A 72,089-nucleotide genomic window follows, 5' to 3' on the forward strand; every position below is an offset into this window, starting at 1 on the left:
TTTCGGCCTTAGAAACGAGCTCACGCTCGGCTACATCTTGCCCACTCACAAATTTCATCACAAATAAGATATCTCTCACACCCTATCACATTACATTTATATAAGATGCATCAGGAAGGATTGATCAGATCTTCTCCTTATTTTTCTCCAATGGAAGCTCTCTAAAAGCGTGCATGGCTTGTTACACTAAAAAATGTCACCATGACTATTTACAGTTAGTATGGCTCAATCAACAGTCATACTACCCTTTTTAGGCAAGTCTTATGCCTCTGTTATCCATCTCAAACTCAAAGAAGAGAGAAAGTCTTGTAAAAACTATGTTTATCTCTGGGGTCGCAGGTTCTCTCTAGCCTTACCTGCGAGGACGCTGACCATGTTCACAAAAGGTACGTCCTTGGACGCTCTGTATGTTAAGGGACAGGTGCGTCCTTCTGTAAAAGGAAAAATGCGCGAGTTTCATCTTAAAAAAGTTACTTGTGGTTACTTCTAGAACTTTCTAGAGGTCGGTTTGATGAATTGGATGCGCCTCCAGTTGGTTCATGTATCTCTATTAAGGGGGAACTTATCCCATCAATAAGGGAGCTATCCCACCCAAAGAGGGGGATTATCCCATTGATAGTGGACCTGAATAACCTCTTTACAGCACTATAAATAAAGACATTGAGCCAGAGGGAGGAGAGGTTGGAGCTATACATTTTCTTTGGGTAAATGCTGCAGGATTTAGGTCTTCCATTAGAGCCTTTGTGAGGAGAGATTGTCTTCACTTGATTCTACTTGGGAGAGGGTGAGCTTTGTCAAAGTAGAGGAAAACCCTTGATGGACCCTGGGAGGAACTTGCACAACACCAAGGCCAGGTTGTAAGAGTTTCTTTGTTTCGTTATTAATACAAACTGGTTTATTTTTCTCAATAGCTTGTGTTAATGAGTTATTTCATGTGTTCCTTGGTCTGCATGTTGAATATATGTTTTATTATATGAAATGCAAGTGCTTGGTAATTGTTTGATTGTTTGTGGTTGCAGGAATTGACTTGAAGGAGGAGCTCATCTGGATCGTCAAGAACGGACTTCAACAACAGCGTTTTGGAATAAGGGGGCTCTAGAAGTTATGCTTAGGGGGCATCAAGCACAGTTTTCTCTCTGTTTCAAGCTTGTGTAAAAATGAAACTACTATGAAGCATAGTTTTACTCTGTTTCAAGCTTTTGTAAAAATGAAACCTAGCTCGAGTCAATTTCAGTTATTTTCAAGACTCGTTAAACTCATGAAAATCTCGAGATTATTTTGCTATCTTTCATTCTCGTAAAACAAATGAAAATGCCGAGTTCTTTCCGTCTTTTCCTGCTCGTAAATTAAATTGAAAGTCGGCCACATGAGTACATTTTTATCCCTTTTTCGAACTCGTTAAAACTTACGAAAAAGTGAAACCTCAGAGTCATCTTTTAAGCCCTTTTCTGACTCCTAAAACATGAAAATATCGCCGAGCGTTTCTTTTACACTCGTTAAAACGGAATTAAAAGACGGTCCCCTTTTAGCTCTTTTTTGACCGCAAAATCAGGAAAAGATTGCCGGGTTTTTGTCGTTTCAAACTCGATAAGGAAATAAAACGACGTGTCCTTGATCGCTTTTTACTTTTCAGGTCAGTGGCACTAATTATGAAAGTACTCCTTGGTCGCAAGATCAAGCGGTTCTCTCAGGTATGATTTTATACTTTTTCGGGCTTGAGAGACACAAACTTACGAAAAAGTTCACCTTGGAGTCTTCTTAAGTTTTTCAGACTCTCTAAAATTGAAAAACACCGAGTTTCTCCTATACTGGGCTCGTTAAACATTTCACAGTAAAGGGCCTGTTCAATTACAAACAGGAACGAACCACTCCTTCCTAGGGTTCGAATCAAAACTAGGTTGGACTCATCCGAAGGATGAGCTTATAATCAAGCATATGTTATCCTCCTCAAGCTTGTTAAAAATAAAGAGGTACTTGCCAGAAATGGTGGGGGAAAAGAGAGAAGAATGAGCCTGTTTGTTACCTTTTGTCTCAAAAGAAACTTTATTACCACTCTTGAACACGACACTTTTCATTCACATGGGTTGGGAAATCTTTTACCTCACAGTTGACCAAACCACTTTGAAAGTCTTTAACCGGGTTTCGGGGATTAACTTTGAGTTATTCGTCACCAAGCCATCTGTCGTGTCGTTATGTGTTCAAGAGGTCTGCAAGAAAAAACTTTCATTTGCAAAATACTTGTCATCCATTTGACCATCCCTGAGTCAGTCCTTACAGCAACATTTCTTCAACTTGAACAATGATTTTGTGTTGTGGGCTTGCCTGCAATGGGTCGCTTTCTATCGACATCGACACATTATCTAGAAAGATGACTTAGGAATCGACAGTACCGTGAAGTCTGCATGCATCAATGGCAGATTTCTCGCCTTTGACGTCAGTTTACATCGTTGACTTTCGATCAAAGGATTTCGTGAAATGTTCGACATCAAAACATCTATTCACATTTCACGGGTTGTGCTTGGTACTTTGAGGACCATTGACATTACTGGTGGTTTCTCTCATGCTTGTTAACAGTTCACATCATTGACTGGTAATCAAGTGGTTTCTAACATGTTCGACATCGAATCATTTAATCACATGCTTAGAATCGTACCAATTCGGGAAGTAGAAGTGAAGACCCTGGATCTAGTTTCTACCATCCAAGCTGCAAGGAGTTTTGTATTCATTATCTATGTAGACTAATCATAAACAGATGGCTGTGTCCATACTGTGTCTACAAAAGTCTATAAAAATGATGTACTGCAAGATCATTCCTGTATCAGAATAGTTAGTCCATTAGTTAAAGTTTTGAATCTGAGTATGGGAATGCCTACCTCAGTGATGATATAATCTTATACATGTATTTTGTGTTGAAAATTGCAGGTTCCAACCAGGCCATCCACAAGACAATCCTTGAAATGATAAAGTGCTTCACCCTTCCTAGAATTACAAAACCCTAATCTATTCCAGGCTTCGCACTTTAGGGGGCAATCTGTTACACTAAAAAATGTCACCATGACTATTTACAGTTAGTATGGCTCAATCAACAGTCATACTACCCTTTTTAGGCAAGTCTTATGCCTCTGTTATCCATCTCAAACTCAAAGAAGAGAGAAAGTCTTGTAAAAACTATGTTTATCTCTGGGGTCGCAGGTTCTCTCTAGCCTTACCTGCGAGGACGCTGACCATGTTCACAAAAGGTGTGTCCTTGGACGCTCTGTATGTTAAGGGACAGGTGCGTCCTTCTGTAAAAGGCAAAATGCGCGAGTTTCATCTTAAAAAAGTTACTTGTGGTTACTTCTAGAACTTTCTAGAGGTCGGTTTGATGAATTGGATGCGCCTCCAGTTGGTTCATGTATCTCTATTAAGGGGGAACTTATCCCATCAATAAGGGAGCTATCCCACCCAAAGAGGGGGATTATCCCATTGATAGTGGACCTGAATAACCTCTTTACAGCACTATAAATAAAGACATTGAGCCAGAGGGAGGAGAGGTTGGAGCTATACATTTTCTTTGGGTAAATGCTGCAGGATTTAGGTCTTCCATTAGAGCCTTTGTGAGGAGAGATTGTCTTCACTTGATTCTACTTGGGAGAGGGTGAGCTTTGTCAAAGTAGAGGAAAACCCTTGATGGACCCTGGGAGGAACTTGCACAACACCAAGGCCAGGTTGTAAGAGTTTCTTTGTTTCGTTATTAATACAAACTGGTTTATTTTTCTCAATAGCTTGTGTTAATGAGTTATTTCATGTGTTCGTTGGTCTGCATGTTGAATATATGTTTTATTATATGAAATGCAAGTGCTTGGTAATTGTTTGATTGTTTGTGGTTGCAGGAATTGACTTGAAGGAGGAGCTCATCCGGATCGTCAAGAACGGACTTCAACAACAGCGTTTTGGAATAAGGTAAGCCTAAACACTTGTAGTTTTCATGTTTTAAAAGGTGTATTTAGAGAAAGATCGCTCCATTTTGTCTTGTTTGCCGCTAGAGAGTTTAGACTCCTAGGGAGGTCAGTTGTGTCCGCACAAACGACTATTTCCGTGTGACATGGCTGTAAGTTGTATCCATCTTATCCGCTTTAAATCTACTTTAAACTTATCCACTTTATATCTGTTTTTCTGCTTTAAAACAGAATTTCCTCTGCTTTTCTCCCTTCATTCAGCTTCGCTGGTCCACGCGCTCCTCTTCGCTCCGCTTGGATTCCTCCCTTTTCTAAGGGTGCTGGATGCTCCTGCATTAAGAAGTCCCAAAGTAAGATTCATCATGTAATCCTATATCTAACAATGTCTCCAAAATGACAGATGGAGTTGCTGATTCAAAAGAAGGTAGGTTAGAAGATTTTTTTTTATCTTAGAACAAAAGTTGGTCTTGCTTTAAAAAATATTGTTAATCTTAAATATAAATTGCAGGCTTATGATAACAAGGATCATGCTAGTATGGTGTCTAACCAATATTGTGAAGGTCTTGAAGTTGAGGTCGTCTCTCTAAGAGAAGATCTTGAAAAATCAAATAAGCGAAATGAAGAACTACTTCAAGAATTTCAAGAACAAGAAAATAAGCTGAAAGATGAGATTATCAAATTAAAACAACAAATGGAGGAAGGAAGAAAGGTTGAATAAATTATGAAGAAGCAGTATCTAGAATAGGAAAAGCAATATCACGTTGAGGTAAATATCATAAAAGGTAAATTAGAAGAAAAGGATAAACATTTGTGATTTCAAGATAGTACTAGGATTTTGGTTAATATTCTTAGTAGTGAAAAATATCTTGCCATCAAATCTGTCCTTCGTTTTCATGAAATCATTGAAGGAGAATCTCGTTCACAAGTTGATGCAAGGAATTCTAATGCAAAATCTGAAATCCTCAACAAAGAGATAAGAAGTCAACTTGATCAACAACCAAAGAATTAAAATATTCAAATGAAATCATTTACTCCTAAATATATAAGTGTTAATTGATTTTCTCCTCTATTCAATAATGATCAATGTTCTATATGTCATAATTATGGACATTTTTCTAACAGCTGCAAAAGTAGAATGTTTCAAGCTAATAATCATCTCATAGAAATAACATCATCTTCTAGAAACTATAAGGGATATTATTTTTCTTACAATATGTTTGGTGACAAAGCCATTGATTACAATAAAATGAATATGAAACATATAAGATGTTATGCTTGTAACAAGTTTGGGTATGTAGCAAAAGAATGCAGGGACAAGTTTATGGATCATTGCAGACAACATGGTAAGAAACCACATAAGAGCTTAGAAGAACTGAAAAAGATGGATCCACCAACATTTCTCATAACCAGCCAGAAAAATAAGAACATATAAGGTGTGGTTTCGATCTATGATCATTTGAATATGACCATGAATGGTACAAAGATAATGGATGCTCTCATCACATGAGTGGAGATAAGAGTAAAATGGAGCCTCTTAGGGAAAACCAACTTAGCCATATTATTCTTGGAACTAATGTTTTAGCAAAAGTTCTAGGACAAGGTAAATCCAGAATTAGTAAAACTAGAGTAGCAGTGGATGCTTTACTAGTTCAAGGGCCAAAGAAACATATTCTAAGTGTAGGTAAAATGGAATATAAGGGAAATATAATTGTGTTTACATCAACCAAGTGTAAGGTTATGAATGAAGTAACTGAAAAAGTGATATCAAGTGGATATAGAAATCTAGACAAATTATATGTGTTTGAAGAACAAAACTCTCATAGATATGAGAAAGATTTAGCCTCAAAGTAAAATAATATGGTGGCTATTGAAGTCCATTATTATTAAATGAATACTTCTAACTGTGACTGTAGAAGTGGTGAGAGGTACTTGACCTCATGAAAAACAGAAGATGATTATGAGGTCCTCACGATAAGTGATGTGTAATCTCAGGGGGAGTAATACATGTTATGTCTTGATGATGATTCCCATGATTGTTTTTATATTCATGTTGTTTATATTACTGACAGGTCATTTGGTGTAGTAACAATGAATAGGTACAGACAGTACAGGCTCAGGAGGAGTTGAACGTGTGAAACTTCAATATTTTATTTTTTGTACGTGGATCCTATGAAGACAAGTCGCATGTATACGTGAGTTATGATCTGAATAGTTGCGTGTGTACGTGAGTTATGGTCCAAACAATCCTGTATATTTTTATTTAATGAGGAAAATGTGGGAAAAACATAGGAAAAGGCTCTCATATATTTTTGACAATTATTATTTGGCTTTCATGATTCTGATGGTTCACAGTTACGGTCTGTTGATGCTATCTAAAAGTGATTTTGGCTTGTATAAGTTTTTGATGGCCTGATGTATAATGAATTGAAGAAGATACTTTGATATCCTAACTAATGGATGAGTTTATGTGATCAGATGTAATAGTGATCATTTGGCACAAGTTCAGGGGGAACATTTGCTATGATCCTAATAATGCATTTTTGGCATTATGGTTTCTTTAGAAGTCCTTGGTACGTAATGATTCTTATCAATGGTGATGATGCTTATGTTGTTGAAGTATTTAAATGATGCATCATGCTATGCTACGATCATGGATTTCTTGTGATGAAATCATGGATGATACTTATATATTTATTGAACCACATAGTTGTTATGATGCTACTGATTGGATCTATGGATGATTCTTTTTATGATGCATTTGGTACATATATTATGTTTCTTACATGGTGATCTTCATAAGTTCAAGGAGATAAAAATATATTGATTATACAACCTCATTATTTGATGCTGATGAGTGTCACTCATTACGTTTATGATGCTTTTGTGCATGATTTTCATAGGGTGCGGTTATGGATGATGATACCTATAGCACTTGGCTCTAACATGTACATGATAAGCTGCACACGGTATACTATTTGAGGATTGTTTCTTTTGCTCGTATCAAGGAGATGAGTTACTAACAAAGTTTCAAAAATGATGGTCACCTCATGGTTTGCTTTTCTCATCGATGAAAATCTAGATACATGCTGCTATCTCTGTGATGGATGAATTACATATACAGATGTTATGAATGATTACATGAGTTGCATGTTGGTGTGATAGTTCTTCTTTCATGAATAAAATGGGCCAAGAGAATGGTGTTATTGTAAGTTTCATAAAGACATGACATACTTAATTTCATATTGATGATGTTAAGGAATGGTGATACTTCTTCCTATCTTACTTTATGATGATATGATTGGTTCTCACATATGTTGATTGATGCATGAGTTCCTAAATCATGGTTGATGCTTATCAGATGTAGGATATTAGAAAAATCCCTAGTAATAATACATGTTTGATATGTTGAGGGTTCTTGTGAAAAGAACATGTAATTCTTGCTATGATTATTTGATGATGATATTATTGTCATGGATGATGACTATGGTTCTTACACATGTACATGATATGATGCGAATGTTTTTTGGAAGATATGGAGACATCGAATATGCTTAGTTGATGCATGAAAAGCTATGATTTGATAAACATGGATTAAGCCTTTTTCTCTAAGGAGAAAGAGCAAGTTGGCCTTGATAAGGTTAAGAGGTTGAGTTGAGAATATATATTTATGTTGCATACTTGGTTACAGGTTGATGATACATTGTCTTATCTTGCGAATTGATGGTGGAAATATATAGGTTGTTGTTCTTGGTGCTGCTGACAAATGCTTATGGTACAGATAATATTTGGTGTATGATAGTTACTGATGACTATCATGGTCTTATTGAGGTCTTTGTCTTGGTTATACATGTCATATTTATCAGTTGATGTAAAGTTCATCTAAATGCCGATGATGTACTCATTGTAAAATTCAGTCATGTATGGACTATTGTGGTCAAGCCCTTTTGGAAATATGATGTAATTTGTAACCCCACTATGCTTGGGAAGTTGATGTAATAATGATGTCAAATATGTAAACCCATTGTGATTGGGTGATCGATGTAAGTTTGAGTCCTTGGTGATAGGATACATCATATGCATCATAGAGTCATGTACTTCATTGTACATCCTTCAGAAATTTCAACATGTGGTCAAGGGGAGCATGTTTCATACTTAGCAGTTCAAATTTATGGAAGCCTTCATTGAGCATTGGTCAGGCCTTTGTGCTTGATGTCAAAGGGGAAGAGTAACTTGGTATTTGAAAATATTGGTGCTTGCATTGATGTGTTTTATAGATATCTACAGGTTGTGGTAATCAAACACCAAAGTGGTTGCCATCAAGTCCAAAGGGGGATATTGTTTGCGTTATGAATTATGTGTTGTCCTTGACGGAAACCTACTTGATGATTTTTCCTTTGATGGAAACCAACTTGATACAAATGTAAACATGATGTGTCCACATGTGATACATAATTTAATCAAAGGCATAGTAGTTCAGAGGTAGTGTAATGACAAAGTTTAAATTTCAAGAAGTATACACGGGTCCTATTAAGCAAAGCCGCATATGAATATCAGTATGAAGAAGCAAAGGTACGTACAATTTGTGCATCATGGTATTATAAATTCCAAATGTCCTTACCATGGTATTACCTTGTGGTATTGAGCACAACAAAGGTCACTTTTCTCCCGTCTAAGAAAATAATTAATTGGAGTATGGTTTTGACCTGTGGTATTGGATAAGGGCTAAGCTATATAAGGAGATGAAGATCAAAGTGGTAGTGCGTGCAAGCAATGAATCTTTCATGAATAATTAGATATAAAGAAAATATGCATGTAATAGGTTTTTAATGTTTTCCTTGATCTAAAAGTAAGTATGCACTAAGGAATTTGATGATGGATCAGATCTAATAGATCTAAGATGACAATATTGATTATGACGTGATTTGATTTGTGTCGATAGTGTCTTGGCGCATGATTTTTATATGTATGTCGAGATCTGGGTATGTCTGAAGTTCTGTATTGTAGCAAAGGTTTCATTCTGTAGTTGTAGATTTGGATGATGGTTGAGATACTGGTAAGTCGCATATATGCGAGTTTGTTTCCTGAAAAGTTCATATACACGCGGGTTTTCTTTGAGGAAAGTGCATACAAAAAGTAGGGTTTTGATGAAAAGGATGTCTGATTAGTTTAATCAATCTTGATGTGTTTCTGATGTATGCCAATGACATCTTCTTAATGATATGGGCTTAAACAATGATGTTTTCATTAAGAATTGATTGATTGAAGAATGATGATGATACTTATTGTTTATGACTAAAGTTTAGTGAAGGTTATGTGGTTGTTTTAGAATGATGCAATAGATCCGAGTATGATTCAATAACTATTTTAGAATGAAAGTGGTTCAGTTTTCAGAAATCAGTGATTTAAGATCTGTAATCAGCTATGCTTCATGGAAAGTGTGTACACACATGGGTATTCTACTTTAAAGTAGTGTACATATATTGATATATGATTAATCAGGGTTTGTAGTAACAAAATTTGATTTCTGTGATGTTGAGTATGTTGATTGGTATTCTGGTTACAATGATCTAACAGTTCTGGTTGTTTAAGATGATTGATTTGGGTTTCAATTAATTCGGTTCATTCAGTGATTGGTTGGTTCTGTTGGTTTAGTGATTGGTTGGCTCAATGGTTGAGATATAGTAACAAGTTTTAATTTTTGATGATTAGTTTTGGGCTTAAATGTTGGTAGTGGGTCCAGTATGAAAATTTGATGAAACATGGTCTAAAAGTTGTGATATGTTGTAGCAGGTGGATCTAGTATAAAAATTTATGAAACAGGGTCCCCAAGAGTGTTGAAGGATGGAACCTTCAATGAGGGAGTTGAATCTTCCTTCCAGTGGTAGTTGGGAAATCAGATCAGGGGGTTGGAGCTCCCTTCCAATGGGTGTCGATAAACGAGATGATGAGCCCCAATTTTTGTTACAATTTGGGCTCATTTGGCCTACTTGCTTTGCTCAAACCATTCATTTCTTATTGCTTATGCATTCATTTCTTGGTTTATTCATGTTGTTTGTAGGAAGAAGGGTAGGCATTCTATCTATGTGACTAATACATGATGATTTCAGGTTTTTGGCACTAAAAGGGAGCAAAGACCACGAGAAAGGAGACAAGGAGACAATAAGGTGGCACTGCTAGTTTTTAGTAGAGGATATCCACAGTCTTGGGGACCTTCCTCGTGATTCCCACCATGGCTCTGAGCTCCAACCAATCTCCCCACCGAGCTTAGAGGCAGCCAACTGTTCTACAGGAACAACAGTTACAACTGTCCTACAGGATCAGCAGTTTAACCTTCAGTTGGACAGCCGAGCTCCACAAATCAAGGAAACCTGTTGGACTATCATTTTGCATAAATACTGAGGCCGCAGCCTTGGATAGAAGCTTTTTGAACTTTTGTATTGATCTTGTAATTGGGAAGTACGAGCTACAGCTCGGTGTTTGTTCTTTTTGTAAGCCAGTTTTGGCATGACATCAGATTTTTGGTTATGAATAAAGCTAGGTAGATTTTGATCTCATTCTGAGTTTCTAAGGGAGATACAGCTCTCAGGTTAGGGCCCAACCTGAGAGTAATAGATCTCCTCGATGTTGTAATGTTATTTTCATTTCGTTCCAGCACTTTGAGTCTTCACTTTGACATGCAATTCGAATTTACAGTCTGTTAATTTAGTCTTTTTCATGAGATTGAATAGGATTAGTTTATGGTGAATTTGCTTCCAGTTGATTAGGTTAGAAGAGGATCGTTATAATTTATTGGAGCTCCAGAAAAAAAGGTTGTTAGAGCTCACTGCCATCTCTGCTTGGGGATTGGGGTGCAGTCCATAACGAACCACCAAAAAGAACGCAGTTCTTCTCACTTCCATGGAAGCTGCAACATAGTAATTTTCGTTGAAGATCCATCCATGCACTTTTGATATTGAACCATACTTCTACATTCCACTTCCATGCACGAGTTTCTTTTCTCGGTTTTCCATTGCTGTTCATAGGTTTAATGGCACAATTAACATAGGTTAAAGAGTTCTCGTTTTTTGGGGACAATCTTGGACAATTTGTTTCATCTACACTGCTCCACACTATTCCATTACCTCCCTCGTCTTTTCAACCACACCTGAAACCACTCAACCAACCTCTGCTCAGCTCATTTACCTTCTAGCTCTCCCATTATTCACTTAGCTCCATTTGCTTAACCTTTCGTTGATCCCATCCTTCCAGCCATCAACCCACTGCATGCACTCTTCCTCCATCTGACTTCTCTTCTCCTGAGCCATCACCAGTTCCATCTCCATATCACCTATCCTCTCACACCACTCCAACACTTCACCATCTCCCAAAACTTCCTCAGTCAAACATCCTGTAGAATTACATAGACTTCCTGTAGAAATCTCTGAGTTTCCTGTAGGATCCCCTGCAGACTTCCTGTAGAAGCCTGCAAACTCGGTTACTGAGCATCCGGACGTGGTCAACTTCTGTGGACTGATGCTAGAGACCCTCTGGGACCTCCCCTAGCCATCCTGACCTTGCCCATGCTTTCCTTCCATTCAAACCGCTCCTGCACAACCAAACCCTAATCAAGAGCATCATCACAATAAATCCAACCACTTAATGAAAAAATACAAAAACATGTCTTTTCAGATGCAAATAGCTTAGATGCATGTATTTTAGCTCACTACAAGTAATGGCATTATTGGTAGTAGTTTCATTCACAGTTTTGCATTGTAAGGGTCTAGCTAGTCAAAGTAGGGTTTACTAAGGTTTTCATGCTTTATTGGCTTTCAGTTTCTTTCTGCAAATAGACTAGTCTCCTATTGAGTTAGCTTTCGTCCATCATTCATAAAGCTTCTTCTATGAGCATATAGAAGTTGGCTTGAGCCCTAGCAGACTTGTGCCAGCTGACCAAGTGATAGCTGCGACAGGAGCTAGTACTTGTGCATACAGCACCGTCGCTTCCAAGTTTGTACGAACTACCGGGTTGATAAAATTAGAGATAGGAAGCTCCAGGAGTTGTAGCATTATTGCTACAATACTGGAGCCCACCATCTTTTTGGCGCCGTTGCCGGGGAAGCGTCAGAGTATTAGTAATTGTTGCTTTTCTTCTACTTTCTTACTCTTGCCTTCTGCTAAGTAGTTTACTTCATTTCCATTCTGCAAAAGTAGCATAGACATTTCCTGCTTTCATAGATTAGCATTTCCTGTTTTCATAGATTAGCATTTCCTTTCTACAATTTCCTTTGAGCAAAGTAGATTAGTTCTTTCCTGCTTTCAGTTTAATTCTGCATCTTTCATAGTTAGTTGTAGATCCATCTGTCTTAGTTTTGCAGGTACCAAAAGAAAAGCAAAGCAAAAACAATCAAAAGAAAAAGAAAGTCTTTTCCATTTCATGCCTCATAGGAACCGAGATAGATCAGGCAAATTCCTACCAAACACCCCCACCACATGACTGAGTCACCCTTCTCTCTTCTTTGGTGACAGTGACCCAGAAGAACCTATAGGTGAACATCCTGAGATATACAAAGATCCTATAGTAGAAGAAGAGTTAGAGACCACTCCATCTGAAGCTATGGCTGACAATAGAAGAGAAGATGAGAGAATAGAAGGTGCCTTCCCCATCCGAGAGACCAATGGAGAGATGAAAATGAAGAACATTAGCCCCTCCACCTTACCTCACTTCCATGGGCTGACTACTGAAGATCTGGATACCTTCTTGTTTGAGTTTGTTGTCCTTTGTAGAACCTATGACTACACTAAAGATGAGCAAAAGCTGAAACTTTTCCCTTCCACTCTTAAGGATGCAGCATTACGCTGGTTCATGGGCTTACCTTGGAATAGTATCACCACTTGGGCTCAGATGTAGCAAGCTTTCAATACCAAGTACCGGGATTATTATAGGTCCAAGGAAACAAAGGGGGAAATCTTTCAGATGACCATGGGAAATGACGAGGCCTTAGAGGATTATGAGGAGAGGTTCCAACTAAGCTATAAGCGGGCCAGGTGCACACTTGACCCTGAATCCCTCAAGTTGGTCCTGCTCCGAGGAGTCCCTGAAGACCTCTTAGATACCCTTCACATGTTAGCTGGGGGGGACATTTACCAACTGCCTTATGAGGACATCAAGACTGTGTTTAGAAACCACTCCAGGGCAGCTCGGAAACGAGTTAGAGGAAACCACCTCTCAACTAGTGTCCCTTTCTCCAAACATGAGCTTGAAAATCAATTAGAAGATCTTAAGAGTGAGGTGAGACAGACCATTGCCATGCAGCTTGACACATTCAGGATTCAGCAAAAGAAAGAAGAAGCTGAGAGAGCCTTGGCTGTCTTCTGCCCTAGGTGCACAAGGAGACACCCTAAGAACGAATGTCCATTGCATTCGGTTGAAGTGTGTTTCGTTTGTGAGGAGGACCATCCCACAAATCAGTGTCCAACCTTACCTGGGTTTAAAGCCATGTACCAAGGGACAGAAGCTCCCACAGAACCTCTCTATTACCTCAACCAAAGGAGGCCACAAGGATCTAGACCTTATCAGCAGGGGATGCAAGGGGCATCTCAAGCTTATTACAGCCCCAACCAATCGACTCCTATGCCTTCCTGGGGTTCCCCTGCTCATCCTTCATGGTCCATGCCTCCTCCATGGTCTTATCCACCTCAGTACCCCACTCAACCTACTTCTCATTCATATCACTCACATGCCCAGCCACAGCCTCAATGGAATGCACCTCAGTCGGGGTGGAGGCCCCAATACAACACTCCTCCTGCCATCTTGCCTCCACCACCAGTTCAACCTTAGCCATTACCTCCTGCTCCTCCAAGGCAACCTCAAATGCCTGCTCAACCAAACCCGAACCCCAACAATAGACAGGCCCAGCAGGTATACACTGGGGAAACCTCATGCCCTACCTATGCTGTGGAGATCCAGGAGATCAATCTTTGATCTGGGAAGACTCTACCAGATCGCCAACCTCCTCCCCTAGAGGATGAGGAAGATAATGAGCTCAAGCAGTTGTGTGTAAAACTACCACTTCTCCAAGCTATCAAGGATGTGCCAATATACAACAAACTGGTTAAGGAGAAGTGTTTCAAACACCCAGGCAGACAGAAGAAAGATGCTTCAACTATCAATGTCATAGGACAACTGTCTGACCTTATGTTAGGACAAGTCATCTGCCCAAAGTACCTAGATCCTGGAAGTCCTGTAGTAGATGTTCACATCAATGGCACCATTATACCTCACACCTTGATTGATCTGGGGGCTGCCATTAATGTGATGACCAGGGATACCATGCTTAAACTCAATCTTCAGGGTTCCTTGAGGAAGACCTCGACAGTACTGCAATTAGCAGATCGCTCCACCGTGACTCCCGAAGGGATTGTGGAGGATGTCTTGGTCTCTATTGACTCTTGGGAATACCCTGCAGACTTCCTGGTTCTGCAACCAAAGGCAAAGCTTACTGGATATCCTCTCATTTTGGGAAGGCCTTGGTTAGCTACTGCAGATGCTTACATAAGTTGTCGTGCAGGAAACATGACCATCAAAAATGGTCCCATGTCCAAGCAGCTAGTCCTACACCCTCCTGCCCAACCCTCCTTAGAGCATGACTTACCACTCTGGTTGGAAGAAGGAGAAGAAAACGAGGTGTACTCAGCACCTCTGTGCACCTTAGATACCACTAGAAGAGACCCCCCAACTGAGGATGACTTGATCGAGACCTTGATCCAGAATCCACCTTCCAGTGCACTACCCTTAGAGAAATTGGTGGAGGATGCCCAAGCTAGCACCTTAGTGGATCTTTGTACAACCAACCCTGTTACTCCCAGAGTCAAGAATGTGGAGTTCGGCCCTGAGAAGGCATTGAAGATCAGCTCCTCCCTATCTCCTTCCCAGGAAAAGGAGCTGTGTAGTCTGTTGGGCAACCACCTAGATGCTTTTGCTTGGAGCTATAAGGAAATGAAAGGAGTCCATCCTTCGGTCTGTACCCATCATATATACATCAAAGAGGATTGTAAACCGGTTAGGCAACCTCAGAGGAGAATGAATCCAGCCCTTAAGGACATTGTCAAGGAAGAATTGCAAAAACTGTTGGATGTCGGGTTCATCTACCCCATCTCAGATAGTGAATGGGTGTCCCCTCTAGTGTTGGTTCCCAAGAAAAATGGGAAATGGAGAATCTGTGTGGACTACCGAGAACTGAACAAAGCTACCAAGAAAGACCATTTCCCTCTACCTTTCATAGATCAAGTGTTGGATGGACTGGCAGGAAAGAAGTTCTTCTCTTTCCTGGATGGGTTTAGCGGGTACAACCAAATCCAAATCAGCCCGGAAGACCAAGATAAGACCACCTCCACTTGTCCTTGGGCTACCTTTGCCTATCGAGTCCTTCCCTTTGGGCTATGCAATGCTCTTGCTACCTTCCAGAGAGTTGTCTTGAGCATCTTCTCGGAGCTGGTCCATGATGCGGTAGAAATCTATATGGATGACTTTACTCCTTATGGGGCCAACTTCCAGGAAGCATTGTCCAACCTGGGAAAAGTCCTAACCAAATGCACCGAGATGAAATTGTCCCTTAGTCCTGAAAAATGTGAATTCCTAATGACTGAAGGGACCGTGCTAGGACATACCATTTCTTGCCAAGGGTTGCAGGTGGATCCTAACAAAATTGCTCTCATCAAGAGGTTTCCACCTCCTCAAAAGGTAAGGGATGTCCGGAGTTTCTTGGGATTAGCAGGATACTACCAGAGATTCATTAAATATTTCAGCAAGCTAGCCTCGCCATTGTTTGGCCTGTTGGCAAAAGATGTGGAGTTTAATTGGACTGACGATTGTCAAAGGGCTTTAAATGAATTGAAGGACAAGTTGGCGTCAGCCCCAATCCTGAGAGGTCCAAACTGGGCCCTACCTTTCCACATCCACACTGATGCCTCGAACAAAGCCATAGGTGCAGCTTTAGGACAAGTTGAGCAAAAACTCCCATATGCCATTTACTTTGTTAGCAAAAACTTGTCCAAAGCTGAGCTGAATTACACTGTAACCGAGAAAGAATTCTTGGCTGTGGTCCATGCACTGAACAAGTTCCGACATTATATTACGGGTTACCAGACCTTTGTACATACTGACCATGCTGCAATCAGATATTTAATGAATAAACCAGATGTGAATGCTCGTATTATTAGAGGGTTACTTTTATTGCAGCAGTTTGATTTGACCATTGTTGACAAACCAGGTAGAGAAAATGTTGTTGCTGACTTTTTATCTAGATTGGATTTGTCTGCAGATGAGGATGGAACAATGGATGACCAGATGCCCGATGAACATCTGTTTGCTGTTTCAGTACTCTCTCCATGGTTTGCTGATATAGAAAACTATCTTGTTTCAGCACAGTTCCCTCCACACCTATCTTCCAGAGAGAAGAGCAGAATCATCAGAAAAAGTGCCTCATTTACTTGGATCGGGGGCAATCTATTCAAGCTTGGCCCCGATCAGATCTTAAGGCGTTGTGTAAGGGAGGAGGAAGTCTTTGATATCCTCCTCACTTGTCATGATGGGCCTTCTGGAGGACATTTTGCAGCAAAGAGAACTGCCTTCAAAATCCTGCAGGCAGGCTACTATTGGCCCACACTTCATCAAGATGTTAGAAGATATGTCAGTCATTGTGACCAATGCCAAAGAATGGGGAAACCGACCCAAAGGGATGAGATGCCTCTCCAACCTCAAGTGACTCTTGAGCCATTTGAGAAGTGGGGCATGGACTTTATGGGCCCAATCAACCCCTCTTCGAGGTAAAGGACTTACATCATTGTGTGTACTGACTATTTGACAAAGTGGGCAGAGACCAAAGCAATCAAAGCAGCAACAGAAGAAAAGGTGGCCGAGTTCCTAAGAGAAAACATCTTCTATAAGTTTGGCTATCCAAGAGAGCTGGTCACCGATCAAGGGAGCCAGTTCACCTCCAACCTGGTTGAAGATCTGCTAGCTCATCACAAGATCAAGCATAGGACTTCCACCCCTTATCACCCTCAAACAAATGGGCAGGTGGAAGTCACCAATAGAGCATTAGAAGGGATCATGACTAAGGTGGTGAGCAGCAGCAGAAAGGACTGGGCAGATCGCCTGGTTGAAGCCACATGGGCTTACAACACCACTTGGAAGACCACCACCGGCTTCACACCGTATGAGCTGGTCTATGGGAAGAAAGCTTTGTTGTCCATTGAGTTTGAATACAACACTTTGAGGATGGTAGCTCAGCTGGACCTAGATCTCACGCATGCACAACAAGAAAGGCTACTGCAGCTGAATGGCCTGGATGAGCACCGAATGCAGGCCCTCCTTCACTCAGAAGTGGTTCAACTTCAGAGAAAGGTGTGGCATGACCAACATCTCCATGACAAGCAATTTCAGTCGGGAGATTGGGCTTTGTTGTATGACTCCAGATACAAAGACTTCAAGGGGAAGCTGAGAACCAGATGGCTAGGACCATATGCAGTGGAGAAATGCCATGACAATGGATCTGTCCTCATTCGAACCATTGATGAGGAAGCCATTCCCATGCTTGTCAATGGGCATCGGTTGAAGATCTACAGGAGACCTCTCTCAAGACAAGAGTTCATCAAAACCGTGGAGAAATTTGTATTGGTCCTAGAGAGGGGTTCTGCCTCTGCTTCTGGCATACCCTGAGGGATATGAAAAAAAAAGAAAAAAAAGAAAAAATAATAAAGATCCTTGGGTGAAAACCTCTTTGAGGCGCCCAAGGCAGGTGGTAGGGGTGAAAACCTCATTGAGGCGCCCCTATTGTCTTTCAAAAAAAAGAAAAGAGAAAAGGTTTGAAAAAGATCCTTGAGTGAAAACCTCTCTGAGGCACTCAGGGCAGATGGCACGGGTGAAAACCTCTTTGAGGCGCCCCTGTTATCTTTCAAAAAAAAAAAAAGGGAAAAAAGAAAAAAAAACAATAAGCAAAATATGGTAAAATTGCATGCAGGTTGCAGATGTTCTATGGAGGAGAGGAAGCCCTTCAACTCAAAGCCAAGGGTCCTTAGCATGCTGTCAAGAGACCTCACCAGCACCTCCTCCAAGGGCACCCATGTTTTTTCAAGGTATGTGCAATTTTCTCATGGTTTGAGTCCTCTACAGGAAGATGTAGTCTTTCTACAAGAAGATGCAGTCTTTCTACAGGAAGACGCAGATTTTCTACAGGAAAGTGCAGACTTTCTACAGGAAGCCGAATTTTCTACAGGAAGCTCTGTGTTCTACAGGAAACTTCCTGTAGAAGTTTGGGACGGCCCAGAATTCATCTTAAAGGGAGATTTAGCGACTACATATTGGTTTGGACGCATGCAAGCCTTTGTTGGCACCCTTGCACATTGTTGTTACCTTGCTCCACCATCCTTGTCGACATGCAACCAAGTTCCCTGCACCAACAAAGCAGATCGATGAGTTCTCGTGGGAAAAGCCATTTTCAAAGTTAAACAAATGCTGAGATCTCATACCACAGGCATCAGAAGCTCCGGGAACGTGATTGAAAGGCCAGATCCTCCGTCGTGCAGCATGCACCCAAGGAGGAAGAACTGTTATGAGACACCTCGCGGGAATCCTGTAACAGTTCAACCTGCTAGAGTGGATACCATTCACAGCACTGCCATCTGCAAGGAAACGCGGGCGCATGCAACCCAAGCATCCACTCCATCGTCGGCAGCCTGTAACCACGAGGCTCCGGGTCTGTGTAAGTTCGCATGCAGCAGGTAGATCCACTCACCATCGTCCAAAGACTGGAAAAATCGTGTGCAGCCACGCAGGTAAGTGTCTCGACCCTTCCTTCCATCAAATCGCATGAATTTTACTTTGAATTGTTTGCATGGCGTAAAAGTGAATGGTTGAGCGGCCGTATGGCCAGTCAACTGGCCACGTCGGCTAGTTATGGTGTAATTGGATGATTGGGTGGCGGCCACAACAAAGAGAATGAGCAGCACGCACGTGAGAACACTCCTGTCGGAAGCAATGAGTTTAACAGAAAAAGGCGACGGAAAATCTGTGGGAATGGATGCGGCAGCAGGTGAATACGCAGGCGAATGATGGATGACGTCGCCCAACGGTACGGTGGGGACAGCTCACCCCCCGTGCCACGGATTGCGCCGATTCAAAATATAATCGGCTAGATCATGCGCATGCATTTATCAACCACCACTTCAAACTCGAGTGGCTATTCTGATCTCCTCTGCGGTTTGATACGCCGAGCTTTTGGCTACCAGAACACCGGTGAAGCACACCTTGCGTGCAGGCCAACTACAGTCCTCCCCAAAAATTGCGCACTGCTCCTACAGGAACACGGTTTCTACAGGAACGCAGTCTCTACAGGAACGCAGTCTCTACAGGAACGCAATCTCTACAGGAACACAGTCTTCTACAGGGAAGCAGGTGCCTCACGAAAAAAGGTGGCCAATTAAAGAGGTAACCCTGAACTCTTCATGCAACTGGTTAGTAAGAGTGGCAAGACCATCGTCCACAGTCTGATCATAAAGACAGTGGTGAAATTGTTGTTTGTTGTGCCTATGTTGTCGTTCTACATGATGTCGGTATAATTAGGTTGTGTTGAATTTTGTGGATTATGTGCATGCTCTGTCTCAATAGACCAAATCTCTTTCGCATTTGCCACCTTTTGTTAAAACAACTGTGTTCATCATGCCGGGTGGGTTTATAAGACGGGAACCTACTGATTCAACCAAATTAAGGGAAAACCCAGCAGTGGTAGAGCTCTTCACCAGAGCACAATGGATGTCTTTTTGTGATAAGCTGCAAGGTTACGATGATGAAGTGGCCGAAGAATTCTTGCAGGCTCTAAAGCCGAAATCCCAGACACTGGCCACAGTGAACTTCAGAGGTCTAAGCCTCAAGCTCACCCCGCAACATATCAGTCGGATCACAGAACTTCCTATGGGTTTGCCGTGGGATAAGGAAGAAAGAAAGCTGAGCCAGCAAACAAAGAAAGAATTCTTTCCACCTGAGGAAGAATTCTCGGAGGACAAAAATGGGGTGCGAAGAACGAGCCTGTTGCTACCATGGAATTGAGTCAGTTTGCAAATCATGAAATATATCACTTGTGAAGGCCGTTTTAGCATCGTGTATGCATATCATTTTCGGCTGCTCACTCAATTGAGGCACCGAATTGATCTTCCTGTAGAACAAAAACTGAGCATCCCTTATTTCCTATTGCAGTCTCTAATGGAGTGTGCCACAAAGCTAAAAGAGGGCATACCAGATCAGATATCCCACCATGGGTTGATCAAGCTTCTTGTGGAGGATGCACTGCATTCATATAGGGTTCCCCTCTCATGGGAATCTTTCCGGAATTTAACAAAAGATGGAGACATTAAAATGTTGCTCGAAGAAACAGGTTCCTCCAGCAGTGAGGAACAAGAAGCAGTGGCCGAGGGACAGAGAGAAGAAGGCCAGAAGACCCCGACCACAGTACATAAGAGAGAACAAAGGAAGAAGCATGAGGAAAAGGAGGACAAAGAAAAAGGTGGCACACCTATCGTGTTAGCAAGAGAAAAGAGGATGAAGAGCAGAATGGACAAAGCTGAGGTGGTCCATGTCAGCCCAAGTACCTCAACAGCACCTGCAACCAAAGCAAAAAGCAAAACTCAGGCAGGCAAGCAAGCAGAGGTGGAGACACCTGTGTCTATAGGAAAGCAGAAACAGGCTTCTACAGGAAGCCCGAAAACAAAGACAAAGGCTTCTACAGGAAACCCGAAAATCATTGAGAAAAAGGCTTCTACAGGAAGCCCAAAAACAAAGACAAAGGCTTCTACAGGAAGCCCAAAAATCATTGAGAAACAGGCTTCTACAGGAAGCTCGAAAACAGAGACAAAGGCTTCTACAGGAAGCCCGAAATTGCAGAAACAGGCTTCTACAGGAAGCCCCGAAAAGGCGAAACCCAAAGAGAAGAAGGTGGACATTCTGGCACGGGAGGCAGCAGCTGTATTAGCTGGCCTCAACACGTCACCTAAGCCAAAAGAAAAGAGGAAGAGGGGGACCCCTCTATACTTTAAAGCTCGAAGAAGTGTTAGGATAAAGACGGGCAAGCCACAGCCTCAATCCAGCAGCCCGATCGTCATTGAAGATACACCTGGTTCTCCCAAGGAAAAGTCACACTCCAGGATCACAGTCACCTACGAGAAGGGGAGTCCAAAGAAAAATAGGTGGCAAGAAAGGTTAGACCTGTTGACTGAAAAAACTCGGCTACAGGAAGCTGAAAATGTTCTACAGGATACTCTGGCCCGGCTACAGGAAACGGAAAAGAGGGAAGGAGAAGGACTCCCATCACCACCAAGGGAGGGTGAGGTAGAACCGCCTGAAGAAATAGGAAGGGAACATATACCAGAACCTAGCCCTTCGCCTAATCTGAATTCATACTACACCTTTTTAGAGGCGGGCAAAATCATACCACAGAAATTTACTGTGCCTTTATTTTTTGCACTAGAGGAAGAAAGAGTTCGTTCCCACACATGGATGCAGATCGCCAAATCAAAGGGTGTGGTGGACATAGGCCCTCTACAAGAACAACTCAAGGAGGTCCGGAGTGAATTCACCATGGCTAAACATGTGGCTAATTGCCAACGTGTGCTTCTACAGGAAGAAAATCAGAAGCTGAGGTTGCAGCTACAAGAACTAAGGGCAGGGGCAGGAACATCCTCCAAGGACATAAAAAATGAACAACAAAGCAAAAAGGAGCTGACCACCAGCCTTGAAGAGCCAATGACACTTCTACAGGAAGCAGAACAACAAACAAAAATTGAAGTGCAAGCCCTAAGAGAACAGCTGCAACCAAAGGAAGCACAATTGGCTTGCATGGCCAGTTGGGCCATGGAGGCAATTCAGTGCAGACCACCTGCAAAATCCTATGGATTGTTCTTAAAAGATCAATCGCTGCAGTTCCAAATAAACACCTTGGCACAAAGAGGTATTTCACATATCCAAAACCCACAACAATTTTCTGAATTGTGCAGTACTAGTTCGTCAGAGGACAAAGCCAAATTAGCAGAGTTTTACCTCCACAATTTGGCTTTGCCTAATGAAGTCTCCTAGGATCCCAATATTGCCTTGGTTGATATGAAATTGATGGCGTTCGCCTCATGGTTAAACCATGAGGATCAAAGAGCAGCTGAAGCAAAATCGGTCATGAACCGAGAAGTGAGCGAGCCACTATTCATTCACCCAGAACTAGAGGATCCGGTGGCACTCATCTCAGCCCACCAACAGTTGGCTACGGATCCCACAGCTTCCTTGAGATTTATGGACCAACAGGCCCAAGCCATAGCTCACTTTGAAGACATGGAAAGGTTGTTGGGAGAAAATGCTGCCCAAGCATGTGCACGCAGATGGAATACCCTGGCACACAGCTTGAAAATCAGAGAGTACCATACCCCCATTCGGATGAGGGAAGCTTTGGCAAGGGTTGAACTTTACAAGAAGTCCATGCAAAGCCTCCAGGCCAGCTGGATTGGCCTTAAACTCAGCCCACCACTACTGCGAGGATTGACTGAAGGCAATACAGAGGAAGATGACAGTCAACAATGGGAAGAGGTGAACAGGAAAGCAGGGTTTCATATCCACAGAGAAGACACTACCACAGAGCCTTGGGATGCAAGGGAAGCAGTGAAAGCAATGAAGGATGAAGATTTGGACTAAGTTGCTCAAGGATGAGCAAATAGTTTAGCTGGGGGGTGATGATGAGCCCCAATTTTTGGTACAATTTGGGCTCATTTGGCCTACTTGCTTTGCTCAAACCATTCATTTTTTATTGCTTATGCATTCATTTCTTGGTTTATTCGTGTTGTTTGTAGGAAGAAGGGTAGGCATTCTATCTACATGACTAATACATGATGATTTCAGGTTTTTGGGAGTAAAAGGGAGCAAAGACCACGAGAAAGGAGACAAGGAGACAATAAGGTGGCACTGCTGGTTTTTAGGAGAGGATGTCCACAGTCTTGGGGACCTTCCTCATGATTCCCACCATGGCTCCGAGCTCCAACCAATCTCCCCACTGAGCTTAGAGGGAGCCAACTGTTCTACAAGAACAGCAGTTACAACTGTCCTACAGGATCAGCAGTTTAACCTTCAGTTGGACAGCCGAGCTCCACAAATCAAGGAAACCTATTGGACTATCATTTTGCATAAATACTGAGGCCGTAGCCTTGGATAGAAGCTTTTTGAACTTTTGTATTGCTCTTGTAATTGGGAAGTACGAGCTACAGCTCGGTGTTTGTTCTTTTTGTAAGCCAGTTTTGGCATGACATCAGATTTTTGGTTATGAATAAAGGCAGGCAGATTTTGATCTCATTCTGAGTTTCTAAGGGAGCTATAGCTCTCAGGTTAGGGCCCAACCTGAGAGCAATAGATCTCCTCGGTGTTGTAATGTTATTTGCATTTCGTTCCAGCACTTTGAGTCTTTACTTTGACATGCAATTCGAATTTACAGTCTGTTAATTTAGTCTTTTTCATGAGATTGAATAGGATTAGTTTATGGTGAATTTGCTTCCAGTTGCTTAGGTTAGAAGAGGATCGTTATAATTTATTGGAGCTCCAGAAAAAGGTTGTTAGAGCTCACTGCCATCTCTGCTTAGGGATTGGGGTGCAGTCCATAACCAACCACCAAAAAGAAACGCAGTTCTTCTCACTTCCATGCAAGCTGCAACATAGTCATTTTCGTTGAAGATCCATCCATGCACTTTTGATATTGAACCATACTTCTACATTCCACTTCCATGCACGAGTTTCTTTTCTCGGTTTTCCATTGCTGTTCATAGGTTTAATGGCACAGTTAACATAGGTTAAAGAGTTCTCGTTTTTGGTGACAATCTTGGACAATTTGTTTCATCTACACTGCTCCACACTATTCCATTACCTCCCTCGTCTTTTCAACCACACCTAAAGCCACTCAACCGACCTCTGCTCAGCTCGTTTACCTTCTAGCTCTCCCATTATTCACTTAGCTCCATTTGCTTAACCTTTCGTTGATCCCATCCTTCCAGCCATCAACAAACTGCATGCACTCTTCCTCCATCTGACTTCTCTTCTCCTGAGCCATCACCAGTTCCATCTCCATCTCACCTATCCTCCCACACCACTCCAACACTTCACCATCTCCCAAAACTTCCTCGGTCAAACATCCTGTAGAATTGCACAGACTTCCTGTAGAAATCCCTGAGTTTCCTGTAGGATCCCCTGCAGACTTCCTGTAGAAGCCTGCAAACTCGGTTGCTGAGCATCCGAACGTGGTAGACTTCTGTGGACTGATGCTAGAGACCCTCTGGGACCTCCCCTAGCCATCCTGACCTTGCCCATGTTTTCCTTCCATTCAAACCGCTCCTGCACAACCAAACCCTAATCAAGAGCATCATCACAATAAATCCAACCACTTAATGAAAAAATACAAAAACATGTCTTTTCAGATGCAAATAGCTTAGATGCATGTATTTTAGCTCACTACAAGTAATGGCATTATTGGTAGTAGTTTCATTCACAGTTTTGCATTGTAAGGGCCTAGCTAGTCAAATTAGGATTTACTAGGGCTTTCATGCTTTATTGGCTTTCAGTTTCTTTCCTCAAATAGACTAGTCTCCTATTGAGTTAGCTTTCGTCCATCATTCATAAAGCTTCTTCTGTGAGCATATAGAAGTTGGCTTGAGCCCTAGCGGACTTGTGCCAGCTGACCAAGTGACAGCTGCGACAAGAGCTAGTACTTGTGCATACAGCACTGTCGCTTCCAAGTTTGTACGAACTACCGGGTTGATAAAATTAGAGATAAGAAGCTCCAGGAGTTGTAGCATTATTGCTACAATACTGGAGCCCACCACGAGATCAAGGGGTTGGTGCTCCCTTCCAGTGGGTGCTGAAGAATGAATGAAGGTTGTAGCCTTCTATAGGTGTGTACACGCATGCTGGTATGAGTCTGTGATAGTACAAGATTGTAAAAATATTTTATTTATATTAAAGAAGTCATAGAAGACAAGAACGATGGTTTTTTCCCACATTTCATGTTGTTCATGTGTGTTTCTTATATGTGATTCCTTATTTTGTTCTTACTACACATGGTTACTATTTGTTTAATGTTTAATGAAGTACTCACACTCTAGCTTAAGATAAATAGAGGATGAATTAATTTAAAAAGTAAGTTTATTGGATGTACGCTAGTTTTTTGAATAACAATTATGTACAGACGCATGTTTCCTTCAATAAAGTTGCGTATAGAAATATGTACATGAAATTCAAAAGTTTAATAATTTGAAAATGCTGATTCACCCCCTCCCCTCTCTCAGTATTTTTCCCAACAAATCACACAAATGATATTAATAAAGACAAATTTGGGAAAGAACAATTACTTTAATATTAATAAAATGGAGAATAAACTTACAACCTTAAATCCTTGATGCTACATGTCCCTTATCACATCTCCAATCCTCTCTTTGAATGAATATCCTCTTCTCCTTATTTCTGCAACATAAGTCTACTTCCAACAATCCTCTTCAATACTTAGGCTTGTGTTAGCTTTATAGGCCAAGAGGGGGGTGTTTGGTATCCATTTCCCAAGGGATGAGATCCACTAATGGTGGGATAGGGTTTCCACAAACAGAGGGAGGTAGCTCCATGATGGGAGGGACCAGGGTTGAATAGGAATTCATTTGAAGCTTGTTAGTTGGGAAAAATTCAATTAACGATGCTTCAATACTTTAATTTTTATTTTTACATGCGTTAAGTCATGTGCGCAGGATACAGTGTAAGACAGAGCGTACTTATGCAGAGTTTCTAATGGACATTTCTATGTATGCGGAGAAATTGACTAAGGAACTACGCAGGAATGCCAAAATAGGATTTTTAGCCATGGGATCTAGGAATTTCATTCTCTTTGGGATAGTTTGGATTCTAGCCTTACAAGGGGATGCTTTGGAACACATTGATGGATAATGAAAGATCCAAACCATTGGTTATTTTCCTAATGTGACAAAATGACATGTAACGGATTGGCCCCTAAAGTGAAAAGCCATAAGAGATGTTTTGATGACTGAAGTGCTTTATCGTGCCAAGGTTTGGGATAGGCACTGCAATTAGAGACCTAAAAAAATCAATCAAATGTTACAATGTAATATATAATCATCTCTAAGGTAGGCATTCCCATACTCAGAGTATAAATGTCTCAAAGAACCAGTACGAAAATACATTTGAATATCCATGTCAATATAAAACATAGTATGGATGCAACCGTCAATGGATTTATGTTTACAATCATGAATATTTAATAACTCCACGCTGCCTAGATGGATGAAACTGGATCCAGGGTCTTGATCTCCATCTCTCGATCTATAGTACGAATCTAGTGATGCAAGTGAACTTATCATAGTATAACATGGTATAAACCACTTGATTACTAGTCAATGATGTGAATTGCTAACATGTGCGAGATAAACCACCAATAATGACAGTGGCTAGATGTGTTGATGTTGAACACTCTTAAATCATTCGATCGAAGGTCAATGATGAGTACCTATCAGCGAAGGGAAGAAACTGTTATGAAACCAGCTCACAAAAAGATAGAAAAGAGAGATCAACTCCATAGAATTCAGCCTATTCGAGGGGGAAACATCCTTTACATTAAGAAAATTAAAAATTCCTGGATGATACAAATGAAAATACCTCCTTTCTATATATAGGAGTCTAAGGGTTCATAACATAATCAGAGCCGAAATAACAATAATAATGTAAGGGCACAATAATAACAATAGTGGGCTTTTATGGGGCACAATAGTAACAATATGGGCACTACATGGGTACACCAATATAATAAGTGGGTTGTACTAATAACAATAAGGGGTTACACTAGTAGTATAGGGGCCTAACATGCCCCTCTCCTTCAAAAAGTGTTGTCCTCAACGCTTGAGTAGTTCTTGATGCTTCTGTATAAAATTCTTGTCCTCCCATGTGGAATCTTCAGCGGGTAAGTTCTTACACTTGATGAGATACTCTGAAATTGATGGATTTTGTAGCTGTCGGGTTCTTGTTTCTATGAGTGCTCCAGGTTCCAATATGATTTTTCCTTCCTCTTGAATTTCTGGCAATATTGTTTGAATTGGGATCTTTTGCAACTTTTGAATAAGTGGCCATACTTCTTCGTCCTTCTTCCATTCATCCCTTGCTTCGCTTATCTAATCTAGTTGGATAATAGAAATAGCACAAAACAATGCTTCCACATCCTCATCCTTGAAGAGTCTTCCCCTTTGGTAAGGTCGTCATTTTTTTAGTGCATGTAGTATTGCCAAAATTTCCTTCTCATAAATAGCTTGCTTGAGATGTAGCAGTAAAAATACACAATCACCTACATCAAAACATTTTTCACTACAATGTTGAACTACCTGTTGTTTTGTTTGATTTTACACTGAAGTCGCGTTATCCTTTATAAGTTGGAGAACTTGTTGTTGATACTCGATGTGATATTTCATTGCTTTAACCTTTTTCTTCTTGATATGTCCTTCTATCTCTAGAGTTTGAGGAGTGGTAATTTCTTCCAATCCTTTACAAGGTATGGTCAGATTCATTTCTTGATGCTCGATGTGATCTTTCACTTCTTGAACATTTTTCTCCTTGATATGTCCTTCTATATTGATAGTTTGAGGAGTGGTAATTTCGACCAATGAATTACAAGATATGGTTGGATTCATTTCTTCTTTCTCGATGTGATCTTTCACTTCTTGCACCTTTTTCTTCTTGATGTGTCCTTCTATCTTGAGAGTTTGAGGAGTGGTAATTCTTGCCAATGCTTTACAAGATATCATTTGATTCATTTCTTCTTTCTCTGGGGTGGGGTCTTGGCGTATATCTTCTTCTTTTAATGTTTCTTGATCCTTTTCTTCCTCCTCTTCATATTCTATGTAAAATAATTTCTGCTTAGCACAATTATGACCTTTAGTGCATTTGCTATCACAATTGTAACAAAGCCCTTTTTCTCTTTTTTCTTCCAATTGTTGTGGTGTAACCCTTGTGGGTTGTGGAAGGCTAGGAGAAACAACACTTCCACCTTTATAGTTGTGAGGGGTATGCTTCCTGGTTTCCATAATTTTGCTTTCCACTATGTCACAAAACCCTTTTACTCTTTCCAATTGTTGTGGTGTTGCTCTAAAGAAGGTGTTGTTCTCTGTATCCTCATAATGTGTTATCATTTCCTCTGTGAAAATTGACCACGTAACAAGTTTTTTACGAGAACAAAGCCCTTAATACCATAAAAATTGATCTGATTCTAAGTATGAAGATGCAATACATACCTTTTGTAACAGTGGTACACCATGTAGATCAAAATATTGCTCCATCGATGAGTATCCAATTTACCGGATCCTTCCCATCAAACTTCCTCATCCTGCTTTTTCTTGATTTTAGGAGCTCAATCTTGAAATGACTGTAACTATGTACTTTCGGATCTTTAAGTTTTGAAATTGCGACCTGTAGTAGCCCTTTGTGTCCTCTTTCCAATGCCACCAATCTGATCCAAATTGGATTCTCCAAGAAAGAGTTATGCACAATCTCCCAAGATGACCTAATTATAGACCTTTCCAGCAGAGCGAAATTCTATGAAGCGCCACGTGTCACTATTTTGACCTTTGGCTCCAAAAAATATATACAAGAAACTATAGTTCGTCCTATTTTCTTACCTTCTTACAAAATTTCAATCCGATGCTCAGAGAGAAATTTATGATGATTTTCCCCAGGTCACCGGTTTGGAATGTAATTCAGGAGTCTGCAAAAAGACCACCTTCCTCAGATCATATCTCCACAAATGTAGTGCGAAAAACTCTGAAATCTGGACCCACGATTCAGCGCGATGTCTTCTCAAATGGGTTTTTTTTTTAGCTTCTGAAACATCACAGAAAAAAGGTTATAGCGAAAATGCCATGATGACCTGTTTGGAGCAGCGAAACCCTAGAATCCAAAGCTCTAATACCAATTGTTATGAAACCAGCTCACAAAAAGACAAGAAAGAGAGATCGACGCCCTAGAATTCAGCCTCTTCGAGGGGGCAACCTCCCTTACGTTACACAAATGAAGAATTCTTGGATGATACAAATGAAAAGACCTCCTTTCTATATATAGGAGTCTAAGGGGTCATAACATAATCAGAGCCAACATAAAAATAATAATGTAAGGGCACAATAATAACAATAGTGGGCTTCTATAGGGCACAATAGTTACAATATTGGCAATACATGGGTACACCAATATAATAAGTGGGTTGTACTAATAACAATAAGGGATTACACTAGTAGTATAGGGGCCTAATAGAAACCTACCATTAAAGCATGTAGGCTCCAAGGTACTAAAGGTTTCTAGATCAACTCCCTAGATAGTGAGCTAAAGTCAGTAGGAAGTGACCCATCGTAGGAGGGCCTACAACATGAAACTCATGTCATGTTTTGAAAAACAATAGTTTGGAGTAATATAGGATTGATCATGAATGGTCGACATGACTAAAGGCTATGAACGGAAAAGTAATTTGGATGAGGTTATACTTCTCTTGAACATATCAGAGACATGAAATTCTGACTTGGTAGCATATGACTAAAAAATAATACCCTAACCAACTAAAGTCTTTCGATGAGGTATGGTAAGCTAAGAGAAAATGGATTTTCCAACCTCGACACAAAAGAGTCAGAGTCTTATGTTCAAGAGTGACATACTACCTTTTATAACACGAAAAAAATGGTTACTTCCCACTTTACCCCCACCATTACTAGCAAGTACCTCTTTATTTTTTACAAGCTTGTGGAGGATAACATATGCTTGTCGTGTAAGCTCATCCTTCGGATGGGTCCATTGAAGTATTTTTAACGAACGCTAGGAAGGAGTGGTTTAGTCTTGTCATGATTAATGAGCCTTGCACTATTTAAGTTTTACGAGTCCAGTGAAGGGATAACTCGATCTGGTTTTCATGTTTAAAAAGTTTGAAAAGACACAAAAATAAAACTCGTTCAATTTTGTCAACGTAAAATTTTAACGAGCCCTAAGAAAGTAAAGCTTGGTGTTTTTCCATTTTAGGGAGTCAAGAAAAAAAATAAGTAAATTCTACTATGTCATTTTTCATAAATTGAGTCCCTCAAGCCCAAAGAAAGAGTAAACTAAAATCAAGAGAGAACTCTATTGACCATGATTAGTCAACATATACCTTTTTTGTAATTAGTCTAGTTTAGTCTATAAAAGGGGTAAACTTATATTGAATAGATGATTGTTCATTTACTTTTATGAGTTTGAATAGTAAAGTATCTTTTCATGTTTAGTGAGCCTTAAAAGGGTGCAAAGGGAACTCCTTGTTTCACTTTTTTGTAAGCTTTAACAAGTTTGAAAAAGTGATAAAACTATACTCAATTCCAAGATGATTCATTTTTGTAAATAACCTATGATCTACACACTTAAACTCAAAAGTATTGCCACTGCTCAAAAATATAATAAAAAACATTATAAAATTGGATTTTAAAGGCTATTTGGAAAAAAGTTATATTTTAATAGGCCTAAAAACTTATAAAACCCAAAAAAAGTAAAAACGTTTTACCATTTGTGTTTATTTACAATTTGAGAGTGATAGAGTGCATTTTTCACCAAGAACTTTAGAGGTAGATTTAGGGCAAACCGTTGGGTGAAATTGCAAGCCGTCTTCTCGAGGTAAATCATCTCCCTGATATATTAATTTTCATGGTTTTTATTTTTGCATTTTGACCACATATTTTTTTAGTTATCGGGAAGGTTTTCAAATAGAAAATCACCCTCGATATGCGCAGTTCACCCTTATTGGGTTTGCACACATCGATTCAGTTTTTTACATTAAAAAAAGGGATGTGCACATTTTCTAGGCCTAGAAATATGCAGATCCGCACTGTTTAGCTTATGTGGTTGTGCACAATGTCAAGGGCATAAATAAAATTAATAGAAAACGTATAAATTTCTTGCAAAATTTTACCACAATTATTCCTAATGATCCTCCATGTTTGTTTGTAGGGTTTTGAGCCACAAAAATGGAGTGGAGAGAGTGTGAACATGAAGAACAACATATAGATTCTTTGAACCATCTAGATACCATACATGCATTGACAAACTGTGGCCTAACTAGAATTTCTGCAGTGGATAGTGAGCAAGTGGAATGTATAAGAAGAATGTTTCATAATTGGAGACCATAGGCTCACTATCGATGGTGATTACATTTATTTCTTATCAGGGCTGCCACTTCATGGAGTGGAAATTTCTCTGTGTGGACATAGGTGAGGTGGCAAAACAAATGCCACCTATCTAGTGCAACGTTTCTTCTGAAGAGTTCCTCCCAAAGGTGCGAGAATTGACATCAAGACCATAGAGAGGCTTCCTTTGAGAGCTATTGGGTTGACTGCTGCACCACTATGTGGAAGTGCATCTCTTCAATTTCTTACAAAGGCTCAGATGCAAACCATCATAGAGTGCTTACAACCTACAATATTTAGCTGGTGTGAGGTAGTAGTTTCCAATCTGGAAGGGAAACTAACTAGAGTTAAAATTGATAGACTTAAGAAGTTTGGGTATGGTGCCTTTGTTAGTTCTTTTTCTCTAGATCAAATCCCACTTCTCGATCCACTGGTAACTATAGAGAGAGGGGTACCTCGAGACCCTTGCATGCTGAAGTGTGTCACACTGATGGCACGCCACATAGTTGTCAAAGGGCCAATGATCTAGTATACTCCTGATTTCTTTGGGTGGTTGGAAAATCAAATCATTTTGATTGAAGATTTCCCATACACAAGCATAGATTACACATGTGATCTATATATTCCACTGCCAGCTAGGATGTAGTGGAGCGATATAGGTAAAAACTTCACACTTTTCTTATTTTCCAATTTCTGATTTCTTTGTTATTTTTTGCCATCTAAAACTAATTGTCCAAAATGATCATGCACATGTGGGTCTAATGAGACTCGCGAGGTTACATAGATATGAAAAACATGGTGAGTAGCCAGTAGCTCCCGGATTGCAGAACCTTGACATAGAAGAGGCATTGATTGAGTTGGAGCACAACCTTGAGAGGTTGACACTGGACATCCTTGATGTTGGGATTGATGACCTTCCTCTCTGCTATCATAGGCACATTATGGGGGTTTCTAGACCTATTAGTTGCTTGCTATGATGAGTAAATCGTGCTGTTATCTACTACCATGATCATCATGGGTAGCTGCTAGTCTTAGGGCTATATTTTTCCTTTTCATGATGTATTGATATGTTCAGAAAATAAAGCCCATTGGGCCTCATGTATTTGGATGATTTTTTTGTAAAAACCACACTTTTACAGGAATTTAACTAAGGAAATCTACTACTTCTATTTCAGTCTCTCTTGCACAATATATGAATGAATATTGCTTTTGATTTCTTACATATGTTTTACAAATTCCCAATTAACACATAATTTTCCAATGCATTAGTTAATGTGTTAAACTTCTCAGAATGCGTTGACACTCAGTATAATAAAACTCTCTTTCCAAGAGATGAACCCAAAAAAACATTCCTAACATTGAAGCACTTTTAACTGAATAAACACTACTCAAATGTAATACTATGACTCAAGAATCTATCCTAATGATCAATCACCGAATTCCAAATGAAATTGCATCATATAATAGCTCAATCACTATGTTATAATTTGCAATTGTATTCCTTGTTCGACCAAGGCATATCGTGTGAATAGAAACTAACTCATCTTTCGGCAAATAAATGACCTAGGCTGTGGTAGATAGATTATGAGTACTACGAATAACGCAATTAGCAAAGCCAATGTAAGTTTGAGGGAGCATTGACACCTTATAATCAAGTGTAACACAAAATAAGCAAGCAAAGTAGAGGAAAATTGTAAAAAGATGCTAAAAATTGCCACGCATAGAATATGGTAAAACAATATACAAATTCTTCACTCATCAATCTAAGCATAGGCTTTCTTTAGGTAAATACCATTTCTAGGGTTTCTGAAAGGAATTTTGTCATAATCAACTAGCTCATAGGTCCCATTTGCCAAAGCATGTTTTACAACATAAGGGTCATCCCACATGGGCTCGAATTTACTAGCGCCTAACTTATCATGCTTTTATGAATGAGGTTTTATATTTTTATTATATTGTGCCTTAACTTAGGAAAATTTTAAGGATGAAAATTTATTTTAAATTTTAGAAACCTTGGGGATTTTTACTAGACCTTAATATGCAAGTTGTAAAAAAATTGGCATAATTTTATAAAAATTTTCAAATTTGTAATGATTTTATATAGTCTCTGTTAGAGTCAGTCTTTACATCCCTCCGTCAGAGATAATTTCTCTTTTTTCATTTCATTTTTAGGTATCTCGCTCGATTCACTCTGTTGCATTATGCTAGGGGCATGCCATAATCTAACGGAAGGGTCTTGTCAGTCATTACTTTGTATCTGTTGGCTTGTGTCTAATCATTAAAGTTCATTAAAATTCATCGAACTCGGTGTTTTAGTCATTCATAGTCATGCATGGTATTTTGGTTAGCAAAGAGTTTTTTAGAGTTTTTTAGGTCTACGGTTTAGTTGATTTAGTCCTCAAAATGTCCAATAAAGCCGGCAGGCTAGAGGGAGGTTCAAATTTTCATCATTGATAATGCTCAGGGATGATTCCTCATCAAAACTCCGTTTCGAAGAGGAATTGTCAAATTAATTGTTTGTAATGAGTATGTCTTTTTAAAGGTCCTCCGTCATGAATTACTTCAACTGAGCCTCGATTCATCCTTTGCTGAAGACATGCCACCATCTCCTACAAGAATCAACAAAAAAGCCATTGTTTTAGCCAAAAATCAAAGTGAAGAAATGCAAATTCTGACGTGAAGAAATCAAAGCTATGGCTTGATATACATATTTCTATATTTATTCATGTCATTTGCACTCAAGAGGTCGATTGAAATTGGAGTTTAGTAGGAGAGAGGGAAAACTTGTGAATTTTCAAGCTATGACTGTGCTTAGTGTGTGTGCGGTGCATAGGCTGGGTGTCGCGGTGCACTGGGGAGGCGTGGCGCACTGGGCACGACCGCGCAGTGCATTTTAACACGGGCGCGACGCACCCAGGAGGCGCGGCACATTGGGCCTCCCGCATGGCGCATACAGCCAGAGGCCTGAAAAAGGGTCCAAACTCGTCCAAATCGCCCAGAGACCGCACAGATTTGCCAGATCACACTATGGATGCAAGCATAGTAGCAAGGTTTGGACGTATTGGATTCTACGGTTCGGAAATTTGTCAACAATCTGATATATCACGAAGCTTCAGTACATTTCAGATAAGGCAAGTCCCGAATCGAATCTGTGCGCCTATCAAGAGAATTGGGGCAATCATCAATCAGGCAGTTGCAGAAGAGCAGACTATAGTTGATCCAATCCAGAAGGTCAAAAATGGATTCAAAAAACTTCAAAACCGAGGTTTATGATAAGGAGAAAGAATTGGTCTCCAAATTGCCCAAGGGCCGATCTCCCAAGTTCATGGTGGTTGTCTACGTGGACTCGCGAGTATGCCCGACCTATGTTCTCAAATTCAATCTGGGGGAGCATTCGTCGTGTGCAACGTCGCAAACATGGTTCCTCCCTATGAGAAGAGTGGTTTTCCATGAGTGGGTTCTGCTGTGGAGTATGCTATTTTGCATCTCAAGGTGAAGAATATACTGGTGATAGGCCATAGCTATTGTGGAGGAATCAACACGCTTATGTCACTACCATATGATGGCACCCAAAACTCTCTATGAAATCATTTCAGAAGCCAATTAAAATGAAGCATTTATAAGCCTGATCTCAAACGAAGCACTAGATTCGGATATTTCATTGCAATTGTAACAATTCACCAGGTATCAAGGCTGAGAATCTGCAATGGAGTGTTTTAATAAACAAATAAACAAAAAAAAAATTAAGGGGAAAGCCAAAATTAAAGCGAAAATATCTACCACAGTAGAGAGAATGGAAATAATATAGAGCATACAGCGGTTATGGAATGATCTCAGGACACGTTGGGAGATATGCCTGTAAAACTAGACATCTGGATGCTGATTATAAAAATTTGGTTTTAATTCAAAAAGGGAAGGTTAAAAGTCAAAGACCTAATGCCACAAAGACATCTACCGTGGCAAAGAAATAGGAACAGATGGTCTATTTCTGACTTCAGTTACGATTCAGAAGGGATATACAGCTACAGTTTCTGCCTCTTCATTGGTTATCAACAGATTTCACATGTAACGTTGCCCCTTTTCAGAACAGATGGCTGGCTCTTCATCTTTTGTTTGTTAATAATGATTAAATAATCCCTCATTTTGTGTCGATCTGTTTTCCCACAGATAGTTTTATTTATTGTATGAAAAATCATTTGTAAGGGGTTGGAATTTCTGGGAGAAGTGTGGAGAAAAAATTCAGTGTTTTCATTGTACAGTTTTGGCAGAGGATTAATGAAAAGATGCAGCTCTGATTTATGAGATTCATGTGGTGTGAGTTTGGCATAAGTGTTTTCTTACTATTTCATATGTGTCTTGTGATGTTTTACATTTCATTCATAATCATTTCCAGCTGAATGCTTTTAAGTAAGAAAGGTAGAATTCAGTTTACTGCTCTGCCTTGGGAAAGCATTCATGTTCTGTGTGGCTTCTTCTATCTGAAAAGGATTCATCACATATGCCCTTTTCAGCCTCTCAACTATCTTTCCACTCCATATTATTAAAATTTGATTGCTAAACTTCCTGCCTATCTTGCCTCATGAAACAATCTGTGTCTTTGATTTAATTTCTCAAGCTCATGTTGTTCTTTGTCCCATACAACCCTGAAAACTCAGTCATTTATTAAACTACCTCTTTCATATCTATTTACTAGCCTAAAATCAGTTTCCCATTTCAAGTCATCTCAAGCCTCATTGAAATACTTTTCGCTGAGATTGACCCGGAGAGAGCCCTCTCTTGTCCTCGTAGGGCTAGCTACGAGGCTAAGCGTGGTTTGATGTGGACCTAGAACCTTGCCTTTTCAGCCTGAGGAAAATCTAGGCTGTAACATAGTGGCGACCATACTGGGGAAGAAAATGGTTTGCTTGTTGATGTCATTTGTTTTATAGCTACAGACGGAGCCTGAAGTTATTCCAGGTAGCCTTAGAAACACTTTTGCTTTGCATTAGCGGAAGTAGATAAATGCTGCTTCAATCAATCTCCGGTCTAGCTCGTAAATGTGACATATAACTTGTTAATTGCCCCAGTACATGTATCAAGCTCAAATCTGATTGTTGATGGTGGACAACGATCCGACATAAGAAGGCTGAAATAATTCACCTGGTGAATTCGTTCACTTAAAAAGCCAGAGATCAATGCTTCATGTTGACTCCACTTCAGGAAGATTAGTAGCTTTAAGGTTTTCAAGGTCGATCAGGTTGCAAGAAGATATGCTCCCATGAGCCGAGATCACATCCCAGGTTTTCCAAATAAAATGCCCAAGGTAGATTGGTCAAATAACTTTCCTATGTTCAAAAATGTGGAAGGTAATGACGTTGCTCTTCATCTGGTGAAATTTCACATTCATGTGCATAAATTAAAGATCAATTTTCCTAAAGACTGTTTGATGAAAATGTTTATGGCTACTCTGGAAGATGAAGCCTGATCTTGGTATGAAAGTTTGCCACCTACTTCTATGTATTGTTTAAAATATTTTCATGCCATGTTCTTTGAAAGGTATAAAGAATCATATCCATCCTTGGCTTTAGTTCAGGACTGTTGTAGTCATGTTCATAGTTTTATTGAAAATGTTGAGGAAGGTTATGAAGATGATAATTTCATGGATGATGAGATCATGGAAGCCCTGTACGAAAATCCATTTCAGTAGCATAAAGAGAGTGATACTTATCAAGATGATCAGGAAAATTTGCAGCAGGATCAAGATTTTAGTACGGTGGAAGATGAAATAATTTTTCATCTTGACAGTCGACAGGAATTACAGGAAAAGTATCAGTAGTATGAGGAAAATTTGTACACTCCTTCACTTGAAATTAATGAAGACAATCACTGTTTGAGCAAAAGAAAACAAAAGTATTATCTCCTCTGTCTGAAGATGAGATAGATCAACTCTTGAACGGGCATGTTACAGCTCCAGTTAATGCAGATCTACAGTGTGCACATGGTCAAGAAGGTGATGCTGGAACTTCTTCCTCCTCTGAAAAGGATGACAGTCCTGTAAATAGCTTTATAGATCACTAGGTTGAAGAGTTCCATATGGCTGAAAGTGAGGAAAGAGAGAGTGTCATTTCAGATCTGTCCATAAAAGAAAGCAGCATGCAGGGAAGTCAAGTTTCAATTTCAGAATGTGATAAAGTCAAGTCGGCTATTTCAGATCTAGATTTAGAACGTGAGGATGTAGACTACCTTGTGTTGAATCCCATGAAGGAGAACCCTACTGCTGAAAACATATGGAATGAAGAAGTCAGAGCTATGCATCCAACTATTTTCATGTCATCAGAACAAAGCCTTCATAAAGAGGTAATCCAGTCAAGTCAAGTGAACAACAAGATGAGATCATTGTTGAAGTAAGTGAAAAAGTTTCCTTGGATGAATCATTGGTAGATGATAGAAGTGATAGTGTTGGGTTTCACAAAACATCTGAAATTTGTTTTCTCATGATTGATGAATGTAATGAGAATCTGGCTGTCATATCATATGAGGATGAGCTACCATATATTCAAGCTACAAAATATCAGACCATTCAAGATTCCATTTCAGATTCTTCTTCCTATTTCTCATGTTTTGAAATCTTCTTTGAAGAGGAAATCTGCTCATCTACTTGTTCAGAATTTTTTGAGGACTAGGAACACACTTTTACTAAAGTACATTATGAAGGAAGATCATAATCAAAGGAGAAAGACACCTTGCTCTTTCAGCAGGAGGAGAGACTTCATGTTTTCAGGATCCAATGGCAGATCTATTGCAGTCAACAATGAAGGTGATTATTGCAGTATTCAGTGATGAAGGAGATTATGGTTGACTATATTTTTGGATGCCCAGTTACAAGTATCTACTGTTGACCAGAAGATCTGATCAGGAGAATCAATCAAGAAGGAATCTACTTGATTGGTTACATTGGCATTTCAATATAGTTTGATCATATATTGTCTTGTAAGAAACACAGGTGGTCATGTATTACCACCAAGCTTTAAGTTTTAAGTTCAAGTATTAGTATTTTGAGTTAGTTTGTCAGAGTCAAGTGTTTTTTTAGTCATTTTAGTTTGCATCGAGTTAGTTTGAGTTAGGTTTCAGTCAATAAATGAGACAAGTCTTGTGTTGTTTGTCAAAATAATGACTCCATAGCCCAATGGATGAAGGCATTGTCTAGCTCTCCCAGAGATCTACCATTCTTTGCATCTCCAATGAGCTACCATCCCCATTGGAGCCAATGTTAGAGTCGGTCTTTACATCCCTCCGTCAGAGATCATTTCTCTTTTTTCATTTCACTTTTAGGTGTCTCACTTGATTCACTCAGTTGCATTCTGCTAGTGGCATGCCATAATCTGATGGAAGGGTCTCGTCAGTCATTACTTTATATCTGATGGCTTGTGTCTAATCATTAAAGTTCATCAAAATTCATCGAAGTCAGTGTTTCAGTCATTCATAGTCATGCATGGTCTTTTGGTTAGCAAAGATTTTTTTAGAGCTTTTTAGGTCTAGGGTTTAGTTGATTTAGTCCTCAAAATGTCTAATAAAGCTAGCAGGCCAGAGGGAGGTTCAGATTTTCATCATTAATAATGCTCAGGGATGATTCCTCTTCAAAACTCTGTTTTGAAGAGGAAATTGTCAAATTAATTGTTTGTAATGAGTATGTCTTTTTAAAGGTCCTCCATCATGAATTACTTCAACTACAGCCTCGGGTCATCCTTTGCCGAAGACATGCCACCATCTCCTGCAAGAATCAACCAAAAATCCATCGTTTCAGCCAAAAATCAAAGTGAAAAAATGCCAATTCTCACGTGAAGAAATCAAAGCTATGGCTTGATATATATATTTCTATATTTATTCATGTCATTTGCACTCAAGAGGTCGATTGAAATTGGAGTTTAGTAGGCGAGAGGGCAAACTAGTGAATTTTCAAGCTATGACTGTGCTTAGTGTGTGCATGGCGCATGGGCTGGGTGTCGCAGTGCACTGGCGCGCAATGCATTTTAACACGGGAACGGTGCACCAAGGAGGCGCGGTGCATCTGGCCTCCCCCATAGCGCATACAACTAGAGGCCTGAAAAAGGGTCCAGACTCGTCCAAATTGCCTAGAGACCGCACAGATTTTCTAGATCACACTCTGGATGCAACCATAGTAGCAAGGTTCAGACGTATTGGATTCTATGATTCGGAAATTCGTCAATAGTCTGATATATCACGAAGCTTAAATACAGTATAGATAAGGCAAGTCCCGAATCGAATCTGTGCACCTATCAAGAGAATTGGGGCAATCATCAATCAGGCAGTTGCAGAAGAGCAGACTATAGTTGATCCAATCTAGAAGGTCAAAAATGGATTCAAAAAACTTCAAATCCGAGGTTTACGATAAGGAGAAAGAATTGGTCTCCAAATTGTCTAAGGGCCGATCTCCCAAGTTCATGGTGGTTGTCTACGCGGACTTGCGAGTATGCCCGACCTATGTTCTTAAATTCAATCTCGGGGAGGATTCGTCATGTGTAATGTCACAAACATGGTTCCTCCCTATGAGAAAACTAGTTTTCCAGGAGTGGGTTCTGCTGTGGAGTATGTTGTTTTGCATCTCAAGGTGAAGAATATACTGGTGATAGGCCATAGCTGCTGTGGAGGAATCAACGCGCTTATGTCACTACCATACGATGGCACCCAAAACTCTCTATGGAATCATTTCAGAAGCCAATTAAAATGAAGCATCTATAAGCCTGATCTCAAACCAAGCACCAGATCCAGAGATTTCATTGCAATTGTAACAATTCACCAGGTATCAAGGCTGAGAATCTGCAATGGAGTGTTTTAATAAACAAATAAACAAAACATCAATTAAGGGGAAAGCCAAAATTAAAGCGAAAATATCTACCACAGCAGAGAGAATGGAAATAATATAGAGCATACAGCGGCTATGGAATGCTCTCAGGACACGTTGGGAGATATGCCTGTAAAACTAGACATCTGGATGTTGATTATAAAAAATTGGTTTTAATTCAAACGGGGAAGGTGAAAAGTCAAAGACCGAATGCCACAAAGACATCTACCGTGGCAAAGAAATAGGAACAGATGGTCTATTTCTGACTTCAGTTATGATTCAGAAAGGATATACAGCTACAGTTTCCGCCTCTTCATTGGTTATCAACAGATTTCACATGTAACACTGCCCCTTTATAGAATGGATGGCTGGCTCTTCATCTTTTGTTTCTTAATAATCATTAAATAATCCCTCATTTTTCGTCGATCTATTTTCCCACAGATAGTTTTATTTATTGTATGAAAAAACATTTGTAAGGGCTTGGATTTTCTGGGAGAAGGTGGAGGAAAACTTCAGCGTTTTCATTGTACAGTTTTGGCAGAGGATTAATGAAAAGATGCAGCTATAATTTATGAGATTCATGTGATGTGAGTTTGGCATAAGTGTTTTCTTACTATTTCATATGTGTCTTGTGATGTTTGACAATTCATTCATAATCATTTCCAGCTGAATTCTTTTATGTAAGAAAGGCTTAATTCAATTTACTGCTCTGCCTTGGGAAAGTGTTCATGTTCTGTGTGGCTTCTTCTGTCTGAAAAGGATTCATCACATATGCCCTTTTTAGCCTCTCAACTGTCTTTCCACTCCATATTATTCAAATTTGATTGCTAAACTTCCTACCTATCTTGCCTCATGAAACAATCTGTGTCTTTGATTTAATTTCTCAAGCTCATGTTGTTCTTTGTCCCATACAACCTTGAAAACTCAGTCATTTATTAAACTACCTCTTTCATATCTATTTACTAGCCTAAAATCAGTTTCCCATTTCAAGTCATCTCAAGCCTCATTGTAATACTTTTCGCTGAGATTGACCCAAAGAGAGCCTTCTCCTATCCTCATAGGGCTATCTACGAGGCTGAGCATGGTTTGATGTGGACCTAGAACCTTTCCTTTTCAGCGTGAGGGAAATCTTGGCTCTAACAGTCTATATATAATTTTGGCAATTTTTAAGATAAAGTAATTTTATACTCTAAAATTTAGGTTAACAAGTTATAGAAAAAAAGGAAATTAGCTAATCTATTTTTTGGAACAAACATGGAAAATTAGCCCACTTGCGAATATTATCCCCTAAAATTTTCTTTGGCCTTAACACATTTCTTTTGCGGATTTCTAGGTAATGTAGCATCACGATGAGGCTCATTGATTCATGCTAAGTACAGGAAACATTCCTCCTCAGAAGAAGTGGTTGGTAGTAATTCAATTGTCATTTTCAAATAAACTATTTCACATTCAATAGGTAAAATTGCTTCCACACCGTAAACGAGTTGGAAGGGAGTAAAACCAGTCAAATTGTTTTCTATGGTATGGTATGCCCACAAGGTTGGAAAAAGCATTAGATGCCAATCTCACTTATTAATCCTTATAATTCATTTAATCATAGTGGTTAAAAAATTATTAATGACTTCTACTTTGCCATTTTCCTGTGAGTAAAAAGGAGCATAACTGTCATGACGCATGCCTAGCTTCATAGTAAGATCGGTGATCATAGTTTCAAAAATGACTACCATGGTCCGTGATGATGGCTTGTGGAACTCCAAACCAAGAAATCACATGATTGAATATGAAAATGGATGTCTTTTCGCCATCATCCTTAGATGCAGGCATCACCCCAGCCCATTTCATAAAAACAAGGATAATGTAACCATGCCCCCCAACTGAGTGAGGGTTACATTCAAGTAAATCTATGCCCCATTTAGCAAAAAGAACGACAACAATGATTGGGTGAAGAGGATCTAGGTGTGCATGCATTTTGCGATCATAGATCTAACAATTATGGCATTTCTTGACTGTAGTTATACATTACTAGAACATAGAAGGCTAGAAATACTCCCCGTGTGGGATCTTTTGAGCTATGGAAAACCCTAACATATGACTGCCACAGGCTCTAGAATGGCATCCATTTGATTCCTTTTTAGACTCGTGAGTTAAACATCATCTGAATATGGAATTGGCACCACAAAGATAAAGTGTATCATCAACAATGTTGTATTGTTGGGATTGATACCGAATATAACGAAGATTAGTTTGACCCAGTTCTAGCCAAAATGTTTAGGCCTGCAGATAAATGATGATATATCCATACCAGGGGTCTAGAGTACTAATAAGAAAGAGAGATTTGTCTAGAAGAGAATCCTTTGCCACAATTTTCATCCTAGTATGGGGAAAGCCACATAATAATTCAGTAAACACTAGTGATTTCTTAGATTTAAATTTTATAAATTCCAAATCAAATTCTTGCAAGATTACTATCCATTTGGAATAATTTCCCCCTATAAATTGTCGTGTAAGAATGTAAACCATGGGGTTGCAATTGGAAATCACACTAGTTTTTTGCAATAGAATGTAGTGATGACAACTTGAATGACTCCCAAGGCCAATTTCTCCACATGTGCATATTTTTCTTTAGTTTCGGTCAAATTTCTACTCATGTAATATATCACATGATCTTCGTTCAATTCATCCTCCTGAACTAAAACCATGCTAATAGTGACATCAGATGCAACTAAGTTGTTGTAGGTGGGAACACCCTAGGGTCTTGGGTTGAAAACCCCAATAGAGAGGAAGGCAAACAACAACAAGAAATGCTCAGACGAACAATCTAAATGCTTATACTACTGAACTAGGAAGAGGTGACCTTACCCAGAGGTCCTACATTTCGGTAGATCGTGCAGGGTTCAAACACTACTTCATCCAATTCCTTTGAAACTTGTAAATTATCTAAACAAAGAATATACAACAATAGTAACATAAAGCATATTCATGATATATATGTTAGATCATATAAGAAAATGAACAATTACGCATTAATATAAGATTTAAAAATAAATCACAACATGTATCAATGCATAAACACGATAAACATCAGGAACAGAACAACATTTCTTTATTGATGTAAGCTACAAGAAAGATGGAAAACTACAACGTGAGTCTCCCTCCATCTCCAAGCAGAACTGTCATCCGGATCCATCCTGTCCTGGCCTCAACACTCTTCCTCCATCAACATATGCAAGGATATCACAAGAGGGATCAAGGATATCTCAAAATAGGAAACAAGAGTTTCCTAAAGCTTGGGGAGTGTAGGAGGCACATGGATTTCGACAGACTCGATCAGGGATCAATCAACTATAATATCAATATCTCATCTCTTCTTCTTTAATGTATTCCCATGGAGGTTTATTTATACTTCTCCAAATTAGTTTTTTTGAGTTGAGAAAGAGTTGGCCCACAGACTATAGGAGGTTAGTAACATGTAAAACCCCTAAACTTTGCCCGAAATTAAGAAAATTTATTATTTTTAATTGTTTTAACACATGTACGTAGGTTTGGTATATTCTAACACATGTGTACATGCTGTTATCACAGGGAAAAGTAGTGTATAATAAATAAAACATTGTTTTTTAGATTTTTTAACAAGTCTAGAAAGGAATGGTTTCCCTAGGCCATAATCAGAGCATCATATCTACCAAGAGTGGTAAATGGTGCTATAACATAATTATAAAAATTAGTCTCCATGATAATGAAGAGGATTTAACAGTGGTGTATGGATCGAAGCATATTTAAGTGCATCAAAGGCCTTCTGAGCCACTTCATTCCAAGTAAATGAGATGCCCTTTTTCAGCAGGCAAGTAAAACCTTTAGTTAAATTAATGTACTTATGGATGAATCGACATAGAAATTTTACAAACTTTAGAGTTGGAGGAGATTGAAAGGAGGAGGAAAATTAGGAGTAGCCTCAACATTGAGCGGATTGACACAAATGCCTTCCTTTGAAACAAAAAATCCTAGCAATCGACCGAGCTTCACATAATCAACATACTTGTGAGGATTCAAGCATATATTGTAGTGATGAAATCTGATAAATATAACTCTCAAATGTGTTGGATGTTCTTCTCATCTCAACAAATGAGCTAGAAAGTCATCCAAATAAGCTTGTAAAATATGCTTGATATCATGAAATGCGTAAGATGTAGCCCGTAGGAAATTTTCACCCAAATTATTCAACTCGAATGGGATATTTCGATAAGAAAAAGGCCCCCATGGATAGATGAACATGGTCTTGTGATGATCAGCTGGGAGTATGTTTAATTGGTTGTAGCCAGAAAATACATCCATAAACGAAAACATTTCATTTCTGGCACAATCGTCAATGATGTGATCGATATAGGGAGTAAGTTAGTTGTCCTTCGAATAAGAGTTATTGATATCGATATAATTGATGCATACTCTAATCGTTCCATGTTTATTGTTAACAGGTACAATATTGGACACCTAATCAGTCAAGGGAATTAGGTAAATGAAACCTTCTTTGAGAAATTTCTCAACCTCAACTTTAATCGCAACAACCTTTCATGGATGCACTAGATGTAATTGTTGTCTGATAGGTTATACATCCTGGTAAGTATTAATCTCGCACACAATAATGATTCGGTCAATTCTTGGTATTTCCTCATATGAGCAGGAAAAAATGTCACAAAATTCTTGAAATAGGGATTTGTATGTTCGAATCTCTTCAAGTGAGCATGAAGCACCTATGTGAAAATTTTCAATAATTCCTGTTTTGACTGAGATTTCAATGGAAATCATTGTATATATGTTTCCAATTTCCTTTCAAATTCAACTTGAAAAACTAACATGGGCCATTCTGGGCTATCTACAATCTCAGGCGAAAGCATAGTTGAAAACTCATTCTTGGTTTTATGAGGGTTAGCGAGAAAAGATCAGTGATGATGATAATTTTCCCATGGCATTTCATCTAAAGTCATGAACTCCATAATAATTTCATAAGTCGAAAACGTATTGTTGAAAGGATCAGGAAGTGAAATTTCATCTAACCAAGGTAAACGAGAATAATCACCATTGATCGCATTCACTTGATCAATCTCAATAGATAATGGGTTAGAAAAAAATTGAACTACTTGGTAAGTCAATTCAAGAGGGATCAAAGGAATGTTGTTGCCATAGGAGTTCAATTCGGACTTTGAAGGAAGTATCCATGGATCAAAGGATTCCATAGTGCGTGATGTAATCATGTTAACCTTAGAAAAATTAGAAGGAAAGTTAGGTGGAGGGAGTGAAAAATTTACCATCAGTGACGAGTCTTTGAGAAAAACAACACCAATATCCTCATAAAGAGTATTCATTTTTCTGATGAAATGTATGCTACCCGTAGAGTTAGCGTCAAAAGTGTAGTAAGACAACTAGTCTACTTTCACAATTTTCCCTTTGATGAGGAAATTTTATTATACAAAAAAGTTATGAGACCACTTTTGAAACAACGTAGGTCCAACTTCATCCAAGAAAAAGGTTGCAATCGAACTAAGAATAAACAAATTCAACCTCGATGGTGATCGTTTCACCCTCTAACTCTATGGGTAGATCATTTAAGATTCCATAAGGTGAAAACCTCTTCCATCAAAGGCTTTCAAAGTGGGAGTGATTGATTGATATTTGGTGAACCTAAAGTTTTCTAACTAACAATTGACATGATACACATAGAATCTCCTTCATCAACAATTGTGTGAAACGCTCGTCTGGTTTTGACAAAAACTGGAATCTGCAATGCTAGTTGATGTGGGACTCTAAGTATATGACTCTCAAGGTAAAAGATAATTAGTACCTTTTGTTGTTCTAGGCATGTTTCTAGCACCTCAAGAGCTGACATTGTTGAAAAAGACATAGCTAGGTCTTCAACGATGTTGTAATTTTGTGCAACTCTAGCATGTGAGGTTAAAGCTAATTTTCGAAGAACACCTTTGGGAGGTGGTCGAATCAACATGTCAAGGTTCGGTTTCTCGATATGTAATGGCTCAGAAGGAGAAGAAGTAATTGAATTGGAAGGTTTACCAGATGAACTAGTCTTGTTCCCATTGACTACATGACCCTTAGATCCATAATATTTTGATCCTGTAGCTACCATAACCTGTTGCAAATATATCATCATGATATCTTGAGATATGGAAGAGGAATATGTGTTATGTGAAACCATTTTCTATCTTTAGAAGGAAAGGGATCTGTTAGGCCCCTATTCTACTAGTGCAACCCCTTATTGTTATTATTATAACCCACTTATTATATTTATGTACCCATGTAGTGCCCATATTGTTACTATTGTGCCCCATAAAAGCCCACTATTGTTATTATTGTGCCCTTACATTATTATTGTTATGTCGGCTCTGATTATGTTATGACCCCTTAGACTCCTATATATAGAAAGGAGGTCTTTTCATTTTTATCATCCAAGAATTGTTCATTTATGTAATGTAAAGGAGGTTTCCCCATCGAAGAGGCTGAATTCTAAGGCGTTGATCTATCTTTTCTATCTTTGCTTGAGCTGGTTTCATAACATTTGGTATCAGAGCTTTGGATTCTAGGGTTTCGTTGCTCCAAATAGGTCATTGTGGAATTTTCACTATAACTTTTTCTCTGTGACGTTTCAGAAGTCGCAAAAAAAACCCATTTGAGAAGAAATCACGCTGAATCTTGGATCCGAATTTTAGAGCTTTTTGCACTACATTTGGGGAGATATGATCTAAGGAAGTTGGTCTTTTTTGCAGACTCCTAAATTAGATTCCAAACAGGTGACCTGGGGAAAATCGTCATAACTTTCTCTCTGGGGATCAGATTGAAATTTCATCAGAAGGTATAGAAAGAGGACGGATTGTAGTTTTTTGTATATCTTTGTTAGATCCAAAGGTCAAAACAGTGACACGTGCCACTTCATACAAGTTTTCTCTTCTGGAAAGGTCTATAATCATGTCATCTTGGGAGATTGTGCATAACTTTTTCTTAGAGAATCCAATTTGGATCAGACTAGTGGCGTTGGAAAGAGGACACAGAGGGCTAATATACGTTGCAATTTTAGAACTTAAAGATCTGAAGGTAAAAAGTTACAGTCGTTTCAAGGTTAAGCTCCTAAAATCAAGAAAAAGCAAGATGAGGAAGTTTGATGGCAAGGATCCAATAAATTGGATACTTCAGATGGAGCAATATTTTGATCTACATGGTGTACAACTGTTACAAAAGGTATTTATTTCATCTTCATATTTAGAACCAGATCAATTTTTATGGTACGAAGGGCTTTGTTCTCGTAAACAACTTGTTACATGGTCAATTTTCATGCAGGAAATGATAGCACATTATGAGGATACAAGGAGCAACACCTTCTTTAGAGAAACACCACAACAATTGGAAAGAGTAAAAGAGCTTTGTGACATAGTGGAAAGCAAAATTATGGAAACCAGGAAGCGTACCCCTCACAACTATAAAGATGGAAGCTTTGTTTCTCCTAGCCTTCCACAACCTACAAGGGTTACACCACAACAATTGGAAGAAAAAAAAGAAAAAGGGCTTTGTTACAATTGTGATAGCAAATGAACTAAAGGTCATAAGTGTGCTGAGAAGAAATTAATTTACATAAAATATGAAGAGGAGGAAGAAAAGGATCAAGAAACATCAAAAGAAGAATATATATGCTAGTACCCCACCCCAAAGAAAGAATAAATGAATCAGACCATATCTTGTAAAGCGTTGGAAAAAATTACCACTCCTCAAACTCTCAAGATAGAAGGACATATCAAGAAGAAAAAGGTGCAAGAAGTGAAAGATCACATCAGGAAAGAAGAAATGAATCCAACCATATCTTGTAATTCATTGTTCAAAATTACCACTCCTCAAACTATCAAGATAGAAGGACATATTAAGAAGAAAAATGTTCAAGAAGTGAAAGATCACATCGAGCATTAAGAAATGAATCCGACCATATCTTGTAAAGGATTGGAAGAAATTACCACTCCTCAAACTCCAGAGATAGAAGGACATATCAAGAAGAAAAATGTTCAAGCAGTGAAAGATCACATCGAGCATCAACAACAAGTTCTCCAACTTTTAAAGGATAACGCCACTTCGGTGCAAAATCAAACGAAACAACAGGTAGATCAACATCGTAGTGAAAAATGTTTTGATGTAGGTGATTGGGTATTTTTACTGCTACATCTCAAGCAAGCTATTTATGAGAAGGAAATGTTGGCAATACTACATGCACTTAAAAAATGGCGACCTTACCGAATGGGAAGACTCTTCAAGGATGAGGATGTGGAAGCATTGTTTTGTGCTATTTATATTATCCAACCAGATTGGATAAATGAAGCAAGGGATGAATGGAAGAAGGACAAAGAAGTATGGCCACTTATTCCAAAGTTGCAAAAGATCCCAATTCAAACAATATTGCCAGAAATTGAAGAGGAAGGAAAAATCATATTAGAACCTGGAGCAGTCATAGAAACAAGAACCCGACAAGTACAAAATAGATCAATTTCAAAGTATCTCATCAAGTGGAAGAACTTACCCGCTAAAGATTCCACATGGGAGGACAAGAATTTTATACAGAAGCATCAAGAACTACTCAAGCATTGAGGACAACGCTTTTTCAAGGAGAGGGGCATGTTAGGCCCCTATACTACTAGTGCAACCCCTTATTGTTATTAGTATAACCCACTTATGATATTGATGTACCCATGTAGTGCCCATATTTTTACTATTGTGCCCCATAAAAGCCTACTATTGTTATTATTGTGCCCTTACATTATTATTGTTATGTCGGCTCTGATTATGTTATGACCCCTTAGACTCCTATATATAGAAAGGAGGTCTTTTCATTTGTATCATCCAAGAATTGTTCATTTATGTAATGTAAAGGAGGTTGCCCCCTCGAAGAGGCTGAACTCTAAGGCGTTGATCTATCTTTTCTATCTTTGCTTGAGCTGGTTTCATAACAGGATCCTTCAAAAATCTAGGAGTTGGAGAACCTTTAATGAATTTGGTAACCTTTGCTCGATGTGGGAATTCCTTGATATATTAATATTCATTACATATAAGGCCAGGATAATGAAGTTTCCTATTATCTTCAGTAAGTTCACTTTTAGTGGTTTTTCTTTCGGAAAAGAATTTTTTTTCGATTTATCTTTCCCCTTCATTTTACCTCCGGATCGTTGACTCTTTCCAGTAGATGATTCTATGAGAATAATTTCATAAATAACTTCTGGAGAAAGGTTTTCAGTAGGTGAATATTGTATGGCCAAAGTCTGAGTACTTTTATAACTTTTATTTTTACCCTTAGACTATTGGCTAACAAAACCTATTATACCATCAACAGTATTATATCCTATAGGATTTGAAATTGTTTGATCATTTGAAATTGTTGGGCGCGGTAAATTCAGGATTTTCTCATACAAGGTGATGAATTGGGTATAGACTAAGTCTAATAACTAGGCACGAGAAATTACCTTCTCTTTCGTCACGACACCTCCCTTAGCAAAATCCTTGATAATAAGCGGAAGTACTGACTTTGTAAACCATTCAGCTAAAATATGATTTGGAATAAAAACTTTGAATAACCGACACTTATGTTTCCATTAATGTATATGATCGAAAATTTGGGTGGATTTTGATTACTTTAATGAAGTCAATATTTTTGTACCATTATCGTATCGAATTGATAGATGGAAATGGGTCAAAAACGTTGTTTCTAGAGAGTTAAAGTTATGGAAAGAAGTGTGACGTAGCTCAATGTACCATTTGGCTGGTGAACCGTTAAAGTTCATTGGAAAAGGTGAAGTATAATAGAATCATCAATTAAGGAATTTGATGCACGCCAAAGATCATATTTCATCACGTTATTGGATGGGTATTCTCCTAATTTTCCTTTAAATTTGGATATGTCACTCGATAACTTGGTTGGAATCATTGGGAAAAAAGGATAATAATAAATAGGACTGTTCATCACCTGGGATAGATCAGGTAAATCAAGGTTTGCAATAAATGGTAACTACCAATTAGGGTCTTGCTACATATTTTTATAACCTTACAGGTTAAGTCAAACCCCTAGAGGAGGATACCTAGGATATCGTGGAATAACCTATGCAGTTGGAAATTGGATTCGACCAAGGTAACTAGGGTGAATCATATGAGGATGAGATTGAACAGGGCCTTGATAAGTATGACCAGGGTATGGTTGAATCTGGAAAGGTTGACTTTGACCCATTTGACCCAAGTAATATTTCCCCTATGTAGGTTGAGCTTGTAAATATTGACCTTGAACAAATTGACTTTAAACATGTTTACTTTCAATAAATAGACCTTGAAAAGGTTGGTTTTGGAAAACTTGACCTTCAAAAGGTGGAATTTGAAAAAATTATCCTTGAAAAGGTGGAACCTGATCAAATTAACCTTTTGTTGAAGTATAGTTTCCAGATCCATCGCATTTATAAAGGTTGTAATCGACGTTTCGAGCCACTACATTGGCTCATCATCAGGATGAGAGAGCCACTACAATGGACTTTGAAAAACATTACCTTGAAAAAGGTGGGCTTTGGAATGCTTGGCCTTGAAAAGGTGTTTGCAGTGTTCCTATAACATGTTGTCTGATAGGAATCTGTGGTGTACAATGGATGGTAGGATTAGTTTGATAAGAAGAAGCCTGAGGGATTGTCTGTGTAGCTTGTTGAACATGTATTTGAGGGGTAACTTCAATAGTCGTTTGTGATATTCCTGGGATAGGTGTCTGAGGTCAACTAGGAACCGACTATGAAACAAATATTTGAATAGGTGTTTAAGGTGCACTTTGACCAGGTTGTTGAATTAGTTGTTGATTTTATTGCTTAACAAGTGTTTGAGGAATTCCTTGAACAGTCTACTCGACAAGTACAACAATAATTGGAATAGGTATTTGAGGAATAAATTATCAAGTAGGCTGAACAGGTTGATAAAATAGCACTTGTGGAGCAATTGGAGCAAAATGTTGAGAAAAATAAGGGTTCCAAATAGTGTTCAACCTAGTATAAGGAGTACCAATTAATGTCTTTATGAAGACAAGTTGACCTAGATGGGGTTGAGGTATCTAACTATAAGTTTCAGTAAAAGGTGGACCTCCAACAGTAGGATAAGATCTAACAATAGGTTCTCCTCCAGGTGGAGGATAAGGTGGTTGTCCTGTAGGTGGGTAATAAACACCATTTGGGGTTACTTTAGGGTTACATAAGTTACCAAACACCATGTGAAAATATTGGTCTGATGTCATAGGCGCTTCAGGCATGGATGTCATGCTATCAATAGTAAATGTAGATAAAGCAGATGACCAAGTAGAAGGTTAAGGAGAAGAAGAAGCTCCTGAAAATGTCCCAGTAACTGGCTAGTATCCAGGAGGTACTCACAGAACACCATACAATAATAATTTTGAGGAGATGGTAAACAAAGATGAATCAGTAGGTTGGCTCTTGAGAGGAATTTCTAACATTGTTCTTGTTGGTGAATAAAAAGGAATGCGCTGAGGTGGAAATTTAGGACCTATACTGTTAAAAGGGGTAGAATACCAAGGATCGAGCTGAAAAGGATTGAAATGAGCTCTTGGAAAAATTCTTGGATCAATGTTTCACCAGTAGTAACTAGAGTACGAGGTGATGCTTCCCCCTTGTTCCTAGTAATATCTTAAATGCTAATTAAAGAAGGAGGTAATGCAGTCATAATTATCAGCTTCCTTTGAGGTGAAGGTGGAGTAGGAATAGGATTTATAACATCTGAAGTTGGTTTAGGTTGAGAAGTATCAGACTCACATTCTTTTACTTCTGGTTCAGTTAGTTCAGTGTTTGAAACTTCACTAGTATTAGTTTCTCTTTGAAAAACTTCAGTACTTTCTGGGCTAGAATGAACTAAGACTGATTCTACTTCTTGTGTTGGATTGACTTCAATTTCTATTTTCTCATATTGTAAAACTATATATGTTAACTAAACATAGAATTAAACAATTAATTAATTAATTAATTAAACAAACTAATTGATTAATTAAAATGATTAATTAAAAAAAAATTGAATATTAACAAACTTAGTTGAGATTGGTCGACCCGATTTCTTAGATTAACTCCTTCATAACCTATATATATATATATATATATATATATATATATATATATATTATATATATATATATATATATATATATATATATATATATATATATATATATATATATATATATATATATATATATATATATAACTTAAAATATAGCTCTTGGATACATCATGAATATCTCTAGAATATCTATTGTCACATCTCGTGATGATGGACTCACTTGGTAGTCTGAAACGTTGGGTTCATAAAACTCTATAATAGGTCATTCCTCCTCTATTTAAAACTATATATGTTTCTGGTTTTTTTGAGGTTCTAGATCCTGTTGATTTTGACCTTTCAGTTTCCATCTTTTCCAATTGACTAGGTGTATATTCAGTGGGTTCACCCTGCATTGTACCCTAATTCCTTGTTGAATCAACGAAGATGAAATTTTATCAATAAACTAAACAATATTCACAATCCAATCCTAAGGTATGTAAAAAGTAAAAATAAACAACTAAAATACGCTAGAAAATATAAGGATTCAAACCATGCCAACAATCTTTTCACAATGAAGTCACTAGTTGGTAATGAAACCCAACGTCGTAGAGACGAAAGTGAAAAGTTTCTCTAGATGGAGCAGGTGGAACTAGTGATGCAGACAACCTCCTTAGTGTACATGATCTGGTGCATGTAAACTTCATTTATGTCATCATGAATGAAGAATAGCCTCCAAAAAGATCCAAGTGACTCTAGCCAACGTTTGTTCCATGTACACTAAATACTTCCCCTCTGCGATCACCTCGAGTAAAATCTCTAAGATTATGGTCTCTAAGGTTACCACGTAAAATAATTTAACCTAGAGGGATAGTTGTAGATCAGACGTACACGCAATGGAAGAGTAAAAAAGCTCAATCCCCTGAAAAGTTGCTCAACATGACTAATCTCAAATTTACTTCCAAGTGACTCCCAAGTATCTTTCGACACCATTTTTAATACATGTAACTTTTTGTATAATAACTAATTAAGTTGGTTCAATCACTCCACTGGGTCTGATATTATCTCGTGCTTAACTCCTTTGTAAGGGGAGCTTCCCAAAGAAAAAATGTAGTAAATGAATTTTTCTCCCTATCAAAAGATACTAACATTTGTTTGCAACTTTGGGAAGTTAACTCACTTCCCTATTGAAAATCCCTACAACCTGATCTAATGTAGGTGGAAAAGAGACCTAAAATAAAAAATTCTAGATGATTTTATTAGCATTTATTTTAAGAGTTTTTATTTACTCAAAGGTCATGGACATGAAACTGATGGAGTTATTACTTGACACAAATCCTAATGCAATCGAAAAATGAAATTGTAATATTTTTCGTTTCAATGAATTTCTATCTAAAGTAAGGAAAGAGTCTTTCAATTTTTCAACGAAAATGTAAAAACTCTTAAATCCCACTATATCACCTTTTCCAAATGTAGATGACCAATTTCGAATTACCCAAATATTGAAATTAACTTTCAAAATTTCACTTTTCCCAATAACACAAAAAATCAAGAAAAATTCTCTTTGACATACAATCACTTGAAATTTTTCAAAATCCAAGAAGAAACTAATCAACACTAAAATGATTTTTTCTTAATTGAATTCTATGAATTCACTTGCAGTCAAAAGTATAGTTCATAAATACTTCAGAAATGGAAGGAAAATGACTTTCGGTTTCAAAACTAGCATAAGAACAACTTTTCACAAACAATACTCATTCTTGTAAATCAATTATTTTCACTCACAAAACAATCTTTCACAAAATTGAAAAATAAAATCAAGACCTGATCTGATGGAAAGAGTAAATATATACAAATAACAAAGCAATAACAAATGATCTCTCTTTTGATAGATCGACCACTCACCATATGAGACTTTACCCTAATTTGCGAAAACAAGAAAATTATAAGAAAATCCTTTCACAACACTTAGGCAGACTCACAAAGACTCAATGAAGGGATAAACAAGTGTAACTAAACAGGAAAAATCAAAATCTCTAAACTTAATGAAGATAATGTTAATTTTAAAAAAAATTCTAGGTACACACCCACGTGATAGAATGAACGAGTGTGTATACACACTATTGCAGAAAAGAAAGAGCACAAAAGTGTGCTCTGTGCCTAAAGCTAAAGTGCACATAGCGAGAATTTTTTAGAAAAAATAAAAATAAGTCAAATAAGTATAATGAAGGAGCATTCAACCCAAGAGAAAATCATTTTAATTAAGTAGACATAGGGGGTCATGTATTTTTAGGAAGTTGGAGTCCTAAGTGATAAATTAATGTAATATTAGGCTTTTAAGTGAATTAATTAGATGTGTGAGATATCTTGTAAATGCTCTTGAATAAGGAGGACATGAGTGGGAAATAATGACAAAAGAGTCTAAAGTTAATTAGGACTCTTTAGGTTGTTTCATGATTCAAGGAACGAGAGAGAGCTTTTAGGAATTAATTGAAGTAGAAGTGGGTAGAGGATTTAGCAATTAGTTCAGAGGATATGTAATTGACTGTTTATATATATATGTTTATTCTTGACTGTGTCAGTGTGTTGAACAATATATCATGAATGAATTACCTGTGAATTCGTAGGCTCTGTAACAAGGTTGCAGATAGAATCCTAAAGGATGCAGAGGAACATAATGAGTCAGAGGAATCATGAATGGATCCTTGAATCCAATTGAGGAACAGAGGGAAGATCTGGGGTGAAACAATGAAGTGAGATTTCGCAGAAGAGTAAAGCTCAGAGGTAGCTGAGCAACGGAAGCAGAAGGTGGAGTTCTGAAGAACTACACAAGAAAAGAGAAATTCAGAGGATGATAATGGGTCTTTGAATCCATTATAGGGATTAAAGCCAAGCTCAGGAGTAATCATGCAGTAAAACAACAGAAAGGCCGAAACCTTTGAAGAAGAGCAAAACCACAGAAGAACTAAAGACTTAGCGTAAAAACTAAGTAAAAAGGAAGAGCGAAGGAGTAAAGTGACAATGCTCAGCAATCGTTGGATTTGGAAGATCAATGGTCCAAATGATGTCACTGAGGAGCAAGTGGAATATTGCATCAGGAACTTTAAATGAAGGAACACAGTTTTGTAACAGTGAAAGTGGGTTTCAGGTAGCTTCAAAACCGTAAGTGGTATTGAAGGACAAGTGTCGATTCCACTCATCAAACGACGAGTGGCAATGGAGGTGAGAGGAAAGAACTTTATCGGGTGGTTAAAGTTCACGCTTGTTATCTACCCACTATCAACAATATTTGTCAGATCTGTTGGGTGCAGACCGATGGTGGAGAATAGATGCGCAAGTTTAAATGGTCGGGAGTAATGTCAACCATTGGATCAGAGGATACAACAGATGGTTAAGATTTGATCGGACGCTTCGGTGATCGAAGATCGGGCTTATCGGAGTTTGGAGGAGCCGTGTTGTGGAGCGACTAAAGGTGTGGACCTGATGAAGTTATAGATATGGGCATATAAGATTTGAGATCCACCTATATGTTTTGGAGCAGAATTTCGATGTATTTCCTTTGTATTTGTGGAAGTTTTGTGTTGGGCCTTTTAAGGCTAAAACATATATTAACGATTTTGATAGTCGCATATCAGAGTCGAAGGGGTGATGAGACATGTATGTATGAACCGCGAAGGGACTAATAGCCATTTGTGATAAAATCAATCCTCAGGAAATGTGCAGAAAATGTGCTAAAGGAGGAAAGGTATGTTTTGGGAGAATTTTCCTTTGTAAATGGGTTTTATAAGGAATAGCGTTGATGAGAGGTTTATACGTTAAAACATATATGTAACCCATGTTTAAAGAGGGAAGGTTATATATGTGGCCTAAAATTTTAAAGTAAGGTTTAAAGGAGGTTTTTGCAGGGTGATTGGGTTCCGATACAAAGGAACCGATGATAAAGGGGCCTTAATCATTTATGGTTTGAATATTTGATTCCTTTATGAGTCAAATACCTAGGATAGATGTATTTATGCATATTTATGCATATTGTGGGTATGTGTGGGGGTAGCCCTACATCATTTGGTATTAGAGACGAATTGTAGATAAAAATGTTGGTGTTAAACAAAACGTAGAAATTATATGTGAAAGAAATAAAAGTAGAGTTATGTGTTAAGGTGTTTATGCAGGAAAGGAAGGATTAGATTCTAATCTGACAGAAGGAAGGCACAGAGAGATGATGTGTAGCAGAACTTGCAGATGCAAGAGATAGAGGAAATCCATTCAAAGTAGAAGTGGAAATACATTCATGCTAAGATCTTGAAAGTGAGGTAATATGTTCTGTTTTAAATTGAGAATGTGTGTTTTTATACTAATGCACAGGTGACAACAAGAGAAGTTATGAGAGGAGAACCATATGTGTTCTTGAAGACAGAGTAAGTAAAACACTTTGATAGACTAAGTGAGGAGAGCTTAGTGAGGTAAAATTGCAGCTAGGAGGATTAGCTGTTGCAGAGGCTTGTTACAGATTAGTGAGGAGCTCATGAAGAAAGAGTAGAAGAAGATGACTACTAATAGTCATAACAGAGGTTCAGAGAGAAGCCACAGCAATAGGAAGATGAGAAAAGAGGATGCCAAGGAAAATGGCAAGAAGATGAGTTAAGACGAGATTGATAAATAAATTGTCGAGTTAAAAGAACAACTTGATGCATTAAGGAGAATACTTGAGGAAAACCAGAGACTAGGTTGGGTCTTGAGGAAGAAGCTAGTGGAATGGCATGAGATGGAGAAAAGGCTACAATAGAGGCAAGTGAAGTGGCTGAGGAAAAAACTCAAAGAAGATGAGCTAGAAATGGAAGAGTCCATTTGTGAACCAAAACAGGGAGAAATTCTACGAGAAAGTGAAGATGAATACTTCAATACTGAAACTTCAAGTGAGGCCGAAGGGTCACATGGTTTAAAATATGACAATTTTAGTATGTTTGCAGGTAAAACATGTAAGGAAGGAAAATCTGCTAATATTGACATGAAGAAGGAAGAAGACAAGCAGAATCTAAATTCTATTTTGGAAGAGGATGAGATAGATAGGTCTTATATACAGTTAGGGAAATATATCAAACAACCAAGTGAAGGGCTTGAGGAAATTGAAGAGGAGACCATCGAAGAATTTCTGAATCATATGAAGGATTTAGAACAACAAGAAGATATGATGGCTGAGACATCAAGTAGGACCATAGGGTCTTATGTTTTTAACACTAAAAGTTTGTTTGTGGATGCAAAACAAATGTAGGGGAATGTTAATGTAGATGGTGAGACAAGCATAGCACTTGGGGAAGATAAACAACAAGACATTGAAGGCGAACTTGAAGAAGATACTATGTTAGATGAAAACATAGCAAACAATCATCAATCCACCATGATGATAGGCACAGTGGAAATAGCCATGGAAGCTATCGAGACAGTTAGTAAGAAAGAAGGACATCTACTAAAAGATGTTAAGAAGGAAGAAGTCTGTGCAAAAGACTTAGCAAAGGGAGAAAGAACACTAATAAAGCATTGTTTTGTAGAGGATGAGCAATCTTTTGAAGCTATCAGAAGTGTGGAGAAGTATCTTTCAGGAGATAAAAACTCTGAAGTAAAGGAGGATGGAGAATGTCTCTTAAATAAGAGAAGTAGTGGTTTATTGTAGCAAAAAGAAGTTAATAGTGCATTGATATTCAAAACTGTGACAACACAAGAACAATTTCTTGTGAAAGAAGGAGATGAAATTTAGTCTGATGAATTGATATGTAAAGAAACAGTTGGGACTATTGAACCTTGTAAAATTCATATTGATAATTTGTGTGTAAATGCAGGAATCATATGCAATGATGAAATACTTATGAAGTCTCACATAGAACTTGAATTGTTAGAGTATTTGCTAGGAAATTCAGAGTATGACAGTGGGATTGCAGAGGAAGGAGTTCACTACGGTGAAAAAGATCAAGAAGACATCATTAGAGCAGATGATGTGGAAGAGAGACTAGCTGACAGTCTCATGAGTTCTTTTGAGGATTCAAAACAACATACTGTTGTGTTGACAGAGGAGAAAGAAACAAAGCAGCAAACTGAATTTTTTCCAAAGGAATATAAGGCACAAAATCCTTATGTTTTTAATTTTAACAAGTGTTTTGTAAGTGCAGGTTTTGTTGCAAATGCTAAAGGAAATTTGGCACGGTTGAACAGACAAATAAAGATGAAAGAAGAAGAATATGTGGAAGAATTCAATCCATGGAACAAAGACATTAAATTGTTGTAGGGAGTGCTAGACAGTCATGATTCAATACAGGAAGAGGTAATAATGAAAGAGGGTAAGAATGATAGGGAGGCAATAAGCATAGCAAGCAAAGAAAAAGTTAGAGGAATTAAAGCAAAGGTTGGAGCAAGAATAACAAAACAAGAAGAAGAACAACAGATTGAAGAACTAGTGGACAACAACAACAACCTGAAACAAAGAGAAGGAGGCAGAAGTAAGCAGTAGAACATGGACCAGTCCAAAGATGTGTTGGAGACAAAAATTGAAGAATTGTGGCAGCTGATGATGAAGCAGTCCAAATGGAGGAAAATGGTAGCAGTAGGAAGGATGATCAATCAGAGTATGAACCTGATTGACAAGGAGAAGAAGATGAAGCAAAAGATGTTGTGAAACTAGCTCAAGAAAAGATAGAAAAGATAGATCAACGCCTTAGAATTTAGCCTCTTCGAGGGGGAAACCTCCTTTACATTACATAAATGAACAATTTTTGGATGATTCAAATGGAAAAACCTCCTTTCTATATATATGAGTCTAAGAAGTCACAATATAACCCAGCTGACCTAACAATAATAATATAAAGCCACAAAAATAACAATAGAGGGATTCTATGGGGCACAGTAATAACAATGTGGAGATAACAGGGGCACAACAATATTAATAAGGGATGGAACTACAATAGTAATAAGGTAATTACTAGTATTATAGGGACCCAACATGCCCCTCTCCTTCAAAAAAAGTGTTTTCCTCAACACTTGAGTAGTTTTGGATGCTTCTGTATAACATTCTCATCCTCCCATGTGAAATCTTCAGTGGATAAGTTCTTCTACTTGATAAGATACTCTGAAATTGATCGATTTCGTAGTTGTCGAGTTCTTGTTTCTGTGACTGCTTCCAGTTCCAATATAATTTTCCTTCCTCGTCAAGTTCTAGCAATGTTGTTTGAACTGTGAGCTTGTCACCTATAACCTTCTTTAAACATGAAACATGGAAAACTGGGTGCAATTGAGAAGCCGCAGGAAGCTCCAATTTGTATGCCATAGTACCAATCTTTTGCAACACCTTGTATGGACCATAATACTTTGGTGATAATTTATTATCCTTCTTAGCTTGCTTGAGAGACATTTTCTTATATGGTTGTAGCCGTAGGAATACCCAATCACCTACATCAAAATGTCTTTCGCTGCGATGTTGATCTACTTGTTGTTTCATTCTATTCTGTGCGAGCACGAGGTTATCCTTTAAGAGTTGGAGGACTTGTTGTTGATGTTCGATGTGATGTTCCACTGCTTGAACCTTAGAATTTTCTCTTAAATATGATGTGATGGATGGTGGCTGATATCCATAAAGTGCCATAAATGGGGTAAATTTTTTTGCTGTATGGAGGGAAGTGTTATGCCACCATTCAGCCAAAGGCAACCATTTGACCCATTGTGTCTGTTTATCCGATACAAAGCAACGAAGATATCCTTCCAAACATTTGTTTACTATCTCAGTTTGCCCATCAGATTGAGGATGATAAGATGAGCTATGAGCTAATTGAGTACCAAGACAAGAAAATAATTCTGTCCAAAAATTTCTAGTGAAAATGGGATCTCTATCACTTACAATAATCTTTGGGTTTCCATGTAGCTTTTGAATTGTTTCCATAAATGCAGTAGAAACTGTATTGGCCTTAAATGGATGTGATAATGCACAAAAGTGTGCATATTTGGTAAGTATATCAACTACCACCATGATGACACTCTTTCCCTCAGACTTGGGTAAACCTGTGATAAAATCCATTGAAACATCCTCCCAACGTTGGCTTGGAATGGATAAAGGTTGCAATGGATTCAGTGTCTTAATTGTTTCGACTTTATTTTGTTGGAAAACCAAACATTCTGCCACACATTTTTGAATATCCGATTTAAGGCCATCCCAAAAAAATTCCTTCTTAACCCTGTGGTAAGTTTTTAAAAATCTTGAGTGCCCTCCTAAGGGAGAAGTGTGCAATTCGATAAGAATCTTTTGTTTTAGTTGGGAATTCTTACAGAGGTATAAGCGATCTTTGTACCATAAATAATCATTTTGCCAGCTAAATGTATCAGAAGTACTGGAATCTTGTTGTAACTTTCGAATAAGTGCCCATACTTCTTCATCATTCATCCATTCCTCCCTTGCTTCGTTTATCCAATCTGGTTGGATAATAGAAATGGCGCAAAACAATGCTTCCACATCCTCATCGATTCTTAAGAGTGCATCTGCCACCACATTTTTCTTCCCTTTTTTGTAGATTATTTCAAAGTCATAACCCAACATCTTTGTGACCCACTTTTGTTGCTCTTCAGAGGATAATATTTGTTCTAAAAAGTATTTAAGGCCATCATGATCCGTTTTTACCCTGAAGTGTCTTCCCATTAGATAGGGTCGCCATTTCTTAAGTGCATGGAGTATTGCCAACATTTCCTTCTCATAAATAGCTTTGTGTAAAAACTCTCCCTTGATTGGATGACTTTCAAAAGCAATGGATCTTTCATCTTGAATTTAAAACAACACCAATTACATTTCCTGAAGCATCACATTCCACAATAAAGGTTTTTGTGAAGTTCGGTGTAGCTAAGACCGATGCTTAGCACATTGCCTCTTTAAGATGCTCGAAGGCCTTTGTTGCTTTTGTAGTCCATGAAAATGCATTTTTCTTCAATAATGTTGTTAGAGGTGCCTCTATTCTCCCATAATTCTTAACAAACTTGCGGAGTACCCTGTCAACCCGAGAAATCCTCACAGATGCTTTATGGATGTGGGGATTTTCCATTCCTTAATGGCTTTAATTTTGCTAGGGTCTACCATAACTCCTTCATGAGATACAATATGACCCAGATATTCCACCTCTTGTACTCCAAAGAAACATTTGGATATTTTTGCATATAATTGTTTCTCCTCCAATAGTTGTAGCACCCTGTCAACATGTTCAACATGATCCTTCCAAGACTTGCTGTAGATTAGTATATCATCAAAAATACTAACACAAATTTTCTAAGGAATGGTTTGAAAATGGAATTCATCAAACCTTGAAATGTTGAAGGTGCATTGGTAAGGCCAAAAAGCATGACCAAAAATTCATAATGACCCTCATGAGTTCTAAATGTTTTTTTCGGAATGTCTTCATTCTTCATTTTGATTTGATGATATCTTGAACAAAGATCCAACTTGGTGAGGTAAATTGATCCATGCAATTCATCTAGTAATTAATCAATGATGGGAATGGGAAACTTATTCTTTAATAGTGAGCTTGTTGAGCTCCCTATAATCTAGACACATGCACCACGATCCATCCTTCTTGTCCACTAATACTACTGGAGTAGAGAAATAACTTTGACTCGGTTGAATTATACCAGCCTCTAGCATTTCTGCAACCATACGTTCAATTTCACTCTTTTGGGCATAGGGATATCTGTACAGCCTGATGTTTGGAGGAACACTTCCTAGAATCAAATGAATAGCATGATCATGATCACAAATAGGTGGGAGATGTTTGGGAGTCTCAAATACCTTGGAATGATTGTCCAAGACTTTTTGGAGATCTGTACAAATAGATGATTGCAATGTGGAAACATCTAGCAAACATAGTTGTGCAATTACACCCCCTTGTTCCCTTTTTAGAAGCTTTGTCATACCATTAGAGCTAATTATCTTTCCCTGTTTCCCTTCAATACTCCTTAATTCAACTTCTTTTCCTTCCATGGAAAATTTCTTGAAAATTGAAAGCTATTGTACCCAAGGATTGTAGCCATTGTATTCCTAGTACAACATCAGCACCTCCAATTGGAATGGAAAGCATTGGGCTAGTCAATACATATTCTCCGATCGATAGCTTGATATTATGGTACTTTCCAGAGCAATTTATTGTTCCTCCATTTGCAACCATCACTTGACACTCTGTGTTGGGTATAAGAAGCAATTCAATTCTTTTGCTACCTTACAATGAATAAAATTGTGGGTACTTCATGAATCAATCAACACTAGTACCTTTCTCTTCTTGATTTATCATTCTATCTTGATGGTTTGAGGAGTGGTAATTCTCGCAAATGCATTACAAGATATAGTCGGATTCATTTCTTCTTTATCTAGGCTTTGTTCCTAGAGTATATCCTCTTCTTTTGACCTTTCTTGCTCCTTTCCTTATTCCTCTTCACAATCCATGTAGAATAATTTCTTCTCAGCACACTTACGACCTTTAGTGTATTTGATATCACAACTGTAACAAGGCCCTTTTGCTCTTTTTTCTTCCAATTGTTGTGGTGTCAATATTATAGGTTGTGGAAGACTAGGAGCAACCATACTTCCATCTTTATATTTGTGAGTGGTATGCTTCCTGGTTGCCATAATTTTGCTTTCCATTTTTCTTGCTAACCTGAATGCCTTCTCTAATGAATCAGGTTCCCAAAGGCGAACATCATGTTGGATATTATCCTTTAAAGTACTTATGAACACATCAATCCTATGCTCCTCTGGAATATCTTTTACCCTTATTTTCAATTTTTGGAACTCCTCAATGTGCTCCATTATTGAACCCTTTTGTTTGAGACTTATCAATTGGCTAAAAAAATTGTTGCTTTTTGTATCCACATAATGTGCTATCAATTCTTCCGTAAAAATTGCACAAATGATCATTTTTTTATGAGATCGAAGCCATTGATACCATACAAACTGATTTGGTTCCAAATATAAAGTTGCAATACGTACCTTTTGTGTGTTTTGCACATTATTGAGATCGAAAAATTGCTCCATTTGTAATATCCCTGTTGCAGGATCCTTGCCATAAAACTTCCTCCTATCGATTTTTGGAATATGGTGGGTTTTCGATCCCATATTAGAGTCTAAGAAATCATGATTAACATTTCTTTTGTTCGCATCATGAGTTTCCCTTACTACCTTTTCACCATTGGTAAGTATTTCTTGTAGAAAATTTGTCAAATCTGTCTTCAAATCTGCCATGCCTGTCTTCAAATTTGTCTTCAAATCTATCTTCAAGTTGTCCATCTTAGCTTCCATGCCATTCATCTTAGCTTCCACACCATTTATCTTAGCTATTGTTAGCTTTTGTGACAGTGACATTTGTTGCACTTTTTCTTGTAATTTTGATATATCATGCAGCATTTCTTCCTCTTCTTCATGAGTCATGCTAGAGCTTTCAGGTTGTTTACTAGGTGTTTGAATTTTCTTTCCTCAGGGCATCAGTTACCCATAATAATTCTCTACTATGCCCTTTGAATTCCTTGAAAATAAATTTTCAAACCAAGCTTAAGTAAAAATTTAAGAAAATCTACACACCTTTTTCACTTTGTAGGAGCTCGATATTGCCTCTGATGTATCTCTGTACTTTCCAATCATCTAGTTCTGAATTTGTGACCTATAGTAGCCCTCTGTTTCCTCTTTCCAATGCCAGAAGTATAACCCAAATTGGATTCTCCAAGGAAGAGTTATGTGAAATCTCCCACAGTGACTTGATTATAGACTAGTTCAATAGAGTTAACTTGTACGACGTGCCACGAGTCACTGTTTCAACCTCTAGATCTAAAAAAATGCATAAAAGAAACTACAGTCTGTCCTCTTTCTGTACCTTCTTATGAAATTTCAATCCGATCCCTAGAGAGAAAGTTATGAGGATTTTCCCTAGGTCACCTGTTCGGAATGTAATTCAGGAGTCTGCAAAAAGACCAACTTCCTCATATCATATCTCCATAAATATAGTGCGAAAAGCTCTAAAATTCGGACCCGAATTTTACCGTGATTTCTTCTCAAATGGGTTTTTTTTCAACTTCTGAAAAATCGAAGCGAAAACTTTATAGCAAAAATGCCACGATGACTTGTTTGGAGCAGCGAAACCCTAGAATCCAAAGCTCTCATACCAAATGTTATGAAACCAGCTCAAGAAAGGATAGAAAAGATAGATCAACACCTTAGAAATTAGCCTCTTCGAGGGGGAAGCCTCCTTTACATTACATAAATGAACAATTATTGGATGATTCAAATGACAAAACCTCCTTTCTATATATAGGAGTCTAAGGAGTCACAATATAACCCAGCCGACCTAACAATAATAATATAAAGCCACAAAAATAACAATAGAGGGATTTTATGGGGCACAGTAATAACAATATGGGGATAATAGGGGCAGAACAATATTAATAAGGGATGGAACTACAATAGTAATGGGGTAATTACTAGTATTATAGGGACCCAACAAAAGACTACAGATGTGCAACAACAACAAAGGACCAAAGCATTTGGACAGTTACAAAACAAAGTATGGGATCGAGGAAGACAAAGATTAGAAGACACATGATCAGGAGATCATGAATATTTTCTACTTTGGGAGTCTAATGGAAGAGAATTCAACCAAAGAGAAAATCATTGTAATTAAGTAGACATAGGGGGTCATGTATTTTTAAGAAGTTGGATTCCTAAGCGATAAATTAATGTAATATCAGGGTTTTAAGTGAATTAATTAGATGTGTGAGATATCTTGTAAATGCTCTCGAATAAGGAGGACATGAGTGGGAAATAATGACAAAATAGTCTAAAGTCAATTAGGAATCTCTAAGCAGTTTCATGGTTCGAGGAATGAGAGAGAGCTTTTAGGAATTAATTGAAGTAGAAGTGGGTAGAGGATTTAGGAGTTGAACCAGGATTAGTTCAATAGAACTTCCTGGCATAAATGTAAGCCTACGGGCAGAGCTTAGGGGAGGCCACTATATTGAAGAACAAACCTGTGTGAGACACAGAGTCTCATCTATGTAATTGACTATATATATATGTGTGTGTGTGTTTATTCCTGACTGTGTTAGTATGTTGAAGAGTATTTCATGAATGAATTACTTGCGAATTCCCAGGCCCTGTAATAAGGTTGCAGACATAATTCTGAAGGACGCAGAGGAATAGAATGATTCATAGGAATCATGAATGGATCCTTGAATTCAATTGAGGAACAGAGGGAAGCTCTGGGGTGAAACAACGAGCTAAGATTTCACAGAAGAGTAAAGCTCAGAGGTAGTGATCTGATAATCACCCTATGAGTGATCTCAGTTGAATATTTATTGAATAAAGGTATTACAGACTCATGTGCTTGTGTGTGTTCTGTGTTATTTAAGCAACCGATTGATTAGATCTCCAATACAAAAAAATTTAAATGGAAAGGCAACAGAGAAATACAGTAAGCAAATACAAGAACACAAGAAATTAATAAGGACTTCAACCTATTCTCCAGGGCTACATCTTTGGTCTAGCTTTCAGTGGTGGCCTTGTTTCATTGTGTCTTAAGCAGAAAAATACAATGTAGGGACCAAATTTAAGTCTCCTGAGACAGAAATATGCTTGGCAGGTGGTTGTTGGATTCCGCAAGCCACTTGAGTACATAGAGCTATTTTGCCTACCAGCTCTATGACCTTCTGGTCTACAATGGAGAGAGCCCAATGTGGTGCTCATTCCGGACAGATCCTCTTTGAGATGGCTTGCATCTCTCAAGTTCTCTGGTTCTCAATGCTGCCTCTGGTCAGATTGGCCCTCTATATTCCATCTTCTGCCTTTGCTTAACTGTTCTCTGTGTTTCGTCCTCCTCTAAGGATTCTAGTTCCTCTGTCTCTCAGGGTTCTATAACTGACTCCAACTGTGTATTCTGTCTCTGTTCATGGCTTTTAGCCATTCATTCCAAGATTGTTCAGTTCCTCTTCCGCCTCCATCGAATCAGCTTTGGTAGCTGCGCTTGGAGTTCCCTATTCGGTGTCATCATCAACGCTCAGGGAGTGGCCACATGTCCTCCTGCAAACACGCCAGCCCACTTCGTTGGTTGATTTCTTCAGTTACGTCATGGATTAAGTCTTCCTCCACTATTGCAGTCAAAATGGACTTCAAATGCTTCTAAATCATGGCTCATTCCTTGGCCGATTCCGCTTCCCCCCCATTGGGCACGATCTTAGCCATTAGATCTGCGGCCTCTAGATCCGATGCCATACGCACTTTTCGCGCGGTTGACTTGTTCGACCTTTAGTGCATGATCAACGATGGTTTTATCTCTCCTCCACTTTCCATGCATTGATCGTTGAGTGGAATTGCTCCGCTTTCATCCAAAACCACTTACAGTTTGAGGGTGCCCTGATCAATACCGTCGGTTTCCAGAGCGCGGGTCCTGCCTTTATCCTTTTAGCGCTTTTCGCATTTTCGCTCCTGATTCTCTGGCTCTCCACATGACCAAACACTCGAGGCTTCTCCATTTCGGCTCTTTTTTCCTAGTGATGTGTAATTAGCACTAATTGCACATCAAAAATCACTCCTTTTCCCAATCCGAGGCTCCTAGGGGCTAATTCGGCCTCCCGCACAGTCTCCATGGGCCTTAGTCAGCACGCTTTGACTGAGGTCCTCGTCATTCCATGATGGCTTCCATTGCCACTGGTTTAGGGTGTTTTTTATTGTTGTTTTGGAATTATTTCATGTTTTTCCCAACCTGATACAGTCATGGTCCTGTGACAGTTCTTTATGGATCTAATTTGGATCACGATATTCCCATTGAAAAAGCTTTTGGACCACCAAAAGTTTGCCTTCAAGCATGGTCTAAGTGAGGGTATTGTTTTCTCACTTGTCCAATCTCAATTCGCTTTGTACTACTCGGCTTTGAACCTTTGAGCCTAATCCTGAGGTACTCTACATCTCCACTATGTGTTGTCCTCACCTTCTTGTCTAGCACTGTGTCTTCCTGCAATTCATTAAGATATTCAGGTAGAAGGTCATCAATAGAAGGCAATTGACTTTTCTCTTCAGGGTCCTCAATCATTGAAGGTTCAAACAATCTCAAGCAATCTTCATTTATGACTGAGTAGATGTGCATGTAAGTTGGTAAATCAAGGTGAAAAGCATTTTCACCAATCTTCTCAAGTATCCTAAAGGGTCCATACTTGATAGGGTTTAGCTTTTTACCCTCACCTTGCATCCTGTCCTTGCTGATATACAGCCAAACTTGGTCACAACCTTGAAAACTATGCTCCATCTGATGCTTGTCATGCCTAGCCTTGTATTTGGCTTGGCTCTTCTTCAACTATTCCTGTACTGCCTGGTGGATCTCTTGGATCTGTTCAATGAACCTAGTTGCCCTATCCACATCACTGTGTCCTTCAACCATGGTATCTTTACCAAAGGAAAAATCCAAAGGAGACCTTGGTGTCAAACCAAAACAGGTCTCAAAAGGAGATCTCTGTGTAGAAGAATGTTTTGCTCTATTGTAAGCATGTTGTACATAACACAAGTGTTCATCCCAAATATTATGATGTTTCCTGGAATATCCTCTGAGTAACTAGATCACTGTCCTGTTTACTACCTCTGTCTGGCCATCTGTTTTTGGATGAAAATTTGTGCTTTTATTCAATTTGGTGTCCATCAGCTCCCATAGACTTGACCAAGACTTCCCCACAAATCAGGTGTCTTGATCAGTTACAATAGAAGTGGGTAATCCAAAATTAAACCATACATGTTCAAAGAATAATTTTGCAGTCTACTCAGCTATAATATGTTTATTACAAGGTATCAAAATACACATTTTGCTTAACCTATCCACAACAACATATAGATAATCATGACCTTTCCTAGATTTAGGTAGTCCTCCAACAAAATACATGGAAACACTTTCCCAAGGGTGAGAAGGAACTGGCAATGGAGTGTACAAGCCTAGTTTTCTATTACTGGGCTTGCTTTTAGCACACATAGCACACCCTCTTACATATCTAGAATTTGTATCATTCATCTTCGGCCAATAGCGGAACCTTTGTAGCTGTGCAACTATTTTACTTACCCCAAAGTGACCTGATATCAGAGAAGTGTGTGCTTCCATAATTATCTTTATCCTCTCAGTTTGTGGAATGCATAGTTTCCCACAATGATATAAGAGTTGGTCCTTCATATGATAATCCAACTATTCTACTCTTTTTCCTTGACCCAAAGTTGCATATACATCTTTAAAGTCCATATCGTGAGCATATTGTTAGATGTAGCTTTCATGTAGCACAGAATTATGCTTAAGTATGGTAGATGCATTTATAATGGGTCTAGATAACATCTCTGCAACTTTGTTATGTATGCCCTTTTTATATCTGATGACTAAATGAAAGTATTGTACAAACCCCATCCATCTGTAATGTCTTGATTGCTACAACTTAGTTTGGGAATGTAGATATTGATGTGGTTGATGATCAGTATGTATTACTGTCTCTTTTCCCATTAACTAATTGTTGAGAAGGTAAATCCCCTCTACGGATAGAGGCGATCCCTACTAGCCCAATAGGGGTCTAGCAACAATCACACAATGCTGCCACGCATGTTCCTAGTTACAATTAAACAAGAAGTAAAGAGCACCTACTTGGATTCCTGCGCTGTTGTGTGACGAAGAGATGTTTCCTTCGCTCCTTCGCTTCAGCTGGTCACAGTCCCCCGCGATCCCCGTGAACGGACACCTGCACACACGAAGAGAAGGCAAACGCAAGCGTAAAATCTAGTAAAAGTAACTATATGCCAGTCAGAAAAGACATAATTCACATTTATCCATTGCATAAACAAACGAGAATGGAACAATAATAGCAGTCATCTATTATTAATCAGAATAGAGAAGAGTACAACCAAATGTTCTGACGTCGGTAAACTCCTCAGGAGGGATCAGTCAGCATGTATCTCAAGCATTCACCTTTGAGGATGGTTCTCCCAAGACAAACAACTCTCTCTCTCTCACACAAATATCACAAACAAACTTCCCAAAGCAATCAGTCACTTCCACTCCTAACACACCACACCTATAGCAGCAATCTGAGCACTACAGGCTCTGTACAATCCAAGCTAAGTCTAGCTAGTTTCCACTAGTTTCTAACTAGCTGCTCATGGTAATGGTGGAAGTTTATATAGGAGAATGAGTCTCCTAAAAAGGTGGAAGGATGAGCTTATCTTCAAGGGGAGTAGTTGCAAAGGGTCGAACAGACATGCCACAGAAGGGAGTCGATATTCACAAAGCTAACAACCAAGCCTGGAGAGATCTGGAAGGCTGGTTGTTTGAACAAATTCGCCCAAACTGGATCAGCGCGGATTATATGGAGACTGCCGCGCTGTCAGCACATAACAATAACTGAACAAGTCATGTCAGCGCGGAAGGACACGCGAAAGCCGCGCTGTGCGTCATCGCGGAAAAGTGATGTTCTTCCGCGATGGCAGCGCACGAAATACACTGTGGGGCGCTGGTCATCGCGGTTATTTTATGAACAGACGCGCTGATACACAAAACTTTGGAAAAATGGGTTTTAAGCCAGTTCAGGGATCAAACACTTAGTGATTGTGACTTCTGGACACAGTAGGGTGACTGACAGGAAGGCAGTGATCAATTACTGTGTAACAGATGCCCCCTAAAGCATGAAGACCGAGAGAGTGGGAGGGGTGAAATGCTTTACAACACACGCCGAACTGGAACACCACCAGGAAGTACCGAAAAATCTCTGACAATCATATACATGCAGTCTAGGCATGGGCGCAGCCATCCAAAAGACATGCGAGACTGGTCTATGGTATGGACGCAGCCACCCAGCTAAAGAGACCATAATAATGACAAGGTATGGTCGCAGCCATCCATGAAGACTCAGGTATGGGCGCAGCCATCCATCAATGAGTCATGTAATGATTATCCACAAAATCGCAACCTGGACCACAATGAGCAAGGATCCAGGGTCTTGCGCTCCATCTCGACCCGAACAGAGTACAAGTCCACACATGTGAATACAGGGGTTGGAGTCGAACATGCATGAACATCGTCTGATTACCGGCCAATGATGAGAACCGTTAACAGATGCGAGAGGTACCACCAATAATGACAATGGCCCTCAAGGTACTATAGGTACAATCCGTAGCGTGTGAATCAATGAGCTGGTGTCGAACACCCACGGAATCATTCGATCGTAGGTCAATGAGGTAAACCTTGCGTCGAACACGAGGAACCTGCCATTGAGGCATGCAGGCTCCAAGGCACCTGGAAAGAGTCTCTAAGTCACTTTCTCGGATAATGAGTTGAAGTCGACGAGAAGTGGCCTTGATCGAAGGTGGGCCATGATGATTCCCACATCATCGATACGAGACAGAGGTATAATGATTTGCGACGAGATAGCGAACGAGGTTGCATTGGGGCAGAGGACAACTTCTCTTGAACATATAACGGCACTATAACGGATTTGGCAGTACTTGACATCAAATGAGCAGCGGATAAGATGATGACGGCAATGAACAGATGAGAGGTCAAATAGAATATCCCAAACCCATGGAGGCTAGTGAAAACGAGATGAGATGACCCCACCCAGACACGAAACAGCGGAGTGCCATGTTCAAGAGTGACGTACTGCCGAGACGACTGTAATCAAAGTTCCATTTTCCCCACCTTTGCAGGCAGGTACCCCGATTATTTTTGGATGACAAGCTTGACGGGGATAACATATGCTTGGTGTGTGTCATGTTGACAATATCCGATGTCATTGAGTGTTTAACGAGCCTGACAAAGGAAAAACTCGGCTTCTTTTCTTGTTTCGAGAGTCTGAAAAGAATGCCGAAAAGGAGACTCCAGGGGGGTCCTTTTTCGTACAGTTGTGTCTCTCGAGCCCGAAAAAGTATAAAACTGTGCTCGAAAGAACCGCCCGGTCATTACAACCGAGGAGTACTTTTCATAAATAGTGTCGCTGACCGGAAAAAGTAAAAAAGTGGTCGAAGACACGTCGTTTTAGAGCCAATATCGAGTGCGAAACGACAAACACCCGGCGATCTTTTTGGTTTAACGGTCGGGAAAAGAGCTTAAAAACGACCGCCTTTCGTTCCCTTTAACGAGCTGAAAGGGAGCTCGGCCATCTTCTCTTGTTTAACGTCGGAAAAGAGCTTAGAGACGACACTTTGGGAATCATATGAATCGTGAATTGTCATGACCAAGCTGCGATACCTGTACCTGCACAAGGGCATTACCCGCATAAATCCATTCGATATACGTAAAAAACATATGGAAACATGCTTGAAAACAGAACCAAGGCTAGTTTTATGGCTAAAAATGGTAAAAAACCCAAAAAAATATGATAGTTTAGGAGTTTTTACTATAAATAGGGGGAGGTAATAAGTCATTTTTACCATTTTACTATTTGGAGTGCGAAGAACGTGGAGAAACCAAAAAGTTGACGGAGCGATTTCCAGCCCATCCGGAGACCATTTTCAGATCTGCTTCTTCCAGGTAGGTTCCCATTCCTTTGCCCTGCATTCTGGTTCATTTTAGGAGTTTTTTAACGGTTGAATAGGCCCAATTGGGCATTTTTTATTTGCATGGGTGCGCCCTCGGTCAGCGCGGAAATTGCCCACGGGGTCGCGCTGATCGAAAAATAGCCAATGTAACCAACTTCGGGTCAGCGCGGAAAAGGCGTGTTCTTCCGCGCTGACCTCGCATTTTTTACAAAGAGCTGCCATTGTCAGCGCGGCTGTTTCTAAAACAGCCGTGCTGGCGCGGAAAAATTTTGTTTTTGAAAATGAACGTGAATTTTTACATGGAAGCACTTCTGATTGGTTTTTATTGTTCATGCAGGACACCATGGCCTTTCAATGGAAAGAGAGAGTCCACGATGTAGAGGATGTGGCTGCTTGGGGAGACGTAAATTGCTGCAACGCCATGCGGGCGTGTGGATTCATG

At 38.9% G+C, this 72,089-nt stretch overlaps 2 pseudogenes; both read left to right on the forward strand.

Annotated features, from left to right (window-relative positions):
• Window positions 1-34,190: 34,190 nt before the first annotated feature.
• Window positions 34,191-34,748, forward strand: LOC149155134 (carbonic anhydrase, chloroplastic pseudogene; annotated as a pseudogene).
• Window positions 34,749-39,126: 4,378 nt separating this feature from the next.
• On the forward strand, window positions 39,127-39,891 carry LOC149155135 (carbonic anhydrase, chloroplastic-like; annotated as a pseudogene).
• The last annotated feature ends 32,198 nt before the right edge of the window (window positions 39,892-72,089 follow it).

This window comes from Pinus tabuliformis, chromosome 9, assembly GCF_031772625.1.
Source record: "Pinus tabuliformis cultivar Carrire ecotype Pingquan chromosome 9, CPIR1, whole genome shotgun sequence".
NCBI classification, from domain to species: Eukaryota; Viridiplantae; Streptophyta; class Pinopsida; order Pinales; family Pinaceae; genus Pinus; species Pinus tabuliformis.